Here is a 72,089-nt window from a genome sequence, read left to right on the forward strand (position 1 = left end):
TTTGGATAAATATGAGGTTATTCACTTTGGAAGCAAAAATAAGAAGGCAGATTACTACCTGAATGGCTGTAAATTGGGAGAGGGGAGTGTGTAGCACGACCTGGGTAATCTTGTACACCAGTCACTGAAGGTAAGCATGCAGGTGCAGCAGGCGGTAAAGAAGACAAATGGTATGTTGGCCTTCATTGCAAGAGGTTTTGAGTATAGAAGCAGGAATGTGTTGGTGCAGTTATACAGGGCCTTAGTGAAGCCACACCTGGAATATTGTGCGCAATTTTGGTCTCCTTTCCTGAGGAAGGATGCTCTTGCTCTGAGGCAGTGAAGTTCACCAGGCTGATTCCGGGGATGGCGGGACTGACAAATGAGGAAAGATTGACTAGGTTAGGATTGTTTTTGCTGGATTTCAGATGAATGAGGAGGGATCTCACACAGACTTATAAAACTCCAACAGCACTGGACAGGGGAGATGCAGGGAGGATGTTCCTTATGGTGGGTGTGTCCAGAACCAGGGGTCACAGTTTGAGGATTCGGCGTAGACCATTTAGGACGGAGATGAGGAGACATTTCTTCACCCAAAGAGTGGTGAGCCTGTGGAATTCATTGCCACAGGAAGTAGTTGATGCCAAAACATTGAATGTATTTGAGAGGCACCTTGATATAGCACTTGGGGTGAATGGGATCAAAGGTTATGGGGAGAAAGCAGGATTAGGCTATTGAGTTGGACGATCAGCCATGGCCTCCCCCTGCTCCTATCTTCTATGTTTCTATGTTTTTACTATTACTGTTCCTGCCTTTGCCACTGATCAATCACTTACACCGAACCCTCTGACCACATGACAACACCCTCTCCAATCGATATACTATTCCCAACCATGTGACTATACCTCGAACCAACTACATACCACATATTTACCTTACCCAGCTACCCATTCAGCAACCTACAATCATTCTCACTTGAAATCTTATTAAAAACCAACATGAAAAAGGTAGCCGCTTTCATAAAAATGAGTGTCACCTCCCCTCTCCATCCTCAACAACTTCCCTTAACTCTGCTACACCTGCATCTTTGCTTCAGGAATGGGTAATATTGTTGGGCCAGACAACATTTCATGGGCAGTTGCAATGTGCCCAGAATTGGCATATACAGGAAGACATAGGCAATGAGGGGAGGCAATGGCCTAGTGGTATTATCGCTAGACTGTTAATCCAGAGACCCAGGTAACGTTCTGGGGACCTGGGTTCAAATCCTATCATGGCAAAAGTCAATAAATATCTGGAGTTAAGAGTCTAATGATGACAGTGAATCCATTGTCAATTGTTGGGGGAGAAAACCCATCTGTTTCACAAATGTCCTTTAGGGAAGGAAATTGCCATCCTTACCTGGTCTGGCTTATATGTGACTCCAGACCCACAGCAATATGGTTGACACTTAACTGCCCTCTGAGCAACTAGGGATGGGTAATAAATGTTGGCCTAGCCAGTGATGCCTTCATCCTGTGAATGAACAAAAGAAATGAAGTATTCTAGACTTCCTTTGTACATCTAAACACATATCACCCTCTTTGTCCCTAAACAACCCAATTCACCTCATGTCAGCTGTTTATTATTTACAGACAGTACAAGGTTTTTAGTTTATCTTTTGTGTTAACTGCCATTCTACATTCATAGCCTTTCTTCATCAATCTTACCTTTGTCTTAACATCTGTTTTCAACTCATTGAATTTGGCCTGGCTCTCACTTTAAGAATTCACTTGAGAGACAACATGCTTTTTTTTCATTATATCCTCCCCTTGTCATTCATTGAGCCTTTCCTTTGGTTCCCCTGCCCTTCCCTCATGTTGGAATGTAGCTAGCCTTTTTTGGAATAATCTCTGCTCAAAATAAACCATTATCTCATTGCAATTTGCCCCATCAGTCTTCAGTTCCATTTTACTATGGCTAGCTCAATTCTCGTCTCATTGAATTAGACGTATCTGAAATGTTCAAGTCTACTTTTGCTCTTCTCCTTGCTAATCTAAACCTTATTTTTTAAAAACTATATTCACCCATAGGATATGGACATTGCTGGCTAGACCAACATTTATTGCTCGTCCCTATTTGCACTGGAGAAGATGATGAGCTACCTATCACGATCATTCTACCCATGTACTCTCCAGAAGACACCTTCTCTGCTTGGCCCACTTTATTCCCGAGTGTCAGATCCAGGAATGCCTCTTTCCAGGTTACTGTAAAGGTACAGTTATAATGTTTAAAAGACATTTGGATAAGTACATGAATAGGAAAGGTTTGGAGGGATATGGGCCAAAAGCAGGCAGGTGGGACTAGTTCAGTTTGGGAGCATGGTCAGTGTGGATTAGTTGGACCAAAGGATCTTCTTCCACGCTGTATGATTTGTGACTCTGTATACTGGTGAAGGAAGTTTCATACTGGTCAAGAACATTTTGATCACACTCAAAAAATTTCAAACACATCCCCACCATGGTACCTGCTTTCCCTTCATTCTAATATTATCTCAATTAATACTTGGGTAATTAAAGTCCTTCAATATCACCACTTTATAGTTCTTGTGCAAATCTATGATTTTTCTGCAGATTTGTTCCTCTATTTTTCACTGCTTGGAAGCTCATAGAGTACCCCTAGTAGCACTGTTTTTCAATTCTAACCAAATGGATTCTGCCCTTGTTGCTAAGACCATTCATCTCTTTCCAACACGACAATGTCTTCTGTTATCAGTGCTTCCGCTCTTGTTTGTCCTCCTCTATCTTTTCTGAATGGGTCTTGTTAGCTTAGCTGGCAGATGGCTGACATATACCCCAGTATTCAGAATGATACTGTTAAATTGATTTGATTCCCATTCTGGCTGAGGATGACGTGGAACCTACCTTTGCATCCAGCCTTGAGGGTGAAAAGCAAGAACAAGTCCCCAATAACCAAATCTACCAAGAAAAGTAGCTCAGGGTGAGGCATCAACAGAAAATGAGCCAAGAACCTGCCTTCAGGCAGAGCCCTCATGGAATAGAATCTTTATTGAATATTTTGTTCAATCCTATGGGAGAAAGCCCAATTTTAGACATATGTGTGGATTATTCTTAAACTTAAGTAATCCAAAGTATAATAAAAGTAAATAGAACAGATTCTAATGCAATATTTCGCTGACATTTGGGAAGCAAACTTCCCATTTTCTTCATGGAAAGTAACAAAAAGGATTATTTGAAATCAATTTTTAATTTGTTTTTCATTTTTGGGAGTGGCAGTTAAAACTCAAATTCAAACAGAGCATTTCTGAAAGGAAAGGTCAGGAACTCAAAATTTATAGCAAGCTTCATAAAATGTGAAACAAAAACAAAGATGCTGGAAAATTTCAGCAGGTTTGGCAGCATCTGTGAAGGAAAAAACAGAGTTAACGTTTCGGGTCCAGTGACCTTTCCTCAGAACAGTTCTGAGGAAGGGTACCGGACCCAAAATGTTAACTCTGTTTTTTCCTTCACAGATGCTGCCAAACCTGCTGAAATTTTCCAGGAACTTTGTTTTTGTTCCTGATTTACAGCATCCGCAGTTCTTTTGGTTTTTACTTTTTCATAAAATGTGAATTGCTCACTAGGTCAAATGACTCCAGATCTTGTACAGCATAGCACGCAATATGTGCTGTTGGTCATATATTTTTTATACTGCACAGATATGGACAAAGCTGCATTTCAGTTGTTTGACCAGTATCAGAGTTCTGTTTAAATTACTATTGACAAACACAGAGTTTTGAGGCTGTGTCAAAATCTTCTTTAGTCAGATCAAACAAAGTCACTGATGTCATACTAGTTAATATAGAATCCCCACAGTGTGGAAGCAGGCCATTCAACCCATCAAGTCCACATAGACCCTCCGAAGAGCATCCCACCCCCTCCTACCCTATCTGTCCCATGGCTAACCTACCTAACCTACATATTCCTGGACACTATCGGCAATTTAGCACGGTCAATTCACCTAACCTGCACATCTTTGGACTGTGGGAGGAAACCAGAGCATCCGGAGGAAACACACATACAAGGGGAGAATGTAAAAACTCCACACAGACAGTTACCCAAGGGTGGAATTGAACATAAGTCCCTGGCATTGTAGGGCAGCAGCACTAACCACTGAGACACAATGCTGCCTATTCTTGCTAATATAGCAAAAATAATAGTGAAGCACACAATTCTACATAATGCATCGTGTTCACTGTCATGTGTTGTTTTAAAATTGTTGGTTTTGAGTCTGAATATTGGTCTATAAATGTAATCATCCTACTGAAGGGAGAGAATTGCATGCAGCATCCGACACAGTACATTCTGGTAGTTAATGTACAGATTGAGAGTTCTCTAGTGTTTCTTGGGACTTGTTATCATTTACCTTGGTATTGGGAAGATTTGGACATTATAGAATAAATAGCCCGTGCTTTGGAATGGCTGGTAATGCAGGCCAAAGCACAAGAATCTACATTGTGACAAGATATACTTATTTGTATGACCCCATCAATCCAAGTCATGTTGTCTGTCTGCTCACTTTGTCTTTTGTATCAGAACTGATCAGGTGTGGCAAAATAACTCCTCCTTCAAAAGACCCATAAGGTTTTATACAGACTTGAATTAGACAGAGCAAATCAATGGCTGTTTGTGGACTTTAATAATTCAAACATTTTGAAATGTGTCTCAAAGTGATATATCAGCCATCTCAATTAGAGAAACATGCTGCACCTAAATACCAAACACCAAGTTAAGAAGTTTAATGAAACATATGCATCTCATACAAGCAGAAAGTACTTTTTATTGATGTGTTACAGCTCTAATGTGACAAGGGCCAGCCAGCCAAAATTATCTAGCTTTTTTTTAAAACCTTGCCCAACTGGTATCTTAAGATTTCTCTTCTTAAAATCCACACTAGACAATACTTTCTATTGGATCATCTATTTTGTTGAGAGAATGTGATCTGACATCATGGTAAATGGAAACAACACATTGGAATCTAATCCCATTTTTCTCACCTTTTACCCCAAATTTGTCTTATGCAATATTTCATTCTATGTTCCGAGTCTTTGGGATCATTTATCATCCAAGGTGGCAGCTTGCATACAGCTCTCAGGCCTTTTCCAATGACACCACAAAGACAACGATGGTATGTGAATGAGCCTGGGATGATTCATATCCTGATTCGCATTCTCCACTACTGGTAGAGGAAGTGGTCTTCAATTGTTTTCTGCCTGACAGAATGGTTCTCAACTTAAAGCTGCACTAAAACATAAAACTCAAGGTTTTAAAAATATGAAAATAAAATAAAGGATGTTCGAAATCTGAAACAAAAATAGAAATTGCTGGAGAAACTCAACAGGTTTGGCAGCATCTCTGGGGAGAATGCGGAGTTAATGTCTCCAGTCCACTTACACACAAAAATCCTATATACTTTTCAGAGATTGGTGAAGACACTGCTAACGTGTTTCCATCATGTTAACAGAAAGCAAAAAGATTTTAATTACCTTAAGGCAGTTACTAAACGTTTTACTGCACCTTAGATCTCAAACTCAGACTTAAATTTAACCATTGATCTGGTATTGATATTGATCGAGCATCAAATACTGTTTGTGAAGGAGGGTTCCAAATCCTACAATTCTTGTTTGCAAAAGTGTTTCCTAATTTCACTCCTGAAAGATCTTGTTGGCCTTTATCAGATTACACTTTCAGTCCTAAACTTCCCTAAATCAGTTGACCATTCACTTCATTACATTTTATTTAATTAAAAGATGAAATGACTTCACTTTCTAAATATTTAACTGAGTGCAAAACACATTGCGATATCTAAAGGTAATTAAACAAAAAAAAATACATAAAGCCAAGGCATCCTCTATTGTAATTGGCTGTACGCTTGTCTTTAGCAGTTAATGTACCTCAAATAATTCGAAGCATGTGAAATGCTTTGCGATATGGTCGGACAGTTGCTCAGTGGTTACCACTGCTGCCTCGCAGCACCAGGGACCCGGGGTCAATTCCACCCTTGGGTCACTGTGTGAGTTTACACATTCTTCCCACGTGTGCATGGGTTTCATCTGGGTGCTCTGGTTTCTTTCCACAGTCCAAAGATGTGCAGGTTAGGTGGGTTGGCTATGCTTAAAATTTCCCATAGTGTTCAGGCTAGGTGGATTAGCCATGGTAAATGTAGGGTTACAGGGGTAGGGTAGATGGGTGGGATGCCTTTTGAAGGGCTGGTGTAGACGTGATGGGCTGAATGGCCTGTCTCCAAACTGTAGAGATTCTATAATACGGTAACATGCAAATGTGTCTAATGAAATAAAGCTGCTCAGTTTCAAATTATCCATGAATTACAACATCAATTCCATTTTCACCCATACAATAGTTCCTGAAATGATGTCACCTTCTGCTATAGATTCCTCATTAATTTGCAAAGAAACCATTTACCCCAGTGACTAAAGTTTTCCTGGGTCCGTGTTAGCTGATTGTTTCTTTGTTGACGCATCTAAAACTGTTATCTCACTTCACAGCTTCTCTTCCCGTTCACACTCTCCCCTCTTCACTGCTGTCCCTGGACTGATAACAGAGACCCAAGATAATGTTCTGGGGACATGGGTTTAAATCCAACCATGTCAGGTGGGGGCTACTTAAATTCAATGAAGTGGGACTAGTGTAGATCTAACGCACTTTTGGTGATACAGCCTTGATGGGCCGAAGGACCTCTTCTGTACTGTGTGATTCATTGAATCAACAAAAAAACAAAAGCAAAGCTGGAATTGAAAGATACTCTCAGATATGGTGACTGTGAAACTATTATCAATTTGTGTAAAAAAATCCAATTACTTTACCCTTACCCGCCAGGGACTGAATTCTGCCATCCTTACCTGGTTTGGCCTACATTTGACTCCAAATCCAGAGCAATGTTAAATCACTCTTAACTGCCATCTAGAAAACCAATTAATTTGAGGGCACTTTGGGTGAGAAATATTCATTTTGCCAGAGATGTAAACATCCAAAACTGTTAAAAAGGCTCTCTTTCTCTCTCTTTCCACAGGCATATACAATGAATCATAGAATCCCTACAATGTGGAAGCTGGCCATTCAGAACATCAAGTCCATACCAACCTGCTGAAGAGTATCCTACCTTTAACCACCCCCTTACACCCTGTCCCTGCAATTCCCATGCTAATCCACTCGACCTGCATACCTTTGGACTGTGGGAAGAAACCACAGCACCCACACTAAACCCACGCAGATATGGGCAAACCTGCAAACTCCACACAAACAGTTGCCTGAGGGTGGAATCAAACCTGGACCCCTGGAGCTGTGAGGCAGCAGTGTTAACCACTGAGCCACCATGCCATCCAATGGTATGGGGTATTTTCTCCTATGTCATTTACCGTCAGATTGACTTCGATGGAATAGAAAGCTATGAAGGTATCTAATTCCTGACAAGAGACTGATCCAACACAGCTCACCTTATGCCTTTGCTGAAAATTTATGTTGTAGACAAGTTGGGAATTGTATGTATTGCCCCTGATTATATTGTTGCAAATGAATTAGCTGGTTAATGCCTTGGTTAAACATCCATTAATATCTGGAGACAATGGTTATCGTCTCACAATCCCTGCACAAACAATCTTTTACTGGATTTACAGGCCATGTTATAAATCAGAATTGATCTGTATCTCCCTTCAACCTCCCCTGTCTTAGCAGTCTGTACTTCACAGCTTCTCTCACCTCTGGTAACCTCACCCTGACTCTCCCTCATGACCCCTCAGTTTCTCTCTCTCAGATTTTCTCATTCCACCTCTCAGAGGAAAAAGAAACAGCAATGAACCAGCAATATTTTAAAATGAATATACCAGTCATGCTAATCCATTGTTTTAAAGTATACAAGATGAAGTTAGAGCAGTATATCACATTCACCAGTTTTACTAGTCTTTCCTTTAGGACTGCTAGTCTCCCCCACACTTGCACTCTCTCTCCCCTAACATGTTAACATCCTTCTAGCTGTGTGGTGATCAGTATTGTACACATTACTCCAGATGCAGTCACACAGTGTCCTGTATAACTGAAGCATACTGTCCTTTGCATTCAACTCCTCTCACAATTAAACATAACATTCTATGAGAGATAGTAGGAACTGCAGATGCTGGAGAATCCGAGACAACAAGGTGCAGGGCTGGATGAACACAGCAGGCCAAGCAGCATCATAGGAGCAGAGAGGCTGACGTTTCGGGCCTAGACCCTCCACTCCCGTACATCTCAGTTGTCCTCGTTTTTCAAGGACCGTAACTTCCCCTCCTCGGTGGTCGAGAACGCCCTCAACCGCGTCTCCCACATCTCCCGCACCTCATCCCTCACACCCCGTCCACGCAATAAAAACCAAAAAAGAATCCCCCTCGTCCTCACGTACCACCCCACCAACCTCCGGATCCAACACATCATCCTCCGACACTTCCGCCATCTGCAATCCGACCCCACCACCAAAGACATCTTTCCCTCCCCACCTTTATCTGCTTTCCGGAGGGACAACTCTCTCCGTGACTCCCTCGTCCGCTCCACACTCCCCTCCAGCTCCACCACACCCGGCACTTTTCCCTGCAACCGCAGGAAGTGCTACACCTGCCCCCATACCTCCTCCCTCACCCCCATCCCAGGCCCCAAGAAGACTTTCCACATCAAGCAGATGTTCACCTGCACATCTGCCAATGTGGTATACTGCATCCGCTGTACCCGGTGTGGCTTCCTCTACATCGGGGAAACTAAGCGGAGACTCGGGGACCGCTTTGCAGAACACCTACGCTCGGTTCGCAACAAACAACTGCACCTCCCAGTCGCGAACCATTTCAACTCCCCCTCCCATTCCTCAGACGACATGTCCATCCTGGGCCTCCTGCAGTGCCACAACGATGCCACCCGAAGGTTGCAGGAACAGCAACTCATATTCCGCTTGGGAACCCTGCAGCCCAATGGTATCAATGTGGATTTCACAAGTTTCAAAATCTCCCCTCCCCCCACCGCATCCCAAAACCAGTCCAGCTCGTCCCTGCCTCCCTAACCTGTTCTTCCTCCCACCTATCCCCTCCTCCCACCTCAAGCCGCACCTCCATCTCCTACCGACCAACCTCATCCCACCCCCTTGACCTGTCCGTCCTCCCTGGACTGACCTATCCCCTTCCTAACTCCCCACCTACACTCACCTTTCCTGGTCCCATCCCCGCCTCTTCGACCTGTTTGTTTCTTCTCCACCTATCCTCTCCTCTATCCCTCTTCTATCCGCCTCCCACTCTCTCCCTATTTATTTCAAAACCCCCTTCCCCTCCCCCTTTTCTGATGAAGGGTCTAGGCCCGAAACGTCAGCCTCTCTGCTCCTATGATGCTGCTTGGCCTGCTGTGTTCATCCAGCCCTGCACCTTGTTGTCTCATAACATTCTATGAGCTTCCCTGATTACTTGCTGTACCTGCATATGAACCTCCTGTGATTCAAGCACTATGACACAAAGATGTCTCTGCATCTCAGAGGTGTGCAAAGTCTCACTATTTACATAATTCGCTTTTTTGTTTTTTTTCTGCCAAAATGGACAATTTCACATTTTCTCACATTGTACTCCCTTTGCTAGCTCTTTGCCTACAGACTTAATCTCTATATCCCTTACTAGGCTCCTTACTTCCTCTTCACAACTTACGTTCTTACATATAGTGTCATCTGAAAGTTTAGTTTCCAAACCTTTGCTCTCTTCATCCAAATCATTTCTATAAATCGTAAAGTGTTGAGGCCCCAGTACTGACCCCCATGGCACACTATTTGTGACATCCTGTCAGCCTGAAAAAGACCAATTTGGTCTTATTCTATTTCCTGTTAGCCAATCAATCATTGTTCCATTGATTAACTTGATCGCTGTCCTTTTAAATTTCAAAGCGCTGGGGTCCAGTGGATGTAATATTATGGATGTAATGTTATATCACTAAGTTTATGAAGCTATAATTTAGAATAAAGCTTTTCTTCCAACTGATTCCATTCTTCATTTTGCAAACAGTCATACAACAGTCAGGGGAGGCAATGGCCTAGTGGTATTATCACTGGACTGTTAATCCAGAGACCCAGGTAATGTTCTGATGACCTGGGTTCGAATCCCACCATGGCAGATGGTGGAACTTGAATTCAACAAAGCTATCTGGAATTATGAATATAATGATGACCATGAATCCATTACCGATTGTTGGAAAAATCCATCTGGTTCACTAAGGCCCTTTAGGGAAGGAAACTGCCATCCTTACCTGGTCTGGCCTACATGTGACTCCAGACCCACAGCAATGTGGTTGACTTTGAACCGTCCCCTGCCCAAATTAGGGTTGGGCACTAAGTGCTGTCCCAGCCAGTGATGCCTTCATTCCCCCTGAATGAATAAAGGAAAGGAAAAACAACCTGGCTGTGTGGTTTGGGTACACTATCCCAGGCACAGGGACAAGTCTTGGGTGAGGAACCACAGTCAGAACAACTGTGCCTTTGAAAAGAAGAGGGTGAAAAGAGATGAGAGAATGAAGGCGAGAAAGAAAAGAGGACGAGAGAGAGGAGGGAAGGAGTAAGTTGGAACGAGAAATTCAGGACATTCTCAGATGAAGCAACTGCTTACTTCTGCTTATTTCTTTTCACGTATTTGGGCTTGGTTCAGAAGCAAAGAACACAGATAACATTGATTTCCTTCAGCTTGTAGCAATGTCGCAAGCTGGTATGGCAGGATTTTCCAAAGTGGGGGCTGTAACACCAAATGGTGTCCTGGGGCAATATTCTAGGGCCATGACCTCTGAAGCAGCAACGGCTGCATTGGAAGTCCAACTGAGTGAGCAGTTGCGAGGCAGCTTTAATTCAGCATAACTTTTTCAAACCATTAACGTTGTCTAAACCACACAACCTTGCAACCCGGATCCTGCTGCAGTAAAATGGTAGAGTGGACAAGCATTTAAAAAAGAGCATGCCACCTCCTAAAAACACTCATTATCCTCTATTCCATCCCCACCTCCATTCCCCCCAAACCATGCTCCTATAAGTTTTCAACCATTTCCTCCTCCCCTTAACACTCTTAATCTTCAGTAAGAATTGTATCTCTATTTCTCATCATTTAGGAGATAGTATTGATCAGTCACCGCATTCAAAAATAGTCTTAACTTTGAACAGAGGAACTGTCAGCTGTCCCTTGATTCATGCGTAATACTCGGGATGGTGGGTACAGATGGTCATGATATTTATGTGAATTCATTGTGCCAGCTCCACTTGTGCTTCTATGACAAAAGACCGGCCTTAGCTGAATTGTAGCACTCTGCCAAATTGCTGCAAGTGCATTTTTCTTAATGAAGAAATTTAATTGAGACCCCATCTACTCCCTTCGATGAATGTCAAAGTTCGCTTGTCACTTTTCAGAGAAGAGCAGGGGAGTACTTTTGCAAAAAAATAACTTGTGCATCAATTAATAATCCAAAAAAAGATTATTTGGCTGTTTATTTCATTGCTGTTTGTTGGACCTTGGTGTGTGCAATTTAACTGCTCAGTTTCTTGACACTACAACAGCTTCAGAAGTATGCAATTGACTGTGAAGCATTTTGAACCGTCTTGAGGCTATAAAAGATATAATAAGTTCTCCCTTTAGCTTCAGCAAATTACAGCTCCCATCAGCCTTATGCTTAGCAGAAAATAACTGCAAATCATGTGGAAAACAACGGGCACTAATGAGGAATTAATTTTTTTAAAAGCATCAGTTGGTAAAAGGGGAAAGCAATGTTCCAATCTGTAAGTATGAGTTTCAGTCTCAAGGATCGCAATGTCAGAGGACTGAAGCACAAATATTTTAATTCTGACTTAATTCTGTGGATTCCATAAATCCAAGATGACCCTATTAACCAATGGATGTTACGATAATGGCAGAACCTTAATGCTAATAAATTCTTTGCTCACAGGAAACATGAAATAGAACCAACAGAGCTGCTGGTTATATATTCCAATTTTAACCCCTTCTAAATCAATTTCTCTAAATGTTTCCATCAAAAAATATTTATCGTTTTCCATCAAGAGAGAATGCTACTTTAAGCAGACAGTGATATCTGCTGGTGAACTAATGAGAACTGGATCAGATGTTAAAACCCCAAAGAACAGCAGATGCCGGAAATTAGAAACAAAATCAGAAATTGCTGGATAAATTCAGCAGGTCTGACACCATCTGTGGAAAGAGAAACAGAGCTAATGTTTCGAGTCCAATGACCCAGGTTCTGAAGTAGGTTCTCTGGACCTGAAATGTTAACACACATTGCCAGACTTGCTGGGTTTTTCCTGCAATTTCTGATTTGGTACTGGATCAGATTGGAAAAAAAACATCTGGTTCATTAACGTCCTTTAGGGAAGGAAACTGCCATCCTTACCTGGTCTGGCCTACATGTGACTCCAGATCCACAGCAATGTGGTTGGCTCTGAACTGCCCTCTGGACAATTAGGGATGGGCAATAAATGCTGCCTAGCCAGTGACGCCCTCATCCCGTGAATGAATAAAGAAAAAACATGATGGATTGGATCACCACGGACAAAATTTTGTTTTGCTTGTCAACCAGAAGTCCACGTTAAATATTGGTGGCAGGGAATGGCAAGAAATTGGGCCTGTGGAAGAGGTGGGGCCTTACCAGCATTCTGGAGCACTAGATCACAATTTGTTTTCTGGAATGCTGCTCCCACTGCTTACAAGAACTTACATGGCCAGGCTGTCTGGTAGATTGCAATCAGCATCCTAGAGAGAGTCTTAATTTTCTTTTTAAATTAATTAAGAAACCTGTTGCAGACAGGTAACCGTTCCTCCCCTATCCAGCCTCCCTAAATATGGTTCAGTGCTGTGATGGTGCCAAAACGTAGAAATCCAGATTGCTGTTCTTTCTGAATCAGCAAACAACTTAGATTTTTCATCTTATCTACAGTCTTGTGAGAGACTTGATACCTTGCAAATCTTTGTCATGACTAATACCACGGAGTTTCAAGAGAAATAACAGTCTTGAACTCTGTTGTCCTGCAAAAAAGAAAGTACAAAATTTCTCTCTCTCGCTCTCTTGCATAGAGGTATCAGAAAGTCTCCAGCGACAGCTAGCTGTCTTCCACTCATCTTTTTCAGAGAATACCTTTTGAAGGAGGGATTAAACACCTTCAAAGACAGTGAAATGACACATTCTCAATCAGCCAATGAAAGAGAACATTAGCGAGCAATCTTTTCTCTTGACAAAGAGCTTAGAAGGAATTGAAAGGAAGACGAAGAAAGCAATTCATTGAACCCTGTCGGTTAGACTAGTGTTATTGAACTGTGTCTTCCCGATTTTATTTCTAACCCTTACTATCTATGTCTTGTCTGTTTTTGTGTCTGTCAGTATGTGAGAGGGAGAAACTTAAAAGGGGTGGCATTTCAGTTGTGAAGTTATAAGTTATCAATTCATATTTCTAAATTGTCATTGATTAAAAACAATTTGTTTATAATATAGTTATTTTCTTATTAAGCACAGAAATTTGACAAGTATTTTCATTTATCTGAATATCATTCAGGTAAATTGGGGACTTTGGATAGTTTGGCTATATCTTTTCATATAGATGGAATTGAGCTTTTTATTTCCAGTGCACTACTTCAGTGGGTTACAACAAAATGCAGATTTTATAACACCTTTGGGGAATACCTCCATTCATTCTATAAGTGTCACCCAACACTTTCAACCACCAGTCACTGTAACTCTCAACTTTGCTCTCATTCTGACATATTGGCTTTAGTCTTGCTGCAGTGTACCAATGATGTTTGACATTGAAGAACACCACCATATTTTCTGATTGGGCATCTTACAAACTTCCAGGTTCAGCTGTGTGTTCAATAATTTTAGGTTGTACACCGATTCCAAATTTGTTCCTTTTTTTTGCTGGTTTGTTCTTATTTTAAACTCTTTTCCCTTATTTCATTTACCTTGCTTTCAGACAGCAGCAATTCATAACTCCTCTACACACCTCTTCTGTTTTTGGGAATTTATGTGCAACTTTGAGAGGTTTGCAAGATGATTTGTGGCTAAGGACTAGTGAGTTGTGTAGCCTTAGGCATAAATAGCCATAGGTATAGGGAGGCATGGTATGTGCAAGAATGTATCAGCAAAGTGAAGTATTGGCTTGCAGCTGCTGAGGATGCTTTATTGAAGATAAAAGCCAAATGTGCCCCAGTGTACATCTGAGGTTCCAAAATGACCCCAGAGCCAGGCATGCTGCTATATGTGGAATAACTTGGCAGTAATAAGTGGTAAGTGGGAAAATAGAGCTATCATTGGATTAGAGGGTATTATAGGGGCAGGGTTGGTAGTTGATGAGGCAGGTTTTGGATTATCGTGTGAGAAAATCTGTTGGGCTTCATGGAGAGAAGCTCTATGAAACTTGATGAAAATGACACTTCTCCAAAATACGTTAAGAATCAGCCTCTAGTCTTTACTGTAAGTTTGCAGAATATGACAGATCATAGATGCAGATTTTTTGGGTGATGCTTCCAATTCATTAATACACAATTGTGGAATTAATCCAATTATTTCATGTGCCAGCATTGGGAGAACTGCTATTGTTTTCTTGCTGTGGAAGCCAGTCAGTTTATTTATCTCTAAGATGTCAGCAAACATTATAAATCATTCGAAATAAAATCAAGTATGCGCAGATAAATAATATCACAGCACAGAGTGAAATTTGTTACAATCAATATTTATTGATTAACATTTTTCAAGAAATGCTTAATGCATGACCCTGCTCTGGATAAATCTCAGCACAGTTAGAGCTCATTGAGCTTTGGTTATATTGTGCTTTGAAGCTAGCAGAAGGCATTCCATGTTGTCAGGGTGGATTGATTGGCAATGACATGCTTTCTGAGCTTGCACAGTCTGCTCTGAATTAATCATGCAATTGGAAATATCTGACATCTTTTATGTCCTTCAATTCTTTGGAATTATTTGTATGTGGGTTGCTGTTGGAGGTAAATGCTTGTTTGTCGCAGATAATCCATATAGCTCTTGATATGTTCCCTACAAAAGACAGTCAAAATGAAGGCTTAGGCAGACAACAATCAGATGGTTATATTAGCACAAACCTCACTGAAGGCAAAAAAGAGTTTTCCAAACAAGCTGTAATGTTACGATGACAATCTCCAGATAAAACAGAAATCAACATTGCAATGTATTATGCAAATACACATTTTCGCTGGGTATATTCTGGTATTTACTTCCAACCACATCTTACAATATCCTAAAGTAAACTACAGCAAAATAAATGTCCTAGGACAGGCTTTAATTTTTCTAAAGCTTATCGGGGTAAATTTTGTGATTTTGCTCCACTAGATTGCACTTCAGAAGCTCAAAGGCAGTGGTTTCTTGACCATATAGAGTGCACCTAAATATTCCAGTACATAAATCTGCCTGATATGACCTGAGGAATGATTTTATTCCTTAGAAGGAACATAGCTGTCAGTCTGACTCCGTGCTCAAGAAATTACATGTGGACAAAGGTTATTCACTTATATTATTAATGACAGTTGTTAAGAGAATGTACAAAGAAGGAGGACCTTAAAGTAATGCAAGCTGCAGAAATGATGCACAAGGGACATTTTAGTGAGTTAGACGTGGAGAAAATTTTAATCTGAACATTGCAGCAATTTAATCTTCAATAGAGGAACAATACTTTTGAAAGAAAATTCTCTGTACTACCCTCTCTTAATCCCATGCCCATTTCTAGAGACTACACTTTGACATGGCAGGAAGATTTGAATATCCTTCTGATCCCACGGCCATATGAATATGACTTCCAATGGGGCCACGCAAAACAGCTTGAAAAGGTGGGAGTCAGCAGGAGAAGTTCACTGATTCTGCTAATAGGGGTGTGAATCCAACTCTTACTACATAAAGGTATTCTTAGTTATAAAAATTAACAACACAGTGATGAGACGCAAAAGCAAAATACTGCAGGTGCTGAAAATCTGAAATGAGAGGAAAAATGCTGGAAAATCTCAGCAGATACTTGTGGAGCGAAGCAGAGTTGACATTTGATGCTTCTCCTTGGTTCTACCTGCTCCCACCCTACTTTGGCTGGATTAAAAACTCTTGTATTTCCATTTTCCTTCAGTTCTCGATAAAAGGTTAATGAGTTAACACAATTCCTCGCCATCGATGCAGCTTGAAATACTCATCTCTTTCAGCACTTTTCATGTTTATGCAAGAGATGGTCTGTACAAGTTTGCAACTGTGGAGAGCCATGATGTACTGGATTGAGGCAAGGTGATACTCCAATTGGATTCAATTCACAAACAGAAAGTAACAGCAGAGCAGACAGGCATGGCCCATCATGCTTCAGCTGGCCAATAGGGTTATCTTTCCTAATCCTACCTTGCAGTCGATACTACCTTACGTGGATAACCAAGTACTTTCCAAATGTGATGAAGTTTTCTACCTCTTACCACCCTTTAAGTCAGAGTTCCAGATGCCCACCACTGTCCAGGTGAAAAGATTGCTTCTCAATTCCCTCCATTAACCACTTTAAATCAATTCCTTTCCAGAATTGACCTCTCTTCTAAGAGAAGTAAATTCCTGCTATTTACTCTATTTCGGCCCCTCCTAATCCCCAATATTTCTCAACCTGAAAATTCATATGGTTCAAGATACCATCTTTGTGAAATGAAGGGTTAACTATACATTCACCTTCTGAGCACATGCATAAATAGCTGCGTCATGAAGATGTTGCAACAAGTTGGATGTGGGAGCTGACCATTTAGAGTCTCAGCGATATGTGCTCTCTTTCCACCCATGTATGTAGTTATATTCAATAAAACCTGCTAATGCTCACTGTCCTGAGTGCAGACCTGATATTACTGCAATTTATATGTCAGTGCATGAGCATGAATATGCAAAACAATTGATCTGCCCCGTATTTCAATTTAACACGTGTTATCAGATCTTCAACTCCAGCTCGGAAACAAAATTCAGAAACAACATTAATCTTGAAGCTGACTAGGAGATAGCAAGAACTGCAGATGCTGGAAGTCAAAGTCGATGCAGTGTGGAGCTGGAGGAAGACAGCAGGTCAGGCAGCATCAGAGGAGCAGGAAAGTTGATGTGTCGAGTCGGGACCCTTCATCAAGGGCTGAAATGTCAACTTTCCTGCTCCTCTGGTGCTGCCTGACCTGCTGTGTTCCTCCAGCTCCACACTGTGTTAAACTTGAAGCTGATGACATCTGAGCTGCTTATTGTCACCAGTCACCTTTCACTTGATTTAATGATTTAACTTCCCAAGTTGGACAGCTAATGCAGATTGTGTTAGGAAACAGATTTTTTCTCGCAATTAGAAGTCGTCATTTCCTTTCTGATTTTTGGACAGAATTTTAAGATTTTTGTCCTTCAGCTCCACTTATTTAATGACGGTAATGTCATACACCACCAGGCACAGGAGGTTTTGGCTAATTAATTCATGTACCCATGCCATTGTACTGCATTTGGGGCCAGGAAACCAATGCTTGGAAAAAATAGAGGGTAATTTCCCAACTTCACATTTAGTGACTGAGGGAAAGTGTCTCACAAGAGCTTATGGAATTCACTGAGTCACATTATAGAATTTGGTGGGATAATCAACTTTGGTGTTTTGAGGTCAGTGCTGTAGAGTAGTTCAGCCTCCTGAAATCGCTTTCTTTTGCAGCTAGAAATTAAAATGTCAAGCTTGATCAGGCCAACTGGCCTCACTACAAGTAACATGCACACACTGGCACAAAGCTGCTCTCCTAGCATAACACCAGGGTATCTGCTTTGTTTCATGCAAATTATAACCCATACAAAGCATTTTTATGTGTTTAGCCTGTGTTCCCATTGATCGCAGCTTACCATTCACAACAGGCTATTTCTTTTTAATACAATATTTACATAAAACAACTGATCCAGTACTTACTGTATGACAGATGGATCTGATGCAAAGCTGATCGAACTCAAGCCTATGTAGTACTGTGCTGTGTCTCTCAACGATGTCCAGTATTCACTTGCCTAAATAGCATCAAACACATTCAGCCAAAAAACGGACAATAAACTGAACGATAATAATGCTGCCTAGATTTAAAGGGGCAGCGTACAATTTTTCACACTTACTTTGTATATTTTTTTCACATTTACATTTATCTTAGTTATGTATATTAGCAAGAGGAGAGACCCAGGCTAAAACAAAGCATGTGGGAGACAGGCGTAACCCAGATAAAACCTGAGTTCATTGGGAATCTGAAGGAGATTGAAAGTATGCTGATGATAAACAACGTCTGAATGTGATCCTGTAGGGGAGACAGGAATGGCGCAGGGTAAACCAAGTCTGAATCTGCGGTGAAGAGGGAATAGACTCAAGATTATACTAAACCTGGTTACTCTGGTTTTGGATCGATTACTGAATTTTTGGTATGTCGATTAGACAAGTGGGATAGATTTTTTTCAAATCAACCTGCTTAGAGGCATTATTACACAACTCTGGAGCTTTTGGGACTTAACCCCAGCCTTCTTGCCTAGAGGTAAGGACAACACCACAACAGCCTCAACAAGTGGTTTATTGTATACTAACTACTGTTATATACTAATGTCCTCCATATGACATATGATACTTTCAAGGTCCTGTAGAACGTTAGTTATTGTTCTTTGGATAATTTCCATTGCTGATAAACCAAAATAGGAATTAAGAACATAGTAACAGGAGTAGGCCATTCAGTTTGTTGAGTTTGCCCTGCCGTTCAATATGATCAAGGCTGATTGACCACTTCAATGTCTTTTACCCACTCCATCCCCATAATCTTATATGCTATTGATAATCAAAAATCTGCCAAATGTCTACCTTAAACATACTCAAAGACAGAGTTTCCACAGCCCACTGGGGTAGAAAATGCCAAATGTTCCACTTCCAAAGCTTACAACTATTCCAAATGGTAAACAATTAAGACAACGTCTTCCAAACCATGTAATGAAGGCCATTGGTAATTCTGACATCTCATTCAATGACACCTACCAAAAGCTGATGCTGACAACCAATTTTGTGACCAGGATACTTTGGGAGAAGTTTGCTGAGCTTTCATTCACCACTTCCCTTGCTATGCCCTTATTAAACCCAAACATAAAGAAAGAATCTTGGTAAGTTGAGGAACTGGAATGCACCTCTCTGTAGGCTTGGTGACAGGAGCAATGACTCCTATTTTGGTCATTTCTTCCAACTGCAGTTAGACCTGTTTCATTTGTGAATCTGGTATCTTGTGAGGTCTGAAAAGACACAGGTTTAGCATTTTATCACAAAATAGTGCCATATGCAGCTTTCCCAGAGCAGTAAATCCGCTTAGCAAGTCTTTTCAGATACACCCGGATTCTTGTCGATTAATGTTGTCTACTTTCCTGATAAGATTGAGTTCTGTACAAGCTCTTGCACTTAAAAGCGAGAATTCCTGATTCTGCATAACAATTTACTTTCCCTTGTCCTGGATAATGTCTGAGACTTTCCCTTTATGTTTAGTTTGATCCCAATTGGACTGTGTAATTGGGTCTCCATTGGCTCAAGTGATGTGTTGGTAAACAGGATTGTCTTGTCCAAACAGGTACACTTCCTCCAGTACCTTGTTTAATTTTGATGGTATATCACTGCTACTTCTGTATCTGTGTTCTAGAATACATGGTTGGGGTCAAGGGGCTCACCAGAAAGAAAAAACAGTTCCTCTTCTGGTGGAAAATATTCAACTTCATTGATAGCTCTATGTGTGATGGCATTGTCTTTGAAACCTGAAAAGGTAGAAGTTCCAATCCAGTACGTAGTCTCAAAATCATAGAATCCCTACAGTGTGGAAGCAGGTCATTCGGCCCTTTGAGTCCACACCGACCCTCTGAAGAGCATCCCACCCAGACCCACTCCCTTCCCGTACTCCTGTAACCCTGCATTTCCCATGGCTAATCCTCCCAACCCACACATCCATGGACACTATGGGCAATTTAGCATTGTCAATCCATCTAACCTGCACAACTTTGGACTGTGGGAGGAAACCGGAGCACCCGGAGGAAACCCACACAGACACTGGGAGAACTTGCAAACTCCAAACAGACAGTCGCTTGATTGTGGAATTGAACCCAGTCCCTGACACAGTGATGTAGTAGTGCTAACCACTGAGCCAACGTGCTGCCCAAAATGGTAAATTCTTCTCCAAAAAAGTATTCTGTAAAGTTTACAGGATTCTGTTCGTGCTTGTGGGACTTCTTTTATATTCCTGTGCCTAATGAATTTCATGGCCTAAAGCTGCAAGTTTCCTGAGCCAAGGTTTTTCTTCAGCAATCACATTAGCCAATCTGATTAAGAGTTCTGTTTGCCTCAGCAGTTAGATTACTTTTTCTAAGGTGTTGCCTTCTTTGGATTGTATTAAGTCTGATAGGGATTTGTTTGCAATACAAACAGCAATGTGGCCTCTCCTCAATCCTGTGTTTTGGTCTTCATACTTACATCCTTCAACCAGCCTGTAAATGTCATTAATAAAATGATCTACTGGTTCACCTGGTCACTGGATTTTTCTTTCGACTTCTCCCTTTCCAGAGTCCAATTGTTCCTCAGATTAAAATTGCTGTTGAAGGTTTTTACAACTTCTTCAAGTGTACCTGAGGTCTCACCAATGACCTGTCTTGCAATAACTTTTTCTGCTACCTTTCCAAAGGAACAAAACAAGTTCAACACTGCTCAGCTTCAGATTTACTGTCTAATCCTGAAACAATTCACAATCTCAATTTTTTTTTCTCTCTCTCCAACGTGCTCACAGCAGGAATGCTTTCAGGGTGCACAGTCTTTACCGCATCCAGTGTGTTCAATAATTTCTTCATATCACATGGGAAGGCCAATTTTGACAGTATTAGGCAAGAACTTTCAAAATTTGACTGGGGGCGGATGTTCGCAGGTAAAGGGATGGCTGGAAAATGAGATGAGAGTCCAAAGACAGAATATTCCTGTTAAGATGGAAGGCAAGGCTGGTAGGTGTAGGGAATGCTGGATGACTGGAGAAATTGAAGTTTTGGTCAAGAAAAAGAAGGAAACATATGTCAGGTATGGACAGCAGAGATCGAGTGAATCCTTAGAAGGGCATAAAGGCAGTAAGAGTATTCTTAAGAAGGAAATCAGGAAGTCACAAAGGGCACATGGGACAGCTTTGGCAAATAGGGTTGAGGAGAATCCAAAGGGATTTTATAAATATAATAAGGACAAAAGGGTAACTAGGGAGAAAATAGGCTCCCTTAAAGATTAGCAAGGCTACCTAAGTGTGGAACTGCAGGAGTTGGGAGAGGTTCTAAACAAGTATTTTGCATCAGTGTTTACTGTGGAGAAGCATATGAAAGATATAGAACATGGGAAAATAAATAGCGACATCTTAAAAATGCCCATATTAGACAGGAGGAGGTGCTGGATGTCTTAAATTGCACCAAGGTGGATAAATTCCCAGGACCTGATCAGGTGTACCTTAGAACTCTGTGGGAAGCCAGGGAAGTGATTGCTGGGCCCTTGCTGAGATATTTGTATCATCAATAGCTATAGGTGAGGTGCAGGAAGACTGGAGGTTGGCTAACATGGTGCCACTATTTAAGAAAGGTGGTAAGGAAAAGCCAGGGAACTATAGACCTGTGAGTCTGACATCGGTGATGGGTAAGTTGTTGGAGGGAACCATGAGGGACGGGATTTACATGTATTTGGAACAGCAAGGACTGATTGAGAATCGTCAACATGGCTTTGTGCATGAGAAATAATATCTCACTAAATTGATTGAAGTCAAAAATCACATGACACCAGGTTATAGTCCAATAAGTTTATTTGAAATCACAAGCTTTCGGAGCACAGCCCCTTCATCAGTACAGTGACAAAGGGGCTATGCTCTGAAAGCTTCTGATTTCAAATAAACCTATTGGACTATAACCTGGTGTCACGTGATTTTTGACATTGCCCACCCTAGTCCAACACTGGCACCTCCACATCATAACTTGATTGAGCTTTTTGAAGAAACAAAGAAGAGTATTGATGAGTGCAGAGTGGTGAACATGATCTATATGGACTTCAGTAAGGTGTTCGACAAGGTTCTTCATGGTAGACTGGTCAGCAAGGTTCAATCACATGGAACACAGGGAGAACTAGCCATTTCAATACAGAACTGGCTCAAAGGTAGAAGACAGAGGGTGGTGGTGGAAGGTTGCTTTTCAGACTGGAGGCCTGTGACCAGTGGATGCCACAAGAATCGGTGCTTGGTCCACTATTTTTTGTCATTTATATAAATGATTTGGATGTGAACATAGGAGGTAAGGTTAGTAAGTTTGCAGATGACACCAAAATTGGAGGTGTAGTGGACAGTGAAGAAGTTCCTTTCAGAGTACAACAGGATCTTGATCAAATGGGCCAATGGGCCAATGGGCCAAGGAGTGGCAGACAGAGTTTAAGTTAGATAAATGTGAGTTGCTGCATTTTAGAAAGGCAAATCAGGGCATAACTTATACAGTTAATAGTAAGGATCTGGGGAATGTTACTGAACAAAGAGACCTTGGAGTGCAGGTTCATTACTCCTTAAAAGTAGAATCAAGGGTAGACAGGATAGTCAAGAAGGCGTTTGATATGCTTGCCTTTATTGGTCAGTGCATCGAGTATAGGAGTTGGGAGGTCATGTTGCGGCTGTTAAGGGCATTGGTTATGTCACTTTTGGAACACTGCGTGCAATTCTGGTCTCCCTGCTATAGGCAGGATGTTGTGAAAATCGAAAAGGTTCAGAAAAGACTTCCAAAGATTTAGCCAGGGTTGCAGGGTTTGAGCTATAGGCAGGGGCTGAATAGTGTGGGGCTATTTTCCCTGGAGCATTGGAGGCTGAGGGGAGAATTTATAGAGGTTTATAAAATCATGAGGGTCATCAATGGGGTGAATAGCCAAGGTCTTTCCCCTGGGTAAGGGAGTCCAATACCAGTGAGCATAGTTTTAAGGTGAGAGGGGAAAGATTTAAAAGGGACCTAAGGGATAACTTTTTCACACAGAGTGTGGTGCATGTATGGAATGAGCTGCCAAAGAAAGTGGTGGGGGCTGGTACATTTACAACATTTAAAAGGCATTTGGTTGGCTATATGAATAGGAAGGGTTTAAAGGGATATGGGCCAAATGCTGGCAAATGGGACTGGATTAATTTAGGATATCTGGTCGGCATGGATGAGTTGGACTGAAGGGTCTGTTTCAATGCTGTACATCTCTATAATGCAATGTTTCTATGAGTGAACTGAATTGCCTAAAGATTGGCCTTTGTATTAAGAGGGACCCCAGGAAAAGTATGAGATGTATCATGCAATGACTTACGTGCTAAAATTCCTGATTGTACCATCTTTTACCATTAATGGTAGGTATTATCCTCAGTATCTAAGTCTTTTTTTGAATGGAACGTTGAACAGTGGACAGATTTGAATTTAAAACAATCAATCCAGGATTTAATTGTACATGTTACACTTGTATTGTGATTATTTTCTGACTGTCATTGGCTCAAATCAGAAATTGTCTAATTTTTTAAATTTTAATTCACATAGTTAAAAAAAATGAAGAGTGTACACTTGTTTTTTTGCACTTTTCAAAGTGCAACACCACGTTGCTGGGAGTAATGTCTTAAAGTAACAATTCAAGTTATAATAGGCAAGTCTGAATCAGGCAAAACACACTCTTGATATGAAGACCATAGTTGTGAAATGAGGCTTCCTGCAGTTCATGCCTTTGGGCCTATGTGGTCTAATTTGTAACGTGCTGTCATTCAACGACTCAACCATAGCATGTGGCAGAATATCCCACATTGATTGCCATCTCACACTAAGGATGTCCATGACCTACCACCCACTTGTGAAGGTATGATTCCTGCTTTCTATTATTATAAAACAGCTTTGCAAACTGATGTTCACTGTTTCTGCATAGTTCCTTAATTGGTGTACTTGTCATTCACAGCTATTAATGAATTGTAAAATGGTTTTTGCACAATTTTCAGTTTTAACTATCATCCCCCGATTGATTCATATCAGCTATTCATACAACTAAATATGTTGATAAGTTGGATCAATGGCAGCTGCCCATTTCATGTGGGGCTGTGCTCCTGAAGGAACTTTAGAAAATTACCGCTGAGATCTCCAGCCAGGGATAACTTTTCATTCTGAAAGATGTAGAATAAAACAAGTGCTGCGTAGTAGGACAAAAGGTTGACAGAGAATCAGCAGCCCCTTTTTACACCATGCCAGATTAGGTTTTTGTTGAGTTATTGTTGATATAGAATGGCTGATCATCGGTCAATTATAGCGTGTTGTCCGTCTGGGCCAACTTCATCCCAAGGGCTTCTTGCTGTGTGCAGGTGAAAACTTACTTTGAGAAAAAAGTACTAATTTAAATCAACAAAAAAAAAACTTCTATCAAAGCCTTTACTATAAGCCAGGGTATTGGCTACCTCAGTTGGTCGCTTGGTAATGCCAACAGCGTGGGTTCAATTCTCACACTGACTGAGGTTACCATGAAGAACTTTCTTTCTCAACCTCACCCCTTCACTTGAAATGTGATGACCCTCAGATCATCTCCCTCTAATGAGAGAGCAACCCTATTATTCACAAGGACTATGACAAATTTTTATTTTAGTCATAATCCAGACAGCCTGGTGGTATCTTTCCAAAGCTCTCTGTCACAAATGATATGCCTTAGACTTCAAATATTTTATACCCAAATTACTTATGATGTGCAGAAAAATTTTCGAGAAAAAGTTAGAACCTTGGTCTGCCTGTATTGCTATTGGTAGTTCATACTGTCGTAAGGATATTGGGCAGTTCTGTAAAACTTGCCAGAGGTGTCATGTAATGGGAAAACTTAACACAAAAAACTGAGTCTTTTTTTTATGTTAGTTTTTCTCATAACCTTACACCTCTGGCATGTTTTACAGAACTGCCCAACATCCTTATGAAATCTTGACCAGGTAAAATACCTGTATATCATTGCTTGGGTGTTCTGCATGCTTCCAAACTTGCTGCCCTCTTCACAATATCTCCTTATCTGATCAACAATTATCCATTCCTCATTTGAAGGGTTTGTGAGGAGGTCTCGATTTCTTTATCAGAACTCTATTTTTGACGCAATAAGACTTCAGAACTTCTTCAGCCTTCCATGTAAGCTGCCTGTATCAACTTAAAGCACAGGAGATTGGAGCAGGAGTGTTACATTGTTTGATTTCTCAGCCTCTTCTTCTTGTCTCTCTTACAGGGGCTACACAAAAGGAGCTGCCTTTATCATGCCTGAACTCCTTGATGTGTGGGGGAGGAAGACTCGACAGAGCTAGCAAAATCACATCATACCACCTTACCATCCACCAGCGCAGACATATTCACTGCATGAGGCCATAATCTTGGTTAGAATGAGGAGCACTGGATAAGTAGCATGTCACAAGCAGGCAGGCTGAAGGGCACAGTGAAGCAAAGAGATGTGGGCAGTTCCACCCAGAAGATGGATGACAAACTCAGAGTAGGTCTACTCTGCTGGGTGAAGCTGGTAAGCCTTGGGTACCACGGACTTGAGCAACAGAGGCAGGAAAGTTCCCAACTATCAGAGATCATAGGCATCTGGGGGAGTTGATGGAGAATTCCATACAATGTTTGTGCTCCATCTGGTTTAGGGATTTAAGCGCATGTGATGTTCCATTGAAAGTAGCCACCCATTTGGGGATCCATATGGAGCACCTGTACAGTGCCCACAGTAGTCACAATACCAAAAACTAAAGCATTTCAAAAATAAGCATTCCAAATTGGGCTGATCACCCAAACCATGCATGCGTCAGGCCATCGCTTTGATAATACCCTTGATATCTGCATTCCAATTGCCTTTGCCAGCCCAAGTGCTCCTGAACCGCGCTGCCTCTGTGGCTGTTACATTGCAGCAGAGGAGATTACAGATGGTTTCGCAAAAGTGTTGAGCAACTCTTGTCCTACACAGTCCAGCTTCAAACTGCAGCCCTTCAGCAAGATCAGCAACAACCTGGGCTGGATGGTTGACAGACAGAACCACAGGCAGAGTGGCCATAGTGGGAGCTAAATACTGTCATTCCTGTGTGGCAAACAAACCCTGCCACTGCCTTAGGGCAAAGGTCAGCAATCCCAGTAATCTGTTGGAGGATTGTTTGCTGAAATACTGTGGTACTCTGCAATTCCCAATCACTTTCGCACACAACTTTGACAGCAGTGATCAGAATTTGCTAGGCAGCCAGCTGACTGTCTTGACTTCTGCCTGAGCTACCACCATAGCAACAAGGTGTTGGGTGATCTCTGTTTTTGCTCCTTGGAAACAACATCAGTCATTGACAATGCATCAGGGTCAAATCCACAAGCAGACTCATGGCGATCAGGTTTCAATCCATGTGCAAAGCTCTGTGCTAACTTGTTGCCAATGTCTTCAATGATTCTTGACATTACTAGCATCCAGAAAGCCTGTGATCAATCTTTGAAGCATTTTTCTTTTGAAGACCATCAAAGCAACATCCACAGGTGAGTCTCCCAGAACAGGACTTGTGTGTAACCTCAACCTTCAAGGAACTATTGTCTCTTTGTTCACCTGCACTCCTTACAGGTCACTTACTCTCAATGTCTCACAATGTGCAAATCTCAAATTTAAGCTACACTCAAAATTTCAGTATCTGAGTTGATTTCCGTGAATGTGAGAGCAAGAAACAGAATGTTGTCCTCACCACCATCTTCTGGTTAAGTAGTCATTCTAGTATACGCAGGAAACGAGAAGGATATTAATGCTCAGTTGCGGTGACGTGAGAAGACTAAAACAAGAAATGTATCCTCACAATGTTAGCAGCTTCTAGATCAGGTCAAATTGTGGGAAAGTGGGCAGAAGCAATGTGAGAAGGAGGTTCAGATGTAAGGATCCAGTACATTCGCTGGTTCCAGTCCCACTGCTGATCACAACCTCAGTCAAGGCCGCTCTATGGCAAACACTCTCTATATCATTGGGAAAGGACCACAACAATGTCTCCTACCTACTGATTACTACAATGGACCACCTTATTTTGCAAGAGATAAGGAGGTCTTTCATTGAATTTTGTACAAACTGATTGGTAGATACAGTTGTTAGCAGCTTTATCAGTGTTTGCAAGGTGTGAGATATGAGTACGAGTGAAGTGATGCTATGAATATTAGATGTGAGTTGTGGTTGACAGATGAGTAATTCAAATGTGGCGCATTGAGTAATGTGAGAGGCAGGTTAGTAGACTTTGCCATTTGAAGATATATTCACTGATCTTGACTACCCATGCAAGGCCATTGAAGTTCTATCAGTTCTGTATCCAGAGCCTAGACACTTAGCTTTGACCACCATAGCTGTCTGGAGTCCCATGGACTTTGCAAAGTTTGCCTGAAGAACCTTGTCTGAATAAATGATTGATCACCTCCTCTCCATCTTCTGTATCAAGGCCTCTAGTACAACATGGGAAAATCTTGGAGACCACATACCATGTTGTGCCATCCTTCTGCCTTTCCCAGCACCTGCTCCATTCACAACACCCCTCTGCTTAAATGGTCCAGGCAAGATTTGAGTAGTGCAGTCTAGTTTTAACCCATTAGCCAGCTTAAACCTTTTCATTTAATTCTGACAAAAGGTCATCAAACTGAAACTTTGGGCAGAATCTTCCCAGCCTCTGAGTGATGGCAGCCATGGTTGTGAAGGTTTGGAAAATGAGGTGAGACGTCCAGTGAGGAACTTCTTGATGTCAAGAGCAAAATGTCCCATTTTCCAACCAAGTGGTGAACTGCAAGATGAGAATTCTTTCTAGTGTGTAGTAAGAGCTCGCTTACATGGAATATCACTCAGTTGACATGTCTATATGAGTGATCACTCTCGGCATCACCTGTCAGGATGTCCAGCTGCTCAGCAGGATGTTTAAAACTGAGTTCATATCAAAACAGTTTAAATGAACAGCCACAGTGATGTCTGCATGCTCCCTGCTTCTTGGGCTGCATTTGCAACTTCTATTTGTTTAGTCTCGACTTCATCCTTGCCAGGAGTGCAAACTCAAATAGTTACTCCAAAATTGCCCATAGCTTTTCATACCACTAGGAAAATGAGGAAGACACCAGTTAATAAACACAGGGTAAGTTAGTAGAGCATGCCTAACGTGAAAGATACGTCAACTGAAATAACTAAGATCATAACTTTTAATGTGTTCTGCAAAATTTTATAAGTTACATTTTCACTCTGTGCACGATGTCAACTTTGAGTGTCTTTCGGATATTCCCTCACGTTGGAAGCAGGGATATAAATGAACAATTGTTACTAACATTACCCTATGCATCCAATCCTTGCCCTCAGTTATTTATTCTGTATGTTTAAGAACAAGCTTCCTTTAGAAAGGCTGCCTGATGTTTGTACATCAGAATCATTCATGTTTCCTCAAAATTGCAGGACGTCTGCCACAAATAGCAAAAAAAAATCCAGGTAAGAGCAATGGGGTTAGAAAGACTTCATGCAACAGTCAAAACTGTAGCAAGAGAAATAATGTCACTTAAATTTACATGCAAGTGCTACACGTCACCTGCCCAGGATTAAACAATTGGGCTCTATGCTCATAGCTTATTGTAAAGTGTATTCAGACTCTATAATCAAATTGGAGGAACTGCATTCATTGGGAAAGTGAATCAGACCTGGTCAATTGGACTACTGAATATCCTGTAATTATGTGCGCTTGCAATTAGTACAGTTTGCCCCTAAATTTGAAACTGTTTTTTATTTGTGTGGGTGCAAAGACACTGTAACAGATATTTCAAAACTTCCAAACTTGATAGCTGTCTGAATTAATTTTCACATTTCTTCAGTATTTGGTAAATGTTTGCAAAGCTGTGATAAGATATTAATGGAAAGGTTTTAAGAATTAGCTACTCAAAATAATTCACTTCTTTTCTCTTCCAAGTGTATCCTTTGGAACAGATAAAATAAAAGAAATGTGACTCCGCACTCTAAACTGACAGTTTAACCTGACAATGGCAGATTTCAGAGAATTGAGGTTCACATCTCCATTTCAGGCCATGTTCAAGGATGATTCTCAGAAGGGAATACTAAATCAGTGAACCAGTCCACCTGCTTTCTCTTACTAAGAGCTGTCTGAATATTGGGAATTATATTTTTAAATCAGCAACATTATCAAGACTAAATGCCACTTAACTATATTTTCATTAAAAATTAAGTCATTAAGTACATCACAGTCATTTAACAAATCTGCTATTTCCCGATGTACCTAAACCATTTTGGCATGTGTCAAGGAAATTACGATGGACTATGTCACTGCCTAGTGGAAGCTAAAAGAAAATTCAGCAACACAGGTTAGAGATAAGGCCACAACACTGCAAGATTGATTCATTAACTTGCACCTCTGTGTAAAAACCCTCTCCTTAAAGTGTGTCAATGGTAAATAATTCTTTTGGTCTTCTGCAGACAAATTAACAAGTTGTATTTGACCTGCACCTTCTCATGAAACACAACAATGTTGTCAAAACTGACTGCAAACAGTTTGATCAATAGCTTTCCATTTCAAAATGAATCCTAAATAGGTTGCAATGCATTCAAACATGACTATTGTTAAAAATAATAAAATAACCACCCAGTGCAGCTACTTCATCCTGTAGCTATATGATAAAATTGATTGTTAACGAACTGCAGCAGTAAATCTGTCAGACATGGAGGCTGGATTATACACTCAGGGCAGGCTTCTCATGCTTCAGCGCAAATGTCAGGATCAAGCCTGCCTCCATTTTGCTGAAGAGCCTTATTTACTTATTACGAGGCAAGACTGCCATGTCTCTCCAGTAGGAGGTTTAGCCTCATAGAACTGCCAATTGATTGGAGGTCAGTTGGTTTGCAAGTACTGGCATCGCCACCAGGGGTAGTGACCACTGCCAGTGCTGCCAGAAGTCTGGAAGGAAGAGAAACCTTTTATGCTCCTCATCTGGAAACTTGCCATGGCTTGCTGTAAGGCCTCCTCCAGGTGGGTGTAGAGCTATGATGGACAGGATGTGGGCAATGGGGGGGAAATCTATGAGGGCAGGTCTACCCAAAGTGGCCCAAAAAGGAGGCAGTATCCTCCCTTTCTCTGAGCAGTACCTTGCAGAACCATCCAGCCGGGCTGGGAGCCCAGCACAGATTATCCTACTTCCTGCTAATATGGAATGGCAATAGGACCTGAAGTCAGCTTTAATCTCAGGCAGTTCACCACCTCCCTCCATCAGTGGAAGGAGGTTGAGTGGGCATTGGGCACAATGGACAATGCGAACTGCACCTTATTTTGTGGATCCCACAGGCTACTTTTCCACCTGTGGTTATCCCACAAAATTCAGCCAGTGATGCTGGAAAGATGCACTTACATGGGATAACTGTCGTATGTTTGGAAACAGCATGTCATGTCTCCAATCATTCGTATGGAGATTTCTGCCATGGATTGGTTTTGACATATGCTCTCATTCAGAACTTCACATAACTACAGTGGCTGACTCAAGGTGTCTCCAGGGATCAATCCAAACAGATAAATTCCTCCAGGCATACAATCTTCCCACTCAAATCTCCCTCAGTCTATAAAGGAGAGCCCAGCGCATTGTGGGGTTGATTCTCTCATTAACCTAAGTTATTTGTTTCTTACAATCATATAAAAATCATCCCGATTTCTGAAGAACATGAGGGTGAATTACTTCACTCAACCAGATCAGAGTTCATCACATGTGAGACTTACGTGTTCTGCCTGAGTGACTCCCCACACATTATTTGCATTATTTGGGTCCCAGTATCCTTGCATTGTATCAGTTTGCCTTTTGTTTCGGATGAAGCGATGGGCTTCCTCATCAGCCAAAAATGGTGCAGCTGCAATCCCTGTTGACCAGACAATAATGCTAATGTTAACTGTACAACTAAAGGAGAGGCGGTAGTATAGTGGTAACATCACTGGAATAACAAACCAGAGCTCCAGGCTAATATTCTGGGGACATGGGTTTGAATCCCAACATGACAGATGGTGCAATGCAAGTTCAATAAAAATTAAAAATTAACCTATCTTAATAGCAACAAGGCAACTATTGCTGATTGCTGTAAAACCCGTCTGAGTAATCAATGTTCTTCAGGGAGGAAATCTGCCATCCTTACCTGGTCTGGCCCGCATGTGATCCAAACTTACAACAATGTGGTTGACTTGAGGAAATTAGGGATGGTTGATAAATCCTGGTCTAGTTGGTAATGTCCACATCCCATGATAAATAAAATAATATCTCTGAAAGACTTAAAATGCTTTGAGAACTATCTGATATAGACATTCATTCCCACTTTGCGCTGCAGTAACTAGTCTCAGCAAAGGTTAGACACATGATGAATGATTGCAATAGTTTGGGACAAAAATATATGAAAAGTTAGGATTTCCAAACGTGTGGATACAGACATTGGAAGAGAACTTGCAACTGCACTGTCCTCCACTGTCAAATAGCTTGTTGTTGTGTCCTATCTTGACTTTCCAAGAAAAAAAACCCCTTAAATAAGGTAGCAGAATACTCAATGCTAGAAAAAGTATAGCAACAAGATTTCAATAACCTCAGGAACAAGACAGATAACAATAGAAGATGGAGTGGTGCAAATTGTGTACGCTGGCCTCTGTCTTTATTTTCTGGTCTGCATTGCTGCCAAAGCACACAGCAGATTTGCAACTAATATAGTTATATTCACTGAACAATTTTCAAAGTGAGCATTCAAACTAAAATATGATATCCAGAGATCGAATTGCACACTATAATGCCAAAGGTAGAAAAGCTTCTATCCATCTCTATGTCCTTGCACCACAAACTGGTATTGCCCCAAAAACATACCTTATAGCACAGCTAGCACTGACACAGTATCCTGGAGCCCATTGGACTGGCTCACATGCAGGTTGGAATCACTGGGGTGCATGACAATACATTAACCTTGAATATAATTCTGCTGTTGGACTCAGTAGAATTAGCACAGAAGATTGACCTTCTAGTCCATGCACCCATTGTATTAATGTTAATCAAGCTAATCTCCTCTTTTTCTGAAGAAGGGTCCAGACCCGAAATGTCAGCTGCCTGGCCTGCTGTGTTCATCCAGCTCCACACCTTGTAATCTCCTCCTTGCTGTTCTGGGATGTTGCTTTTCAAACATCCATGTGTACTCAACTGGGCTTTCTGTGAAAGGCTGGAGGTGTCATCTTCAGTGTGCAGAAGATCCTCCATGTGACGGATCATCTCAAAGCTGAGATACCAGTTATGTCTCTTTGCCTTTCTTGAACATACAGTCAGATTAAAATTCTACAGGCAGTGGCTGCTCCTCAGTATTTGGCTTAACTTGTCATCCTCCATATGCCAGTTTCATTGGAAAACAATGAGACAGAAGATGACACCTAAGTCCAAAGCTGTACCCGGCCAAAATCCACACTCACACTTCGCGATAGGAATCTCTTAGATAATGTTCAGGAGAAGGAGGACTGGCTAAAACATTTCCCCTCAGAAATTGAAGCAGTGCCCAATTTAAGGGAACGCTGAAGTTTTACTCATTCTATGAATGTTGTCTTGGTTCTACTTTTGTTTGAATGCTGTTCCAGAATACTTGAAACAACTTAAATAAATAAGACATAAAACATAAAAGCAAACCTCTAACAGAGGCAGCAGTATTTTCAAAATGTGTTCCAAGTCTATGAAAAAGCAAACAACCAACTACAAAAATAAATTTTTATGTACTTACAGTGTTAACTTTGTAAATTAAAATGAGTAAATTGCGATGCACATCAGCTAAAGAAATTTTAGAATTTCAATGACACATGTTTGAACAGCACCTTGTTTCTTGAAAACACTGTCTTATCCTATATACCACACAGGATTACAGCCTATCTTTCGATGATAATTGTATCTGAATTTAGTGCCGCCAATGCTCTTTCCTTAACTAGTTTCACTGACATCCGTTAAATTGTCTTCATTGAAAGCAGTTTTCTGTGCATTAGATGTTTGAGAGTATCAGTCCTAATCCATTACTCAAACATACAATCTAAGCTGATACTTCAGTTTAGTACAGAGGGATTGCTGTATTTTCAGGCACAGTCTTTCATGTAAGATTCAAGCTTAATTGATATCTTCAGATGGATTTTTTAAAATCAGGAATAGGTAAATTCCGTATAAGTAATTGGCGACATAACACGCTGTTTCCAATCATGTGACAGCTATCATGTGTAAGTACATTTTTCCAGCATCATTATCTGAATTTAATGGGACACCCACAGGTAGAAAAGCAAGCTGGTAGAACTACTAAATAGGGTGCAGTGCTGTTAGTGTTTTCCCATTCCCCATTCAACTTCCTTCCTCTGGTGGGGGAGTAGGCGTTGAGTGGACTGCCTGAAATTAATGTCAACTTCAGCTCCCACCACCACTCCACTTTAACAGGGAATGGTCCTGGCTCAATGTTCGTTTCTTGACCAAGCTACCAAAAGCAGATTGACTAGCAATTTCTTTGATTGTTGTTTGTTGGATCTGACTGCAACATTTTCCCACGAACAACTGTGATTTTAATCACTGACTGCTGCACTTAATAGGTGGGAATGGTGAATGGTAGCAATAAATTGGGGAAGGTAGCTTAGCAGCATGAAATCTCTCTATCCTTGCTCAGCCTTTGTCAACATTCAAGGCAATCGAGACCCCCAATCAAGAAGAGTGCTTATTTTAAATGTAAATGCTATGATGTGCTGACACAACTTAACACAACACTATGTTTACTGGAAATCAGGGGGACATTCCCAGAATAGCAAACCACCCCTTAGTGGGAAACAGAACATCCTCAAAAAACAAATTAATTTTTTGGAACATTGAGCACCCGGAAAATCAGGCCATCTTTAAGCCCTTCAAAGGACATTTGTGCACCTCTTGCTATGATTGGTTGTCTCCTCTCCCAGATTTGCATCATCTCTGCAAGCAGTCCCTTCCCACATACACTCCCTCCACCAACTACCTTAGTGCAGGGTCAACTCTGTTCAGTCTCAGCAAAATTCACTTCACTCCTGCTGACTCTACATCATTCCTGCCAGCTTCAGGCAGAAAATAATGTTTTTTTTAATCATTCACAGGATGTGGGTGTTGTTGGCTAGGCCAACATTTATTGTCCATCTCTAACTAGCCAGAGAGAAGTTCAGAGTCAATCACATTGCTGTAGATCTGGAGTCACATGTAGGCCAGACCAGGTAAGGATGATAGATTTCTTTCCATAAAGCGCATGAGGGTATCAGATGGGTCTTATTCCTGACAGTCATCATCAGGGTCATCATTAGGCCCTTAACCCAAATTTTTTTTTAAATGAATTCAAATTCCACCATCTTCCATGGCAGGATTCTAACATAGCTCCCCAGAAAATAAACTGGGATTCTCGATGAATAGTCTTTGATAGTAGCACCTCCCCCTAATGTACATCCCTAACTTCTGGCCTGGCTGTTGAAACCATCTAAATTTTGTTGCATTTCCTTTCTCCAGATGTGGTGTCATTTGAGCCACCAATAACAAGTTAAATTCGCCTCTTAAATTTTAAAACTAATTCAACAGTTGTAAAGATCTTTTGGATTTGTGGAAGGTGCTATCTAAAAAACAGGATTTTGAAGAAGTTGCTGCGATTTTGTTTGGTTATTACGATTGATATTTACTGTCAAACACTAAACACATAAAAGGTGATGATGTGTTTTCTTCTTGAACTGCTGAGAAACATAGATTCCTGGTTAGGTCACACTTGGGAGTACTAAAAGCAATTCTGCGCAGTGCACTTTTGGAAAGGTAATATTAGCCCTTGAGGGAGTGCAGCGTTGATTTACCACAATGATACCTGATGTCTTAGGTTTAAATTGCAAGGGAAGATTAGAGAAACATTTCCCTAAATTGAGAAGGGTAGCTTGTTCGATGATTTCAAGATGTAAAAGGAGAACAGAAAGAGTAGATCAAGATAAACCATTACTGCTGATGGTATAGTTTAAGACAAGTGTTTTATCCAAAGATTATAAAGAATCCTTTCAGGAGTAAAGTTAGTAAACATTACACACTGTCATGATAGTGGTAAAATATGGACATTCAATGTTTGATTGCCATCATTTGATTTTAATTCTTAGTGCGTTCAGAAAGTAAAATTGTTTCAAAAAAGGGAAGTCATTGACTTAAAATGGTCACAGCAATCAGCTAATCAGAGGTTAGTTCAACTTCATGTGAGATAAAAGGTCAAATTATTTTGAAATAAAAGGGTCAAATTATGCAGCTCAGAAAACCCAGACACGGGAATGCATGAATGCAGCTGTGGCTCAACAGCAAAGAAAAATACAGATTTGTAACTGGAGCTGGAGAAGCATCTCACTCTTTCATTCAGTTTTTTCTCTTGAAGCTAGTGATAAAACAAATTAGAAAAGCATCCATTCACCAACAACTTAAAGATATGGCAAGTGTCAAGTTAACGTTGTGGTTGCATTTGCGATAATTGCCTGTTGAAAAAAAAATATGAATCATAAGTTCCCGCAGGAATCAATGTTAAAGTCAAAGTTATGATACTTTGGACATTTTGCACAGAAAAAAAAATACGCAATCCATATACTGTACCATACCAGCGCACTACTGTGTATTATTAGCTGAAATAACATGCAAAATAAATTAGTTTGCCAATTAATAAAGAAATAGAATATGAATTGAAGGGAAAACATTGCAATTTGTACAATAGTTTTTAAAATGTGTATTTCTGGTAACTCAGTGGCAGTTGCTCTACCATACAGTCGTAGAGTCATACAGCGTGGAAACAGGCTCTTTGGTCCAACTAGTCCACACTAACCATGGTCCCAATGTAAACTAGTTCCACTTGTCTGCATTTGGCCCAAATCCCTCTAAACTTTTACAATTCGTGTACTTATCCAAATGTCTTTTAAATGTTGTAACTGTACCTGCATCTATTACTTCTTCTGGCAGTTCATTCCACACATGAACCACTTTCTGTGCAAAAAAGTTGCCCCTTATGTCCTTTTTAAAACCTTCTCCTCTAACTTTAAAAATATGTCACTAGTTTTGAACTCCCCCATCCTACAGAAATGCTTCTGGCTATTCATCTTTTTCCATGCCCCTCATGATTTTATAAATCTCTAATAAGGTCACCCTTCAACCTCCTACACTCCAGTGAAAAAAGTCCCAGCCTCACCAGTTATTTTTAGAACTAAAACACTCCAGTCTTGGCAAAATCCTGGTGATTTTTTTCTGAACCCTCTCCAATTTAACAATATCCTTCCTATAGCAGGGGGACCATAACTGCACACAATACTCTAGAAGAGATCTTACCAAATGTGGAAATCTGAAATAGAAAGATGGTGACAATGTTAGACCACAAGTCCAAAGAATACTACAATACTGATAAATAATATTAGAGATCTGATTTAAAATTAAAAACCATTAAAGACCACAGAAAATAAGAAGGAAAAGCAAAATGTGAAGGAAGTTATACTTTTGGAAGAATGGACGTTGTGGAGCTATTTTTCTCTCTTTTTTCTGGGGTGCTCTTTTCGACATCGTGCCTGATAGTGACTAGAAACCCAGGAGTGGGAAAATGAGGATGTTCTGGGTTTTCCAATGGGAGTTACTGTGCCAAACTTCCCTCCCCAACCCCCAGTTGGAGTTGGGGAGCCCTAGGACCCAAGATGTGGGGCCCGAAAACAAAAGGCTATGATTGCAGCAGTGGCTCCAAGTCCTGCATTGCTCACAGTGGCCACTTGTCATCTTTGGCTCCACCTCTTCCACTCCTCATCTCAGCCATTTATACCGTCCATCATTCTCCTTGAAGGTGTCATGGGCCAGACCAAACCCCCTCAAAATATTTTAAGAAGATAGCCTAGATCCTAACTTTTTTCTTATTTTAAAGGCAAATGCAAGACTTTGCATTCAAAATGGTCAAAAATCACACGACTCCAGGTGATAGTCCAACAGATTTATTTGAAAACACTAGCTTTCGAAGCACTGCTCCTTCTTCGGGTGTAGTGTGGAAGCGGAGGTATACTGACACAGAATTTATAAGCAGAAAGGTAACAACCCTAAAAATGACTCGCTGACCGCCTCCTGTTGAATCTTTAATCAGTTAGAAAGGAGACGCAGGTTTCTATTGATTAAAATGCAAATCCCAGAATTTCTTTCAAGTCATTTCCCTGAGATGATTAAAGGTGTATACGAGAGGTGACATCTCAGGTCAGACAATGCATTTTAGGTATGAGGCCTTGTTTAGAATCTGGAGTCAGCCAACACACCTGGACATCCCATTGTAGCAGGCAATGGGACCCTGTGTGAGAACCTCTCTGGCTATGTTGAGGGCAATTTGAAACCCATTGTACAAAAAAGTCCCAGCTTCTGTCAGGCACTACGGACTTCCTACAGAAACTCAGGACCCATAGAACATTGAACCAGGAACATTCCTTGTCACAACGGACATTTCGGCACTCTACACCAGCATCCCCCATGACGACAGCATCACTGCAACAGCATCAGAATTCAATACCAACAACTGCCAGTTTCCAGACGCCATCCTACAACTCATCCACTTCATCCCCGACCACAACATCTTCACCTTCAACAACCAGTTCTTCATTCAGACACACGGAACAGCCATAAGGACCAAATTTGCTCCCCAAAATGCCAATATTTTCATGCACAAGTTCAAACAAGATGTTTTTGCTGTACGGGACCTCCAACGAACACTAAACACCAGATACATTGATGACATTTTCTTCCTTTGGACTCATGGTGAGGAACCACTGAAACAACTACATGGCAATACCAACAAGTTTCATCCCACCATCACACTTACCATGGACTACTCTTCAGAATCAGTTTCATTCTTGGACACACGCATCTCCATGAAGGACGGGCACCTCTGTACTTCACTCTACTGCAAGCCCACAGATAACCTCACGATGCTGCACTTCTCTAGCTTCCACCATGAATGTATTAAAACAGCCATCCCCTACAGACAAGCCCTTACATATACAAAGGATCTGCACAGATGAGGGGAAATGCGATGGACACCTGAAGGTGTTGAAGGACACCCTCATAGGAACAGGATATGATGCTCAACTCATCGATCGTCAGTTCCACCGTACCACAGCAAAAAACCATAATGACTTCCTCAGAAGACAGACAGTGGGCTACAACCAAAAAGGTATGTTTCATCATCCAGTATTTCCCGGAAGGCTATAAAGAACCCCTTGTTCTTCACAGCCTTCGGCACATTATCGATGACAATGAGCACCTCGCCACGATCTTCCCCGCGCCTCCACTTCTTGCCTTCAAACAACCGCCAAACCTTAAACAGACCATTGTTCGCAGCAAACTACCCAGCCTTCAGGACAACATCGACCACAACACCACCCAACGCTGTCATGGTAACTTCTGTAAGACATGTCAGATCATCGACATGGACACCACCATCGCACGTGGGAACACCACCCACCACGTACATGGCAGATACTCATGTGACTCGGCCAAAGTTGTCTATCTCATACGCTGTCGGCAAGGATGCCCCGAGGCATGGTATGTTGTTGAAACTTTGCAGATGCTACAACCACGGGTGAATGGACACCGCGCAACAATCGCCAGGCAGGGATGTTCCCTCCCAGTGGGGGGAACACTTCAGCGGTCAAGGACATTTAGCCTCGGATCTTCAGGGAAGTGTCCTCCAAGGCAGACTTTGAGATAAACAGTAACACAAAATCGCTGAGCAGAGGCAGGTAGCCAAGTTCCATAGCCATGAGGATGGCCTCAACCATGATCTTGGGTTCATGTCGCACTACAGGTGACCCCACCACACTATATACTCTCCCTCTCATACACACACTCACATGCACAGATATACACACACTCTCTCACAATCACACATACTCACACACTCACACAGACCCTCTCTCACACACACACGCACACACACACACATACACACACTCTCTCTCTCTCACACACACACTCTCTCTCTCACACACACACACACACAAACACAAACACACACACACTCTCTCTCACACACACACATTCTCTCTCTCTCTCACACACACACACACACACACACTCTCACACAAAGACACACACATTCTCTCTCTCTCACACACACTCTCTCTCTCACACACACACACACTCACATTCTCTGTCTCTCTCTCTCTCTCACATTCACACACACACACACACACTGTCTCTCTCTCTGACACACACTCTCTCTCTTACGTACATATACACACACACACACACACATGCACACATGCACACGCACACACTCTGTCTCTCTCTCTCTCACACACACCCACACTCTCTCTCTCTCTCGTGTACAGGATCTGCCACACCTAAGTTTGAATCTCACTCAGTTACGTCAAGCAAATACTATTTGTGAGATTTTCAACACCCACTGGCTCAGCTGCTCTGATGTATTGTTGCTTTCCAATTTCTTCTGAGTCCATCAGAGCTTCTGAAACACACAGCCAGTGACTATCCCTCTTTCTAAGCTTCCCAGGACTTCCTCTGAGCTCTGATTCCAACATCTAGCTGCTTATTGTTTCCTTGAACTTCTCCATAAGTCCTCCTAGCAAACAGCAACCCAGCTGCTCTTGACTCCTCGTGAGTCTCTTACGTGGAATCTATCTAATCCGCTGCTTTCCCAGTAGGACAAGTAATTTAGCAACCCCTGACATGTAGTCTTCTCTGTCTCCTAGTCAGATCCTCAAGCACAGCATATAAGTTTTGAACTCCTCTGGAAGCCTGGCACCTACTGCTGATCAGAAATGATTTCTGCTATTTAGCAACTCTTAGAAGTGAATGTATCCCAAGGTTCACATTCTCACAAGATGCTGGAAATCAATTCCACCAATCTCAAATTGGATGTATTACTGATACATTTTGATACGTGGACATTTGTCCTCAAAGCCTTTTTGCACCTGTTTCATTCTGTAATTTATGTATAAGAAGGTCAATGATTTACCCAATGTTCAGTGAGACTGACAGCATAATTCTCGCCATCAGAAATCTTTCTTACCTACAGATAAGTGAAAGTATCTTTACGATGTAGCTGCCATAAAATTGCTATAATCTTACCAGGCCATAGGATTGCTCTCTCATGAAAGAGAGAGATGACTGGTGATGGTTGAACCTGAGGGTCACCACACCCCGTGTCATATTTACAAAGCTGACATGGAGTTTAGAGCCTAAAAAAATCCTGGACCAAAATGAGCCACCTCTACCAATTCAGCAGACGACGTTCTGATGTACTGCACTAACATTCCCTCTGACATTACGAAACATTGCAAAAAGCATCTCTATTTACATTATTTATGGAAATACCTTGTTATTGGGACTTGCAACAGGGTCAGCATCTGACAAAACTACCCATTAATTGCACATCAGGCGCATGAATAGTAAGGCTAAGATTTTAAAAGCTAGAATTAAATATGTATTGGTAAGATCTAATTGACTAAGAGAAAACAATGCTGTTCAGTCACCATCCCATGTGCTTCCCTGATGAAGGATTTGGCTTTTCAATTTGAAAAGATGTGAAGCTCCATTTGTTTTGGAAGGAATTTGTTGGATGAATGAGAAGGCATTAATGAGGACACTTTAATTTTTAATTGCAAAGTTATTCCTCCCTTTTATGAGAACTTGAATCACAATTCAATCTAGAAAAAAAATCCTTCTAATTATTGACCAAAAATATTTATGCTATCTAGCACTTATTATGAACGATACACAGAATAGATAAGACTAATTTAAATGTAATATCCAAAGCGGCATGATTTGGCTGTAGGCAATTAGCATCATCTAAACAATTTACAGAAGATTGGTTTCTCAACGGGATGTATGAGCTACTGAGCTTGCAGCTGTTAAAAATGCATTAAATAATAATATTGTTCATGCTTGCATCGAACTTCATCCAATTTTGACCCCTTATGCAGGAAACATTTATTTTACCAAATTCGCGATGTAGATGCAGCAACAAAAACGAGCGACTATTTTAAGTGTTTGCTTTAAAGTTAGATCACTGCACAAATATACATGGAATTTTGTATTCCGGAAATGGTCAGCAAAATGACAACTCAGCTAGCTCAGATGGTCTCTTAGCTACATGAATATAAATCAAAATTGGCATGAAGGCATGTTTGGATGTTTTTATTTCTTAATTAACTCTATGCAAATCTGGTCATAGAATCATAGAGATGTACAGCAATGAAACAGATCCTTTGGTACAACTTGTCCATACCGACCAGATATTCTAAATTAATCTAGTCCCATTTTCCACCATTTGGACCATATCCTTCTAAACCTTCCTATTCATGTACCCATCCAGATGCCTTTTAAATGTTGTGACTGCACCAGCCTCCCCCACTTCCTCTGGCAGCTCATTCTATACATGCACCATGCTCTGAGTGAAAAATTTGCCCTTTAAGTCCCTTTTAAATATTTCCCCTCTCACCTTAAACCTATGCCCTCTAGCTTTGGACTCCCCTAACCTGGGGAAAAGACCTTGATTATTCACCTATCCATGACCCTCATGATTTAATAAATCTCTGTGAGATCACCCTTCAGCCTCCAATGCTCCAGGGAAAATAGCCCCAGCCTATTCAGCCTCACCCTATAGCTCAAACCCTCCAACCGTGGCAACATCCTTGTAAATCTTTTCTGAACGCTCTCAAGTTTCATGGCATCTGCCGTATAGCAGGGAGACCAAAATTTAAAACAATTTTCCAAAAATGTCCGGAAAGTTAGAAAATACTTAAGCTATAACAATACCTTTGCTCCTTTGCTCCTTTGCTACAAGACCCTTTCAGTTCAAAACCATTCATCAGAATCGATATGAATATAAAAGGTGATTATTTGTGGGTTAAAAATATTCTAATAATCAAAGATGTTTAAGGTTAAATGCTTAATGGAGCTTGAAATTTTATTTGACTAATGTGAGGATCAAACTATGCATTGTCTCAAGAGTTCAAATCCGTTTAAATTGAGTTAAGGCAAGAATTGTGGGACGAAATAAGGTTGAGGATATGAATTCAATGCTTGGATAAATCAAATTGCAACATAGAATTTTGGAAAATCCAAAAATCAGGTTCATAAGTATTTTGTCATAAAGGCTCAATCATTTGAGCATCAGGTTTGAGACCAGTAACTGTCTTAAAATATGGTAAACAAGGATGACGTATTTGAATCAAACTGGCAAATACTAATTCAATAATTGATAGAGCGCGTCCTATTGTAAATCTAGTTCAGATTCCAGTGATGAGAATATCCAAAATATACCAATTAGTTTCACATGAATCATGCAAAAACTATAAAAGTGTGAATACTACACATGTAAAAACACAGAATGCTGGAGAAACTCAGCGCGTGTGGCAGCCTCTGTGGAAAGAGAACAACAGGGATAACATTTGGGTATGATTCTTTTTCACTACATTTTGCCAACAGATGGATTATAGTTCAGACAATATTGATTGTTACAGGTCTGGCTACCTATTTCATGGGAGCAATCTAGCAATCATGTATCCCAGGTATAAAAGCTTTCTCTTCGATGAGGTACAGATGGGATCAACGGACTTTGTAAACAATCAGATACCGAATTCTGTAATGATGATTACCTGAAATTTAGTTTGACAAGTGTTAGCAATGGTGTAGGTTTATGGAGAAAGGCCTGTGATATTTACCATGTGAATTACCATGCTACAGTACGAGGATAGTAGTTCCAGGGGTACAGGCCGAAGACATGGCTGTGACATATATGCACAAAGCAAGTGAGATTTAGTATAAGGCATAGTTCACATCAATAACATCAATGGTTTATAACAAAACATGACGTGGAAAACAGGTGACTTGGATTTTTGAATTCAAATTAAATATGACTGCATTTCCAGTTACAATTGTAATAGCCCATGAAGTGTTGCCTGTGGATTCACTATAGACGAACGATGCAACACCATGTAGTTACAAAACTGCCATCCAGCCACACTGACAGTAGTTATCTGCCTTGAGCAAATTATTGTGTGGTGCAGCACAATCACTTCCACCAAGGTCCCCATGGCCTGAAGTTTGGTCAAATTGAAGATCCAACATTTTGTTTGAAACCTACTGAACAACGCGAGTGGGAAATGCCCATTGAATCCTTATCACTCAGATACATGTCACTATCACACGGGGGATTTTGGCCATCCGATACCGCGATTAGTTCTTGGTCTTAAGTTTAAATTGAGAAGACCTGGCACAGTAGGGTGGCATAGTGGCTCAGTGCTTAGCATTGCTGTCTCACAGCACCAGGGACCTCAGATTGATTCCACCCTCGGACAACAATCTGTGTGGAGCACATTCTCCTTGTGTCTGTGTGGGGTTTCTCTGAGTGCTCCAGTTTCCTCCCACAGTCCAATGGCCGTGGGGAATGCCGGGTTAGAGGCAGTGGCGAGGGGGGTGGGTCTGGGTGGGCAGCTGTTCGGAGGGTCAGTGTGGACTCAATGGCCTAACGGCCTGTTTCAACACTGTAGGGATTCTAAGATTCTAAGATCCAGAAAGCCAAATAGTAATAATGTTACAAGATAATAAACAGGCAAACCAGTGTTAGAAAATCATAAATTGCAGGAGAGTAGTGTACAATCTGAGTCGACATTGGATGAAAATATGGTTTATTATTAATGTAAAACAAAGAACTGGAGATCTGAAACATAAATAGAAATTTCTGGTAAAACTCAGCAGGTCTGGCAGCATATGCGGAAAGTAAGCAGAGTTAACGTTTTGAGTCCAGTGACTCTTCATCAGAACTGGTTTTGGTTTATGATAATGACGTATGTGAGGAATTATATTGACTGTACTAATAATCATAGTACGTTACTTGTGATGTTTAATAAAACACTTGTGCAAACAGCAGGTAATTTAGAATTTGTTGCTTTCATTAAAGCAAATTACATCAATGTGAAAATTTTCTCTTCCTCAATGTGAGCACTACAGGGGACAGAGTAACTCTGTTTTAATTTTAAAAACAAGTAATTAGCATTGCGTGTGTAAGAATAAATTAAAGTTTGTGAATTCTCACAAACTGCAAGAAAAAGCTTAACTGTGAGCATTTGCAAAATGAAGAGCTGTACATGAATATTTTTGGTGAATAATTTGAAAGGTTAGTTGCTTTGATTCAATTGTACACTTTGACAAAGTATTAGAGTGAAATGAATGACGTGCAGTATAAGAAGAGTGATGTTTCCTTAAAATATTGCAGCAGACTAATGTTGAATAATTTACTAACAAGTGTTTTATTGATTCATTTGTTGATGCACTATTGTCAGGGTCAGACACTGCCTTTGACAATATCGTAATTTGAGTAAATTTAAAAGACGCAACAATGCAAATAATTTTAGAAATGCTGTAGTTGGAGTAATTTTAAAATGTAAACTGAATGTTTGAACAGAAATAGAAATGAGAATTCTGGTCACAGGCACAAACTTCTGATTAGCAACTGAAACTGGTTAACTGCATCAACAATTGCTATTGTTTATAAAAGATTGATTAACTAAATGTAACAATTGACAGTTTGAGAGGTGTTAATATATTTTTTAAATCGATCTGTTTAGAGAGACTTTATTGCACACTACCAGAGCAAGTAGGACTTAAACCTAGGTCTCCTAGCTCAGAGGAAAGGATGCTAACACAGTACAACAACATCCCCCTTGTCCAAACCATTAACCTAAATGTTTATTTGTAGGCACATGGGGCATAGACTGGGATTCATTTGCACTCTGAGAGATAGGCACTGGCTTAAGTTGTGGTCATTGTGTTAGAAGATGCTTGCTTGTAATCTGTGGCCAATAAATGTATGTAGCACTGAAGCCAGCCAGGGAGATAAAGAGAAGCATCAACCTTGAACACAGTACTCATAAACAGAGACATGAGTTCCATGTACGAACTGATGAGGAACTACAGTGCTCTTCGTCTGCAACATCAAACATAGGGGATGCGGAACAGGGAATGACTGAAGGGTTGTACTCAGCAGAAGGCACTATCCTGTCACAGTAGCAGTGTCATCACAGCTTGTAAATGTCAAACTTGTACTCATTGAACTGTGCACCATGTTGAAGGATGACCGGTGGGAAAAGAGAGTCAACCATTGCCTATGGCAGTGAAGATAATTGTCACATTAAACATTTATACTTTTATCTCATTTCAGTGTTCAGGTGCAGACATGTGTAGGTTTCACAACCAGCAAGTTTATTAAACGGGTCACGGCTACCCTGCTTCAGACTGGAGCCCATAGCAACAAGCTTGAAAGACATTTGGCCATTCACACCCAGAGTATTATAACCTATGTCTTGATAGCTGGCCTTCGTCAGGCCCAGTGTTTAAATGGCAAATCAGGCTCCTAAGGATCAATTAGACCTATCTATTAGTTGAGAGGGTTTCCAAAATTCGCCTAATTTGCCAGTTCATTATACAGATGCCAAACCAATTAATCCTATGTTAAACTGATCAAAATTTAGTCAACATTTACTTTCAAGCTCTTCACAAATGAAACATGGCACATTGGAGATATAAGATCTAATCACCATTCAATAGTAGGACACAGTCAAACTTAATGTTGAAGTATTTTAAGTATCCAATATATTGCAGTGAGGCATGTATTCCACATCATTTTAGACACTGAACATTTTTTATGATTTATCATTTTATGGATTATGCATCATGAGTTTGTATCACAACCTGAGGAGTTGAATGTTCTCAAACAAAAACAAAAGTTGCTGGAAAAGCTCAGCAGGTCTGGCAGCATCTGTGGAGAGAAAATCAGAGTCAATGTTTCGGGTCGAATGACCTTTCCTCAGAAGATGGATATTCGGTTTTGCAGAATGGAATGTGGCCTTTATACAGCATTTAAATAAAAATAAAGCGTTGTTGCTAAAATGTGCCAAATAGACTCTTTAGTAATTCATTGTCGTGGATTAGAGGAGCTAGACGATACTTTTCATAAACATCCTGTTGCTAGCATTTCAAATCCTGAGTGGTTTAAGCGTACTTAACGGCGGCGGTTTGTTGGGACCAGTAGTATGTCACGGTAGCTGAGAGGAACAATAATCTTTCACCTTACCATAAATGAGCAGAGGGACGAGACTCAGTTGGAAGCTCACAAACGACATTCTGGAAGAAAACACAAAACCCATTCCATCAGGTGAGTTTCCTACCTACTGCAAAACAGAGACTGAACCGAACAGGTATAATTAAGCAAAAGCAGAAACCGTTGGAGAAACTCAGCAGGCAGGGAGAAAGCAGGGTTAACGTTTCCAATGGTGTTTTTTGTTGTAAATCTCCAGCATCCGCAGTTTTTTTTGTATTTTAAATAAAAATCAAGCGTTTAGCTACTATATTAGTTCTACATAAATGAGGCAGCGAGCGACTCACTTACATTGTTTTTCTGAATGCTCGAACTCCAGTTTCTTCTGAACTGAAGTGACTTGCAGCCCAGAGATCCCAGACTATTTTTCTGAATGGAAATACATTGACTTGGCACTGACCACGCCTCGAACCATTCAAAACAAACCTTCATTGATACTACTCCTGTTTCCCGACTGCGGTTCAAAGGTTCCCCAGGAGTCCCAGGTTACTCTGGCACACGGCAGAGTGGAAATTCCTTTCGGTTGTCACACTCCTGACACTTCATGTGGCTCTAAAACACAGCAGGCAATCTGTTCCCACCCAAAGAAATCTTTAAAAGGAGCCTTGGGCGCTTTAAACAGAGAGAGAGAGAGAAATTGAATTTAGATAGCACCTTTCCCTAACTAGGAGATATTTTTGAAACAGTCACTGTTGCTGGGAAACACCGCAGTTCGATTTGCAACCAGTTAGTTATCTCATAGCTTGTTTATAGGTGATGTATATAGGACAAATATTGGCCAGGGTGGAAGAGAGAATACCATTGTTGTTCGTCAAATAGCGCAGTTATCCTTTAAAGGTTCACCCCACCTGGGGAACCCGGTTTGAGATTCAATTAAAAAGTGCTGCCACTGATAAAGCATCACTCCTCCAGCACGACAAGGCTGCATTACCCCCGCTTTGGACATTAAGCCACATAATTCACGACCCACTGAGAAACAAGTGTGTCAGTATTGAGCTTAACACTTTTATGGAGGTTATTAACCTAGGAAAGCTGCAAATTGTGTTCATTGTGCACAAGGTTTCATACAAGTGTTGCTACCTTCGCAACAACATTCAAATTCCCAGGAGCCTCATCCCTCTCCCACAGTACATACAATAATTATGGATTTTAATCATTAAAATCTATTGCCCTTAAATAGACTTCATTTCAGTTAATCTTACTCATGATGCCCTAGCATCAATAAGGTTCTTTTCTCCTCTCTTTTTCACTGATAGTGGCAAAAGTGGTTTTTATTCCATTTTTTTTCCATTTATTGTTGTTGAACTATGCGAGAACAAGTAGGGATTTCTTCAGTCCAGCTTCACCTATTGGTTTCTTAAACTAAGCTAGTTCCACTATGAAGACCAATCCTGGTTGTGCAACATATGATAGACGAGGCTGAAGTTCAAATGTTAGGCAGGAGTAGCAAGAGGGACACTGTTGTGGCAATGCTACCATTCCCGAACTACAAGGAATTATGTGGTTCACTTGATGAAGGAGAAGTGCTCCAAAAGCTTTTGATTTCAAATAAACCTGTTGGACTATAACCTGGTGTTGTATGACTTCTGACTTTGTCCACTCCACTCCAACACTGGCACCTCTACATCATGGCATCCTGCAAAGCTCATGCAACTCAATGATATTGTGTTGTATTGTAAGATTGTTCCTTTTTTTGGTTGACATATTTGCAGTTTGGAAAGGGAGCATTTTCAGGGATTCTAGGGATACAGTGCAGCTTCATTGTTAAATAATGTTAAATTATTTTTCTGATGTAGCATTTGAAACTTGAAAAATACCTAATTATTGGCATTATAGATTTAACACATATTGTGTCCCCCCCTCCCTCCCTAACTAGTCACTAAGCCTCAATGAAGCATAACTATATGGCTCACAAGCTTGGCAGCTTGGACAATATTAGATATTTGTGCTCACAAATGACATCTCAGTGCAAACAAATTCAACTACAGAAGGCTTGTACATACACATCAACACTTTCCCCATAAAAGGGCTAGGTTGAGGGTGGGATGGAAGGCGTGACTGGTCAATGGGGCATCTGGGGAAGGTTCACACCATGGGTTACAGCCTCAAATGAGCACAGGGGTCCCTAACTAGGAGGCAAACCCTGCCCCAACCTGTCTGCCAACCTTACAGCTTTTTGCCAGGCAGCCTTATGACTTGACATGGGTTTCTCTCATTGCAAGTAAAATACTTATGGACCAGTAGTGAGCAGACAGGCAATTGGCAAGGTTTGTAATTTTATACTCCCTGCCTGCCATCCTGTATTGAGGGGAAATATAGAATTCTGAACCATATATCTGTAAAGGGTAGGTCAAACCTAACAAACTTATTCGAATTTTTTGAGGTCATTTCCATGATAAAATTATGTAATGGCTATGGATGTTATCCATTTAGACTTCCAGAAAGATTTTGATAAGATTTCACGAAGGAAATTGTCAGCAAAAATAATAAAACAGAGAATTAGAGTCAGCATTTAGACTGTGCCACTTGACGTCATCATCTACAAACTTGGCATACAGCTCTCTATTCAGAAACCGATGTTATTGATGAATACAATGAAAAGCTAAGGTCGGTAAGTCATTAAAGGTGTCAGGATAGGTTGAGAGCATGGTTAATAAACCATACGCTTCCCTGGACTTTATCAAAAAGAGTATAATGTGCAAACGATTTATAGAATAACTCTAGAGATAAGGAACTTTGGTTACTAAGATTAGATAAGTTGGGACATCTTTCCTCAGAGAAGATTGAGAGAAGTCATAGATACATATAATCATATAGTACAGAAATAGACCCTTTAGTCCAACTTGTCTACCTAATAGATGTCTCAACTAAACTAGTTCCATTTACCTGCATTTGGTCCATATCTCTCCAAACCCTTCCTATCCATATACCTGTCCAAAAGTCTTTTAAATGTTATAGAGTCATACAGCATGAAAACAAACCCTTCAGTCCAGCTGTCTATCTAATAGATATCCCAACTTAACTAGTTGCATTTACCTCCATTTGGTCCATATCTCTTTAAACCCTTCCTATCCATGTACCAGTCCAAAAGTCTTTTAAATGTTAAAGAGTCATACAGCATTGAAACAGGCCCTTTAGTCCAACTCGTGTACACTTACCAGACATCCAAATCTGACCTAGTCATATTTACCAGCATTTGACCCATATCCCTCTAAACCCTTTCTATTCAGGTACCCATCCAGATGCCTTTTAAATGTTGTAATTTTACCAGCCTTCGCTACTTCCTCTGGCAGCTCATTCCATACATGCACCATCCTCTGCATGAAAAAAGATTTGGTCCATTTAATGAAGGATCTGGAGAGTATATATGGAAAAAGAAAACATCCTATTTAATAAAAGGACCAAGAGCCAATGAACACACATTTAAGGTAATTGGCAAAAGAAGTAATGAAAACATGATGAAAAACATTTTCCTGCAGGCAAAGGCTAGGATCTGCAGAGTCTAGCGGTGCAGTAGAAGCAAATTCATTCAAGCTATTCAAGAGGGGATTGGATTATTATATGAAGCAGAGAAATGTGCAAGGATGAAGAGAAGGTTGCAGAGTGACACTAGTTGATTGTTCCTTCAGAGCCAGCATAGACATGTTGGGATGAATGGTTTCCTTTTGTGTTGTGACCATTCTGTGATTCTTGTTACTGTTCAGAGTCCTGAAGGACTCCATTACTAGGACCCGATCAAATGGAGGACACACCCATTATCTTTCTCTGTTTCCTACTCCCTAATGACTTCCATACTCATGTAAAAAAATTGTAGATGGCCTTTCATAGGTTAGGTGAATGGGTGAAATTGCAGCACATGGCAAAATACAAGGCAATGCAATTCAGAGAGTCAGAGTATTTTCTAAATACAGATATTAGGGAAGAGCAGAGAGACTGAGCAGTTGATGTACCAAAAACACTTAAAATTAATGGGCTGGTATAAGCTCATAATAATAATTAGAAGTCAGAGGATACTTGGGGAAGGCTAAAAGACATGTAGGACTCTCAAAAAAAAATCTGATGCAACAAGGATCCTATAAAAATACTAATGAAATATTAGTCTCTACCTCTGAGCCAGGAGTTCAAAGAAGAGAAAGACAGAAATTATTTCCTTTCGGTGTGGGAGACCAGAACAAGATGGGGTAACCTTAAAATTACAGCCAGGCTCTTTAGGGGTACTTCTCACAAAAAAGTGAAATTCTGGAACATTTTGTCCAAAAACATGGTTGAAGTTATGTCAATTGAGATAAACGAGATTCACAAGAGCATTAAGAGATATGAACCACAAGTGGGTCGATGAGGTTAATATACAAACTATTTAGTTGAATGATGGAAGTCAATAGAGTGAGTCAGTGGTCTTTCTTGGACCAATGTTCTTACGATTGTCCTATAAAATGTCTCTGCAGTTAATTATCCGTCAATCATAAGGTAACTCAGATAGCTGACTGAGGAATAAATTAAAACAATATAAAGCAATTTTTCAAACATATTTATTGAGAGTCATCTGGTCCTGTTGTTCTCTTCATCTGTTTAAAATGGTGACCTTTTCTTACTCTTCCCTCCTTTAAAAGAATTAGTTACTGCAGCTTGCACCATGATATTCTGGATGAGATCAGTTATTCCACTATGCATCATTATATTTTCTAACCAACCTGTTCAGAGATAGAACAAAGAACAAAGAAAATTACAGCACAGGAACAGACCCTTCGGCCCTCCAAGCCTGCACCGACATGCTGATCGTCACAACTAAAACCCCCTACCCTTCCGGGGACCGTATCCCTGTATTCCCATCCTATTCATGTCTTTGTCAAGACGCCCTTTAAAAGTCACTATAGTATCTACTTCCACTACCTCCCCGGCAGCGAGGTCTAGGCACCCACCGCTCTCTGTAAAAAACCTGACTCATACATCACCTTTAAATTTTGCCCCTCGCATCTTTGTTATTATACACGCCTGGAGCAAGTGAGACTTTAACCCAAGTCTCCTGGCTCAGAGATAGCGACACAGCAACTGCACCACAAGAGGCTCTTTGCACCATTATTCCGGGATGAGGTTACTTATTTCAGCTCACACACGATGCTGTGTCATCCCTGAAATGAACTCATTTATTGAAGATTAACAAATTCAAATGTTGGTAGAAGTCTGAATGAACAGGTTCCTAACTTTTTTAATGCAGAAGATATTTGTGACCTTCTAAGTTTCTCAAGAGGTTATATAATCAAGGATTTGCCCTTTCAGTCTTTCCCAGGTACCTTCTAGCTTCTTTTGTAACACCCATCTTCCAGACAAACATTGCGTAGAAAACCTGATTTTGCTCAGCTAGAATTTCCTTCATCTCCGCTCAAAGACAAAAGTCGTAATTACGCGTGCAGAGTTCATGTTCCCCTTCTGTCCAGCCAGAACCAATAGCAATGCAATATATGAAGTGAAAAGCAACTCATTCAAGTTAGATAGGAAACTACGAGAATAAAGGGAGAGATAACAGCCTAGTGGTTCTATCAGTGGACCGTTAGTCTAGAGGCCCAGAAAATGTGGGGACCCAGGTTCGAAACCTGCCACAATTGATGGTGGAATTTGAATTTAATAAATAGTCAGAAATGAGAGTCTAATAATAACCATGATTCCATTGCTGATTTTTGGAAAAAAAAATACATCTGGTTCACTAAACAAAAAGCAAAACTGCAAATATTGGAAATTCTTCTGAAGGGTCATGGGACCAGAAAGGTTAACTCTATTTTCTCTCCACAGATGCTGCCAGACTTGCAGAGTTTTTCCAGCAATTTCTGATTTTGTTCTATCTGCTTCACTAATCTCCTTTAGGAAAAGAAACTTGCCATCCTTACCTGGTCTGGCCTACACATGACTGCAGACCCACAGCAACGTAGTCGACTCTTAACCACCCTCTAGGCAATTAGAGACAGGCAACAAATGCTGGCCTAGTCAGCAATGCCCTCATCTCATGAATTAATTTTTTAAAAAGTGGACTTTCCCAAGGCATTGTAAATTGTTGCACTTTTTGCCTTGTTAAACACAGGCATTGATTTTATTTATATAATCTACGATGGCGCTGACCTGTTGGCAGTTCTATACTCTTAACAGTTCTTTGTGCTTGACTTTGAATAAGATGAGAGGTTGCTTCTATCAATGTAGACATTGAAACACCAAAGTGCTGTCTATGGGATGATCAGTAAATATCTTTATTTTCCTTAACTGCTTATTTGATTTAGTTTGTGTACAAGTATTAATGTTTGATATACAAGAGTAACTCTTAATTGCCTGCTCTCCATCATCCACCAGTACACAGCAAGGAGGATACTTTAATAAGAGAAAATGCTGAAAATATTCAGCAGGTCAGATAATACCTGTGGAAGGAGAGCTTACATTGCAGCACAATGGCCTATGGTCAGGACATTGTAATGTCAGTTGACCACACAAGACATAAATGGACTCTTAATTGGCACAGTCATTAGATTGTGATATTTTGACTATTTTGCTGACTCATCATGAGCATTTCAGTCAACTGATGATATGGACGATGATAGCAAGTTTGCTGAGAATCTAGAGTTCAATGAAAGAACCCCTGATAATGGTGAACTGTCATTATAACTTCAACAGTTCCATAGGAGGAGGATTTCTGCATGAACTCAATGTATCTTAATTGGGAAAACTTGCTCAGAACACAAAAAAAAAGACATTTTTCCAAGTTGTCACTTGCCTATATAAATTAAACTCTGGTATACACCAGATGGCATTGAGCAAGAATTCTTCTTCTGGTCATGAAAAACAGCAGAGACAAAAAGCTTTAATTTACTGGCTCTCAAATTAGGCATCCATTTCTCCTCCAGCTGCTTTTATTCATTAAAGTGCATCCTTGGGTGTTTTTCCATGCATATTTATTCATGTATGCCGCCTGCTCATTTTCTGATGCGAGTTGTAAACACAGGAAGCTGTGATTTAGGTTCAGTAACGCACTTTTATTGGGATCTAAAATGGTGATATTGGTGAGCATGCATACCTGATGTGAGGTACGTTGGACACTGTTTTGGAGAAATCTTTAGTGTGTGCGATTAGCATCCACTAGTATGCAGAACAGGCAGATTGTGATCTTAGTCAGCTTGCAAATTTCCTTCAATGCGAGCACTATTACTTTGGAGTTCTGCTAATACTCTCTTTTATGGTCACTGCAGTTGAAAACATGCTAAATCGCATAAAGGGCATTCTTTCACGAGGTATACTCACCCCTAAGCTGCTCGCTGATGCTTGTTTAGGTTCCACATTAGCCACTCAGCTCCTGGCCTCATTGCGGCCTTGGTTCACACACGGACAAAACAGCTGAATCCCAGAAGCAAAGAGAGAGTAACAGTCCTTAATATCAAGGCTGCATTTGACAGTGCGTACCACCAAGGAGCCCTAGCAAAACTGGAATCAATGATATCAGGATGATTTGTGAAGAGTCGAGACAGTAGGTGTCATGGTTGTTACAGCAGATATCAATATTGGTGTTGGAAGTTGAACAGTTGATTTTGAGATTCTTGACATTGTCTTGGTTCTTTTTGGCAATGGCAAGTTGGCAGCACTTTGTGTAAAAACAATACAGGGGTCATAGGGGTGACTCCTAAGTGGTTCTTTGACTGTGATCGTCACAGCAAATTAGTGCTCAAACCAGAACTCATAATCATGATTAGCTTAGCTGCTACCCCAATTCATCCCAAGCACGCCTTTTTTTTTTTTTTTTAAAAATTGTTTATGGGATTTGGGGGTTACTGGTTAGGCCAACATTCATTGCCTATCACTAATGGCTAAGAAGACATTTAAGTGTCAACGACTTTGCTGTGGGTCTTAACTGGATTTTAACCCCTGATGTTATATATTCTTAAAAAAAAGCACAGCACGTCTCTAATTCAGACTTCTCACCCATCATGTTCACAGTCTGAGATAAGTCCTAGGAACATACTCTTCATTTTGTAGAGCATTTTCCTCTTGAAGTCCATCCCCTCATTGCTCAGTTGAGCCATCAGCTGGTATGAGATTCAAGTCTCTCTCTCTCTCTCCAGAGCAACTGAAGTTATACCTTATTTGCTGGTGTCCATCCACTTTTTGACAAAAGCACATGTTGTAATTCCAGTTTGATATATCAATAATAGGCGATCCAGGGTTAGGAGAATTGGTTATGACAACTATCATTCTTTTGTACCAGGTATGACACCAGCTTGTGGAGCGATTTCTCTTCTAGTCCCACAGACATCTGTTTTGCTAGGGTTCCTTGATGCCAAGAGTTAACATTCTCAACTCAGCCCATTAAGGCAAAGTCCAACAAAATCCATGCCTGCCATACTTGGGGGCTTTTCATCTTCTGTTCTCTAAAGGCACAAGACTATAAGGCCTGCTGGAAAGCTTCAGCTTTCATCTTTGAACCTATCCTAAATTTCAAGAGCTAAAGCACAGCCAGGAAGGGGCAATGCTATACACTGTTGGGTAATGGCATGGTTTGGAGCCTAGGGCCATGTATAGAATGCAAAAGTGTTATCCATTTTGATATGCCCTTGTCCAACAGGTTTAATCCGCTTGCATGGTCTTAATGATGGTTTCACGAACAGAATCAATATTACAGGGATGCAAATAGGTAAAGGCCATTGAATATTTAACTCAATGCATGAAATGCCAAACTGTTCACTTTCAATTAAAAGAATTTCAAATAGAAAGCACTGTCAGTATTAAAATTATCCAAATATGTTCTTGCATTGCAAAATGGTAGACAATAGGAATCAAAAGTTGATCAAAAAGAAAGTTGCTGGAAAAGCTCAGCAGGTCTGGCAGCATCTGAGAAGGAAAAATCAGAGTTAACATTTCGGGTTCTGAGGAATGGTCACCAGACCTGAAACATTGACTCTGATTTCTCTCCACAGATGCTGCCAGACCTGCTGAGCTTTTCCAGCAACTTTGTTTTTGTTCCTGATTTACAGCATCCGCAGTTCTTTCGGTTTTTATTTAGGTATCAAACGTTAACAAATTAACATTTCAAGTACAGAACACTTAATTGCAGGGTAGTTTCTATTCTTTTGGTAAAATGGAATTATGATGTTACTGTTGGATCCTTTGAAACGAATTTAGCTTTATTTTCTATTTCTCTTCTCTGCATAACAAAGTAAAATTGTTGACTTTTCCTCTGTAGTTAATCCAAATGTAATCCTGCTTTAAAACATTTTAAAATAAATCACAACTCGGATCTCACATTGGTCATACGTAGAACACAAAAAAATAGTACAGCGCAAAAACAGGCCCTTTGGCCCACCATGTCTGTGCTGACCACATGATGGCATGTTACATTTATGAACTAATCAAAATTCAATCTCCTACAAGGCAAACCGACAACAATAGAAAACAAAACAAAAACTAGCAGTGTAATCTCAGTTTTCTTCTCCAGTTTGATTATTTGTGCAACTTTTTACTACCAATCAATTTCCAGGGAGATGGAACAATAAACATGCTAAATCTAAACTATTATATAAACAAACTGAACTATTCTGACAATGTGCTTGAAATTGCATAGGTTAATACCTGTAAAGTTATTAATTAATGAGATATTTTGAAAACAAATAAAAAAATCCCTTTCACACAAAGCTGACCTTCCAGTTTACAAAGCAGACATTTTCATGGTTTCCTCTTTTATCAATTATCTAGTCGAGTTGTTTATTTACTTTGATATCAAACTGCATCTAAGTCTCAGAAGGCAGGTGATATGTTATGCTGCAATATTTGATGTAACTCTGTAGTTTTCCTAAAAAGATTGAAAAATTTTAAGCAAATCCATTATAGATGTTCAAGACAAAATATTTTCTCTCAATATGTCCTCAATGCAACATTCTTGATGACATACCAATCTTGAAGGTAATATGAAAGTAGGGACAAAGTTCCAATGATTTATGAAATAGCATGTGTTTTATGTTACTTCTACAACCAGTTTTATAAAATATCAACATTAGCAATTTATTTTTTCCAGGGATGTTCCCAGTATATAGTAGTAGAAAACACAACTATTATACAATGCAAGTTTTGAGACTCTCAGCATAGATATTATAGAAATCAGTCACATTATCAAAGTAATGCACAATATGTACACAGGAACAGAGAAAAATAATTCTGAATTGTAGTTAGCAAATATGTCTAGCAATAGTATTGGATTCTTTTGATTGAGACTGCTAGCATACCTAACATTATCTATGTACAAATGCAGCAATTTGAGACATATCCCATTAATCACATAAGGCATATATTTCCATTAAATGACCAATGGGAAATTAAAATCAGTCCACCAAGCTGTAGCATTACAAAGTAACAGGTATAGCTACATATCTTTAGGAATTAGATTACACAAGCAATGCTCACTGCTCAAATGGCATGCGATCAGACATCGCCTCATGTTGGACATTTACCAAAATGTGGGCATCATTTTCTGTTGCTGAGAACAAACTTTTGCTCTAAGGTACATTGCTCACAACATCTGTTGTGATTCTGTTGTGAGCAGTTTAAAAATGTTTTGCATAGAGTATTGATTTCACAGGAAGCAGCAATGAAAATGGCTTCCATTCATTCAGAGTATGGTTAACTATTTACATGTGTGGTACTAATTTCTAACCCTTCACAGTTATGCCAATGTTCTAAGTTTGTCAATTAGATCATCAATTATGTTTACTATCAATTTGATATCGTCTTTTTCAGTCATTCGATGCTGACCATGTTTGCGAAGAATAAGATCAACATCCGAGGAAAGAACATTTTGTGCCACATTCAGTGAGATCTGCCAAGGAATATGATCATCCTTCATACCATGTATAAGCCTCATAGGACAAGTTATTGGAATGGTAGTATGCAACACACAGTGATTTTCAGCATCTTTAAGAAAGGTGTAAGGAATCTTGTGAAATTCTGAACTCTTTTGGAGGTTTGGCAAGTACCATTCTCCTTTTGCTTCTATTTCTTTCTGTGTCTATGAGAAACAACACAGAATTAGAAAATATTGGAAAATATCACACCAGATTATTACAACACATTGTCATTTCTCACAATCAGCATTACCTGATAATCGTCTACATCACTTCACTCTCCAGGGTCTATGTATAACCACTTATACTTAAACAGCTGCAGGACAAGAAAACATCACTATCTGCTCACTAGGATTAACTAATGATGCCAGTGCTACATGTATTCTATGTATGTCTACATGCATTTGTCCCTTAAAGTGGTATTTCCAGTCAGACAGAATCCAAAGCATAGTATCTAATGCACACAAATCATTCATGTTTTTGTTAATTAGCTTTTGCTAGTTTTCTAGGCTAGCAGTTATGGATTAGGGACATTGCCAATTTTAACATTCCATGTTGAACACAGGCATTACAATTGTACAAGGTTTTTATTTCCTCTCTCAAATAATACTGTATATTCCAAAGACACCTTCAGGCTTAATGAATTAAGTTTAGACATTTTTTAGAGCCTACATTGCCTTCTGTAAATTGTTGCTTATCAAAAGTAGTGATCATAACTTTATTCCTCTCTCCACAGATGCTGTCTGACCTGCTGAGTATTTCCAATATTTTTAGCTTTTATTTTAGATATAGATTCTTGTTCAGATTTTTAAAGCAATTACACAATGTATTTCACTGCTTTGGAATGTACTATAGAGCAGGGATATCAGAATGTACTCTTGATCCTTGTGCATTTATGGTATGCTTTGTACTGAAAGTGTTAATAAATGTTTTTTCACTTGATTTTTCAAAAAAGAAAACAATACTTTATATCAATAATTGCTGACAACAACTTGAACTGCCTGGAATTCTGATCTGCCCAGTGGAAAGAAACTTGCAACTCATTCGAATAAAACTTTTTAAAGGTTTTATTTTAATCTATTTATTTCAGTTGTACATTGTGTTGAAAACTCTGTCTACAAAAGCATATATTAAACCGGCTGGTTTGTTGCATTTGCATTTTGGAACTTGTGTTTGAGACTAGCCAGTTAGGCAACAGAATAAGCTTCAGGCAGCTTTACGCAAATAAATTTCATATGCTTCACAATCTCTGCAATCCAGCTTCCATTATGTCGACATGCTCACTTTTTAAAATCCATAAAATAGTAAACAAAAAAGGTAAAATTAAGTTTTCAAAGACTTCTTTTAAAAAAAACGACATGGCCAATCAACTCTGAAAGTAAGATTAAATTATTTATTTCTACATATATACAATAGCTAAACTTGCTACTCACACAAAGACAGCTAAGGAACTGAGTAGACAATAAAAGGTAGAGAGTATGCAAAGGGCATAAGTTTGTTAGCGATCTTAGCAGATGGAGTATAATGTTGGAAAGTGATGTTGTCCACTTTGGCAGAAGAAAAGAAACATTTAAATATTTATTTCAGAACGTGGAGCTCACAGAATCATTAAATTGTTATAACAGATGACCATTCGGCCCACTGTGTCTGCACTGGCTCTCCAAACAAGCATCTCACTTAGTGCGATTCTCCTGTCTCCGCCCTGTAACCCTACACATTCTTCCTTTTCCAATAAATGTCTAATTCTCCTTTGAATGTTTCAAAAGGACCTGCCTCCATTATATTTTGAGGCATTGCATTCCAGACCCTAACTACTTGTGTGAAAGCCTTTTCTCCTCATTTGATTTTTGTTAGAACCCTTGCGGATTTTTTATTTTTATTCTTTTGATCAATTTTGAACTGACAGCTGGAAATGACTTGTGGACTTTGGAACAGCTTGTGATAAAAGGAAAAGAACAGACCAAACATGCTTTTTTTGAGAGACCAAGCCTGGCAGCTGATTGCGAATTGATTTCTGATTAAAAGGGGTTCCAACAGACACACTGACCCTAGCAAAAGCACTATGTTCAAACTGGTAGCAGGAGTTGGCTATTAATGAGGTCAGTAACTGGGAATTGGTTCTAGCAAGTCTGGAAGAGACCCAATGTTCAAGCATGTGGCAGCTGTGGAATGGTAATTGAGGCTTTGTGAAGAGTTGATCAGCCTATCAGGGTGGAAACAGAATTAAAGTTGTTTTGTTTTAAACTTTGTTTTCTGAGAGATGGCTTTTGGACTGCTAATGGGGCAGCACGAAGATTTGAAAGCTCCCTGCCTAATCAGCTACACCAGCTTCCAGAAGTCCAAACAATAGAAAGCTGAGTTAGAAATATTGCTGTCTTTGCCTGGGTGAACTAAGGTAATCCTAATTGACATTTCAGAAAAGCACCATGAGTCCACATCTATGCCTGGGAAACAATGCATTGTGAAAGCTATTTAAGTAATTTGACCAGTTTTCTATTTTGTTTTATTTAACGCTTAACTCTGTTTATGTGAAAGGGGCTGAAAACAAATGTCGAGTTGAAAGCATAGACATTTTTCAGCTTACCATGTAATTTAATTTTCTCTGCTAAAGTTGTAGTGCATTTAAAAAATAGTTAAGCCCCGTGTTTAAAATACAAACCAATGGGTCTGGAAATTAATTATTTGCAAAGCCTAGGATTGGCCATTCAAAAGTTTTGTTAGGGACCACAGGAGTCACTATTTGAGGGTCTTTGAAGGTTTAATTTTACTGTGTAGCAAATGCAGAGGCAGAAAGGCTGATATAGTTTGGCTAAATGTATATTTTAGACTGATTTAGTCTGTCTGTGTCATAACACTGTTGGTTCTTTTACTAATTAATTTAAATCTGTTCTCACTGGTTTTCAATCCAGTCACTGGTGGCAACATTTCCTCCCTATCTATTCCCTATCTGGTAAGATTCCACATAAATTTGAATCCATCTGTCAGATCAGAGATGTGGAGCAATCTGCATATCCTGGTAGATGAATCACAAAAGGTTATTTTGAAGGTACAGTGAATAATTTGGAAGTAAAATGGAACATTAGCATTTACTGAAAAAGGAACTGGAATACGAGAGTAGGTGAAAGCAGCTGAAGGCGGCCTTGGTGAGTTAGCCTCATTAGCAATTATTCTTTATTTTGCAATGTTTTAGTTGAAAGGTGCGATTGTTCTGACTTTACCATGTTCAAAAGCCATTAGTTCAGCTGGATGAGGTGTGATAGTGTGAAGGAGGAGAAAGGACAAAGATGAACTGTTAAGCTTAAAAACATATTAAGAGTTTATGGATATCAAACAATCATACGAAGCAAAAATAATTAGAGAGTCCAAGTTAAAAATGCACTGCACTTACCGCCAAAGGAAGCTGTTTGAAAGCATTTACCAAATAATCAGCCCCTGTAGCTACGCCAACAAGTGCAGCTATTTTATCTGGGCGTGATATTGCAGCTAGGAGCATCAGCCATCCACCCAAACTGGAACCCACCAGAACCTATTAAAAAAAATGCATTTACTATTCAGGATGAATAAGATACATTCATTCATATTTCTCTCCCAACTGTCTAATTATCAAAGAGAGGGGTTTAAGAGGGCTATTTTAGGAAATGAATGAAAAGAGGCATGGGGGGGGGGTACTATGTTAATAATATACATTGTTTAATATTTGATTTTTGCTTGCAATTTGTAAACTAATTGGCGATTTCTACATTTTAGACTTGCCTAGAGGAGGTAAAATGGACAAGATGATTAGGAACAATTTTAATGTAGGAGTGGGATATTCACATTTCTTCTGAATGTGTGAAGTGTATCAGCTTAGAGACAATGGCAGGTTTCAGAATGGCTCAAGGTCTGAAGGAGTGCTCACAGGTTCCTGGATATGGCACTGAAGGCCCTAGTGGAAGTAGTACAAAGGAGGAGGAATGCCCTGTAATCGCAGGATGTGCAAATGACGTTGCATATTATGTGGGACGAGATTGCTGAGACGGTGGCAGTTAGGAGCCCTGCACATGATACCACTACAGCGTTGTAGAAAAATTGAACTATTTGACACAAATGGCAAAAGGTCCCATCCTCAAACACACTTCTCAATAAATGCACCACAATCTCAACAAACTTTTACCATTTAAGATTACAAAAATATTCAAATAACCAACAGTAATAAATTCATTTCAGGCTTTACTCATACTAGACGTACACTATGATTCTTTACACACGAGATATCCCAGAAGACACGCACACAAACACCATTCAATACTCATTCATAATCTTCAGTTTTTATCTTCTGTGGCAACACAACACATTTACCATTGTTACAGGTAGTGCAGGGACATTTTACCAAGACGTACGTGGGCATTCTTTTTCTTATTCATATTTATTCCCGATTCCTAATTCCTAAACAATCCTCATGTTCAAGCATCAGGTCATCCTATCGGAAACATGGTCCTACAGTGGCCAGATACACTGCACCCTAACTCTTCTAGATTCAGATTTGCAGGAGCAATATCCACTTTGACTCCTCCCGAAGGAAATGGAAAAGGAGGTACAGCCACACACCATGGAACAGGAAGACAACAAGATAGTAAGTACTGTGTCAATTACTACCAGTGTCACAATGAACAGCTCAAAGACCAGAACTGTGCATAAACTGGATAATATTGTGCACACAGGATCAAATGGAACCCCCAGATGCAATGTGCTGGGCACTAGCAGCCATCTAAGTGGAAGGCAAACCAAGCTGTCAGCTTGCCAAGAAGAAGAGTCATATATTAGCTCTGATGAACAGCTATAGGGGTAAGCCATAGAAGAAGGGTGATGTCCTAACAACTCAAACTCTTAATCTAGTACCTTAGTAAGACTTGAGGTTAACAGTGACTCCTATAAATGAGTCTGCCTCCAGCTATGACCCATTCTCTTCAGTGTCAAGAAATAACCGGAGCAGCAATTCTGTCACGATGGATCAGATTGCAGAAGGAATCTGTGAAGCTACAGTTGAACAGGGACTGAAAGTAAACAAATCCTAATCTCTGGGACCTTTTGGCTTACATCCTTGAGTTTTAAAGAAATGACTGCACAAACAACGGATGTATTTATTGTGATCTTCCAAAGTTGACTGGTATCTGGAATAATCCTACTGAGCAAATTAGAAGACAGCAAATGAATGAGACTGCCGTGTGAGCAGTGGACGAGAGCAGTTCAGAGAGTTCATTAAACCAGCTAGGTCTGGCAGGGCAACTGATAAATGATTAGGAGACAGTATTTTGCTCATTTATCTTTTGAAACACAGCTAGTTTATTAGTAGTTGTAGGAGCCCACCTGACAAAGAAGCAGTGCTCCGAAAGCTTGTGATTTCAAATAATCTTGTTGGACTATCACCTGGTGTTATGTGACTTCTGACCTTGTCCACCCCTATCCAACACTGTCACCTCCACATCATCTTAAAACCTTGCATTATATGTTCTTAAAAAGACTTTATTGAGAGATCTCTTCAGTTAGGTCCTCTCTCTCCTTTCAGGAGCCACTTCTAAGTAAAGAGCTAAAGCTAAGATGATCACTTCAGATCGCACTGCAGGCTTAGATTGTGGTTTTGCGGGGAGGCGGACAGCAAATTCTGATTGGAGGGATAAGGAGATCATGCAATTTCCAGTTACTGACTTGGAGCTAATAAGTGAGTTAATAAATGAATAGAGTAACAGGAATAATATATAACTGATACTAGGAAAGTTGCAAGGGACCAAATGGACTGCAGAGGTTCAAGACGACAGTTCACCATCACTTACTCAAGAGTAATTAGGGATGGATAATAAATGCTGAGCCAGCCAGTGACGTCCAAATCCTGTGGGTGAATGTAAGGGAACGTTTATGAGCATTTTGGCATACTGGTAATATTATTGAACTAGTAATCCAAAAACCTGATGACTTACGATCTACAGCCATTAAGTCAAATCAAATCACAGGGAATTTAAAATGTATGAACTAAACCTGGAAGGATTGCTGAAAAATTTATTTGGTTTACTGGTCTCTTTCAGGGAAGGGAATGTACCTCTATCAGGTCTGGTCTACGTGTGCCTCAGACTTGCATTGATGTGGTTCTTTCTCAATTGTTTCAGAAATAGTTAAGCATGCCATCGATTACATCAAATTACAACAAATGTTGAATAAGAGTAAAATTGCATGGTACACCTAGCGTTGACTTTGGCACCAGTTCGGAGGTTCACTGTGTCCAGTCGAGTCTGCAAAGTTCTTCTCATTAACATTTGAGAATGTGCTCGAATTAAAAGGTCTGTGCTACAATGGCCTGATGGCCTCCTTCTGTACTATTAAAATTCAGTGATGCCAGGTAGAGAATGTGCATTTGGTGGTGGACTTCAACATCCACCAATATAAATGGTTCAGCTGTAACATTATGGACAAAGTGGTAGAATGCAGTAGGAATGAACTACACGTGTTAATTTTCTCAATATTTTTCACAAGGGGGAAAAATGACAGGATACCTGCAATATACGCATCTATTACTGACAACACTTATAGGAGTGACCATTGCCCACAGTCTCTATGGATATATTGTCCCTTCTTCACACTGAGCACACTCTCCATGTTGTGTGGTACTAACACTGTGTTAGACTAAGTTCAGATCCAGCAGCTCATCAGAAACAGAAGAATTGTATTCAATCACAATCTGTAATCCCATGGCCTGGCATATCCTTCATGTTACAATTACAATCAAAACGTGGAAACTACGCTATTTCAATAAGTGTGGGAAGACATGACAGGAGCAGTACCATGCATACCAAAGATTGTACTAACTGGATGAAACTACAAGACACGAGTACTTGCACGCTAAACAGTGGAAGCAGCATGTCATGGTCAGAGCTAAGTCAGGCATGAATGAATTAAGTCAAAACTCTGCAGTCCTGTCACAGTTATGAATGATGGTGAACAATTAAACAAATAACTGGACCAAGCTCCATAAACAACCACATCAGTGTTTAGCATATTAAAGATTAAGGGACAAGGCTAAAGCTTTTGCGACATCTCAACCAGGTGTGATATTACAGATATCAGAACTTTAATAAGTGATTATGGATTGAATGAACAAGCAGCAGCAATAACTATGTCTGGAATAAACTAATAAAGGACAAGAACAAACTTATACAGGAATTGAAAGCAATTAGCCATGTCTGGGGAAAAGAGGGAGTTAAAACTGCATGAACAAAACTATTTTGACATCTGCTTGATAACGAGCTGCTTTACACTACGAGGATAACGGAATGCCAGAATTTAAAGAGTTAGTTTAGGAAAATGGTGTCTTCAAACAGACAGTAAAGGCCAAATTTGATAAGGAACAAATAAGCTGCTTCTGTTGATAAGATAAGCTGCAGACTTACAATAATTTGGATGAAAGGACTTTTAAAAAAAACATCAATAATATCACACCTAGACCTGGAGGATGAAAATCTGTTTAAGAATTAAACACCAGATTCCCCCTTTAGCAGAACTTCAAAGAACAACACTGCAAAAGGATCAAACCTTGGACACTTCCAGAGACAGACACTGTTGGTTGGAATCGTGGTCAAGTTCCACCAATAATCGGATAATAGCCAAGTTGAGTTGCAAGACTTACCTTGCTTTCTTAAGGGGTCTTATTTCGGTTGCTAAGGGCAATGACGTTTATACCAGTTTCACTACTCGATTGTCTGTAAGATTTCTTAATAAGTAGCCGAATTAAAAGTAACTTGTGGTTATTTACCCATAACACATGGATGCATAATGAAAGATCCAACCCAGCATCATAGATGTCTTCAGCCAATTTGATTATTCTACACAATATCAAGAAACAGCTGAAGGCAGTGGATCTGGCAAAGGGGATACTTTTGGCCCCAACAACATCTCAGACGTGCAGTCCAGAGTTAGCTGCATTCCTAACCAAGATGTTCCAGCACAACAACAACACTGACAACAATCCAATAAAGTGGAAGATTGCCCTAGTATGTCCCTTCCACAAAAAGCATGACAATCCAATCTAAGCAACGAGTGCCCTTTCAGTCTGTTAATCAACAGCAAAGCAATGCAAGATATAATAGACAATATTATCATGTGACACTTTCACAGCAAATCTTCTTACGGATGCTCATTTCAGACCCTGCTAGGGCCACTCAGCTCCAGATCCCATTACAACTTTGGCCTAAACAAAGACAAAAAGGGGTGAATTCAAGAGGCAAATCAAAACTGACGGCCCCGAACTCAAGGCAGCATCCAGGATCCCTCGTAAAATTGCATTTAATTCAAATCAGGGCAAAATTCTTCACTAACTGGAGTTACATTAACACAAAGAAGATGACTGTGTAGGTTGAAGAACCAACTATTTTCATCTACTTCAAATGATGTTCCCTTCACATTAGGATATGAAATGGAAATGCTCTTTATTGAATGTAAAGTATAGCAATCTATTCATAACTCCTCAGATGATGAATCAGTTCATGTCCACGTCACAATAATGGGTTGGCAAATAAATTGGGGGGAGGGGGGGAAATAATATGTGCTGCTCAATTACTAAAGTCACCATCTCCAAAAAGAGAGAATCTAATCAATGTCCCTTGACAATCAATGGCACTATTACTGCTTAAATTCATTTACATTCTAGAATTTACTGTTGATCAACTGGAAACTCTGGAGTAACTAACACACCACTTGATTCCCATAAGCATGCCCATCATTTTCAGCTCAAGTCAACAGTCAGAGTGTCAGAGATATAGAGCATGGAAACAGGCCCTTCAGTCCCACTCATCCCTGCCAACCAAATATCCTATATAAATCTGGTCCCATTTGGCCCATATCCCTCTAAACCTTTCCTATTCATAAACCCATCCAGATGCCTTTTAAATGTCATTATTGTACCAACCTCCAGCACCTCCTCTGGTAGCTCTATCCATACACGCACCATCCTCTGTGTGAAAAGGTTGCCCCTTAGGTCCCTTTTATATCTTTCCCCTCTCAACTTAAACCGATGTCCTCTAGCTTTGGACTCCCGTGTGATGGAATACTCTCCAATTGGCTGGATAAGTGCACCATTAGAAATACTCAACAAGCTCAATACAATCCAGGACAGTGCAATCCACTTGAATGGAATCCTATCCATTATGTTAAAACATTCACTCCCCTCACCACTGCACAACTGCAGCAACATGCACCATCTTCAAGTTACACTTCAAATTGGTCCATTGCCTGCACCTTCCAAACCTGTGACTTCTAACACTTGGAAGAAAAATGGCAGCAGGTTTGTAGGAACACCACTACCACATGCAAGCTGCCCTCCAAGCCACCCATTATTCTGACTTGAAACTATATGGCAGGCTTTTTACTGTGGTTGGGATTCCTAACATTACTGGCATGTAGCCACATCACATGGACTGCAGTGTTTCAAGAATATTGCTCTCCTACACCCTTCCCTGAGCAATTAGGAATGAACAATGTATGTTGGCTTCAGAGATGCCTACATTATATGACTGAATTAAAAGAAAATGGATGCAGGACTAAAGGAGGTAAAATTAGGAGTAGTGATTAAACATTTGGCCAGAAGGGGCTTCTCAGGATGATTTCAAAGGAAAGAAAGAGTGGGGGGTAGCAGGTACATTCTCGATCGTAAAATATTGAAGCAAAGCGGTTTTCACAATGTTACAGTCAGAAGAATGGACAGTATTATTGAGATATAGAGCAACAAGGCCATGAGGAACTGTGATCACAAGGATGAGAACTTTAAATTAAAGGCATTGCTGGATGTGAGCCAATTGCAGTCAGCAAGACAGAGGTGAAGGCTAAGTGAGGCTTTGTCTAGGATGCAATGTATTCATGGGCCAGTTTGTAACATTCTCACCTCAGTCAAGTTCTAAGTCAGGACTTGGAAGTAATGATCCAAACTGACACTCCAGCGCAGTATTCTTGGACATTTCAGGTCTGTGAGCATTCATCAAAACTCCTTATCCTGAGTTATGCCATGTGTCCTGGCCAATAATTCTTCGATCAACATCACAAAACTAGATGATCTGGATGGAATCATACTCTTGTTTGAGAGAGTTTACTGTACACAACTCACCCTTGTGTTGCCTACATTACAACAGTAGCGACAGCTCAAAAGTAATTCACTGGTTGTAAAGTGCTTTGGGCATCCGGTGGTCACAAGAAGTGCTATATCAAATAAAAACTCTTTCTTTACAAGAAAGAAAACTTTAGATGACTGAACATAACCTGGGAGATATGCCACAAAGGCATTAGAACAGTCAGTTCAGAGATGAAGAGGGATGAGAGTTTCATCAGCAGATATACCAAGGTAGAAATGTGCAATCTTTGTGCTAGACAAGATACATGGGTCAAAAATTCATCTTGGGATTGAATATGATATCAAGTTACAAATGGTAGAGTTCCAAAACATGCTGGGCACATGTGGTACAGAAATGTCACATTTATGAACCACAGTGATGGTGTAAAGCAACAATTTGTCAGACAGCCAATTTTTCCTGACACGGATAACATTTTTACAGTTTGGTAGTCATCATCTCGAAGTACAAGTTGACCCTTACTGTTTTCTACATACCCAATTAGACAGCAGCTGGCAATATGAACACTTGCCTTTTACAGTTACAGTCAATGGAAATTCTCACCATGTACCTTTGAACCTATTGCAAAACAAGTCTGTTCCCAATAGTTTGGCCATAAAATCTTACTTGTGGTCCTTCTGAGAGTTCATCAAGCACAGCCAAAACATCCTTCCTCCACTGTCCTATTGTACTCTCACTGAACTTTCCTTCGGACGCACCACATCCTGAATAGTCAAACCTTGTAAGGATAAAACCAAAATGTTGTAAAACACAAGACAAAGTTTCAGGTTTTTAAAATCACTTTAAAAGACAAAATTATTGAATGTTATATCGGGAGAGATGTCTAAACTATTGCTACACAGCTGATAAACCAAACGCTTAAAAATCAAAAGATTGATGAATTGCTTCACTCCCCCAAAACAAAAATAAATGTAGACTAACTATTGATTTCTAAATGGTAACAGCAACTTAGTTATTTCTTAACAAGGCCAGAACTCGTTACAAAATTTGTATTAATGCAAATCAAAATGCTTCACAAAAATGAAGTCGAACAAGTCCTACTTGTTATATCAGTGTTTGAACCGGTCCCGAGAGGAGGGGATCAGTGTCATGTTTTCTGGTTAGAGGCCAATGAACCAGAAACAAAATACACCGGATGCTAGGAGAGTACAGGAATAAAACAGAAAGTGCTGGAAATAATCAGCAGATCTGACAGCACTGTGGAGGCAGAAACAGAAATAACGTTTCAAGTCTGTAATCATTCATCAGAAGTTGTGGTGAAAGGTCACAGACTGAGTGCCAATCCTGTTAAGTGCATCCAGAAAGCTCTGCTTTTATTTTAGAGTTCCAGCAGTCTCAGCATTTTGCTCTTAAAACGAGGGAGGGAGTTTTTTTTAAAATCACGTTCATGTATTTATTTGTATTATTCTATTAGTTAGATCACTGTTTTTGTCATCATATGAATTGGACTATAAATCTTAATTTTGGCCACATTTGTAAGTACTTCCACCAGTTATCAATGTTCTTACATTTGCATTGCTTGTAGGTGTATGTATGCATTTATTTATCTGATTTTATTTCCATGCGTATTGTATGCAAGTATGTGTGTTAATCATAGCATTTATGTATCTCTGTCAAGTGTACTTAAAACTTAATTTTCTAGTCATGTCCAATTTAAACATCTCTCACGATTTGTGTACTGACCTGTTTTCTATCTTTTCTTCCCAACATATTTCATCTATTCCTACGCGTTAGCTTGTTGAAATTGCCCCAAGTAAAATATATTTATTATTGACTGTGCTCATTACATTTCAACGTTTATTTAAGCCTAATAAAGGTTCAGCCATTGCGTCCCAGATTGCACTCTTGCAGAAGTAAATTCTTACTTCCCAAAGAAATTATAACAAGTCACCAAGTTTTTAAACATGTAGAGTCTGGAAGCACAACACCCTGCCCACACAGCATTGAATCCCAGATCCTAATATTCCCAACATTCACATGGCCGCATTCAGCCCATCAACAGTAACCCATCCTTCAGCTTTTTTATTCCTGAAGACTATGGGCCCTGACAATATTCTGGCCATCATAGTAAAAATGTGTGCTTCAGATATTTATAATCTTCATGCTAAGCTATTCAAATATAGCTAGAATACTGGCCCCCGAAAGGGTGACTTTAACCCTTTGTTTCCTCCGACTAGACTCCGTTATCCAATCACATTTGAACTAATACACATGACTATATTAACCAATTACCCAATTACCCAGACGTTCACATCTTCTAGTAGTTAGTACATCTTCTAATTGTTGGTACACAATTTGTGATTACAGAAAGCCTACCGTTTATTTTCCCCCATTGCCTATATTATTTATTTCCCATTTCAGTCCCTCCTATTGCCTAATTTCTCTTTTAGCATCTACCAGACACAGGAAAATTGCTCAGCTATATCCCATGCACAAACAGTATGCCAAATCCAAGTGACCTGTGAGACATTTTTTCTCCTTTTGCATCATCTCTTGGCTGTTTACAACAACATTTACTTTCAGAACTAGTTCTGGTTTGAATATTGTCACTTTAAGGACTGACATAAACAAGCTGTCAAAGTTAAAACAAAAGAAAAAAGTTTACTTTACATAACACCCAAAATGTGAACATAATGAAACATTCTCTCCCTCAAAACACAGACACAGAAACACACGAGTTCTAGAGATAACACTTGAACAGAGATTATTAACTAAATAACAAGAAACAAATCTCACATCCTACAAGATGAAAATGCTGCAAGCCTGAAGGATTTCCCACTGTTTCTTTGAAGATAACTGGAGGTTAGAAGCTTCTGTATTTTCATGCAAAGTTGTCACCGAGCATGTATTTGAAGTGATGTAATATTGTAGTTGAAAACAAATGAGCCCTCTGTTCACTGATTGTACATTTAGACAGGACTGCTGGGAGTTAATTACCAGACTTTGGAATAGTACAAATTGATATCTCATGTCAGGTTTGATTACATGACTATAGTATCAATATTTCTATTGTTCACACAAATGATTCTATGTCATAAGCCATTGTGATACAATAAACCATTAAATGGCAGCAAGACAGCTGCCTGTGATAAAACGGTTTCTCCAAACTTCACTACTGGTCCTGAAAGGTTCCCAGTCTACCTCAACCCTGGAAGAATTAGTTAATCTCGAAAGTTTGAGCAGCAGGTAAAGTTAGATGTTTCACACTGTTTGTTTGTAGTTGCAACATGAGGGATGCTCAACACCAACAGGATGCTGCAGTTAAGCTGAAAAGACATTCTGCCTTTTACACAAATGAGAATTGCAGAATATGAATTTCAGTTTGGTGTGATGATAGGTATGGAGGCCATGCATTTCAAAGATGGTGACCATATCAAATAATATATCCTTTCAACTGTTTGCCGTAAGGAAGGTGTTGACTATAGTCAACCAGCCCACACTTGCAGAAATCACTTTGGCCATTATTCTGATGACACAATTGGACATTATCTGCTAAAGAAGCCAGAGTGTGAGAAAAATTATACTGACAACCAAGTTAGGTTGAGCTGGGGTCAGAGATGTTATAATTGCTTGCATTGGGAAGCTACATATATTAATATACAGGGCCCTGCTCTTTACAAATAGAAAGAACATACACTATGCCAATTTCAACACAACAAAATAGGTTTTGGCTTTTCTCTGGTCAAGGCATTGCCCTGAGAAATGAATCAAAGATGACCTGCCTGGTTTAAAACTTAAACAAAACTTGGCAGTTAATTATCTGTCACCATTAACTAGTGCATCCTCCATAGCAAAGGCTCAACCAATCACAGTCATCTTGCCAACCAATCAGCACTCTCCTCTCACAATATAATATGTTGTTTTCCTTTCACTTTGGTATTTCTTATGAACTGTCAAGATGAGTGCAAGGTGAAATGCTTTGACAAAATAAGTCTTTTTGCAACAATACCCAAGCTTTGTACTGCTAAATGACTATTTCTAAACTTCTCTGTTAGGTTGAGTTTGCAGACACCAAGCATGTCATGACTTAAGGAAGTGCTGTAAACTCCACAAGTAATCTTGGACCCTGAATGTCTTTTCAATGGGGAGTCATTCATTTAGACATTTGTTTTAATGACTTTCTAGGACAGAAGTTCACTCCAGTCTATACAGAAATCACAAAATGTAACCAATCTCTTGGACTCAATCCTGGATCAAGGCTAATTGTCCAGATTCCATACTACTTTAAAACAAAAAATAAAATATCCGTTGTCTTTATAGACTCAGGCTTATGTGATGTGAGCTCAATAAACCCAATCAATGCACTCAAATCATCAAACTGATGGAAATGATCATTGACAGTGCTGTCAAGTAGCATTTACACAGCAATAAACTGTTCCCTGATGCTCAGCTTGGGTTCTACCAGGGCTACTCTGATCCTGATCTGTCTTGCTCCAAAAATGGACAAGGTGAGACTGACTTGTGATTAAGGTAGCCTTTGACCAATGGTGACTTTAAACAGGCAAAGTCAATGAGAATCACAAAAAAAAGAAGGTCTCAGACGGTTGGAGAAATATCCAATACAAAGGAAGACGGTTGGGTTGTTGGAAGTTAAATCATTTCAGTCCCAGGAGATTGTTTCAGGAGCTCCTCGGGTGGTGGCCTAGACCTAATCATCCTTAGTTGCTTCAGGAATAATGTTCGCTCCATCATTAAATTGGAAGCAGGAATGATTGCTGATAATTGAACAATACCCAGCACTCACAATATGTGCAACTTTTCAGATGTGCAAGCATTCATGCTTAGGCTGATATGTGACAAAGAAACATGTGCACCATACATGGGCCAGATAATCTGACCATCACCCTTTCATATTCAATGG

The 72,089-nt window shown here is 40.0% G+C and overlaps 2 protein-coding genes across 2 annotated transcripts in view; both read right to left on the reverse strand.

Moving 5' to 3' along the window:
- Positions 1-14,726: 14,726 nt before the first annotated feature.
- On the reverse strand, positions 14,727-47,119 carry LOC125483337 (uncharacterized protein C3orf85-like). The gene is made up of 5 exons (XM_048598235.1): positions 46,513-47,119; positions 46,198-46,247; positions 30,809-30,945; positions 17,962-18,053; positions 14,727-15,059 (listed from the first exon to the last, which is right to left on the reverse strand). The coding sequence occupies exons 2-5, from the start codon at positions 46,244-46,246 to the stop codon at positions 14,984-14,986; spliced, it is 354 nt and encodes a 117-aa protein (XP_048454192.1). The 5' UTR covers position 46,247; positions 46,513-47,119; the 3' UTR covers positions 14,727-14,983.
- Positions 47,120-55,352: 8,233 nt separating this feature from the next.
- The window catches only part of LOC109913921 (palmitoyl-protein thioesterase ABHD10, mitochondrial-like), a 23,373-nt gene continuing 6,636 nt past the window's right edge, over positions 55,353-72,089 (reverse strand). The window contains exons 3-5 of the mRNA XM_048598234.1: positions 67,835-67,946; positions 60,472-60,609; positions 55,353-57,247 (exon numbers count right to left, since the gene is read on the reverse strand). Of these exons, the coding sequence (XP_048454191.1) occupies positions 56,906-57,247; positions 60,472-60,609; positions 67,835-67,946 (592 nt within the window). The 3' untranslated portion in view covers positions 55,353-56,905. The remainder of the gene's footprint in view (positions 57,248-60,471; positions 60,610-67,834; positions 67,947-72,089) is intronic.

This window comes from Rhincodon typus, chromosome 6 (genome assembly GCF_021869965.1).
Source record: "Rhincodon typus isolate 14 chromosome 6, sRhiTyp1.1, whole genome shotgun sequence".
In the NCBI taxonomy this organism is placed as follows: domain Eukaryota; kingdom Metazoa; phylum Chordata; class Chondrichthyes; order Orectolobiformes; family Rhincodontidae; genus Rhincodon; species Rhincodon typus.

Bases quoted from the DNA above. Each gene is read 5' to 3' on its own strand.
- LOC125483337 (XM_048598235.1), bottom strand. From the start codon at position 46,246: ATGTCGTTTGTGAGCTTCCAACTGAGTCTCGTCCCTCTGCTCATTTAT. The intron at 30,946-46,197 runs GTAAGGTGAAAG...TCTGGTCAACAG, and splicing joins CGTCCCTCTGCTCATTTATG to GGATTGCAGCTGCACCATTT. The intron at 18,054-30,808 runs GTAAGTCTCACA...GATGCTATTTAG, and splicing joins GAGTCACTCAGGCAGAACAC to GCAAGTGAATACTGGACATC.